The 60,948-nt window shown below is 41.0% G+C and overlaps 2 protein-coding genes across 2 annotated transcripts; both read left to right on the top strand.

Moving 5' to 3' along the window:
* The first annotated feature begins 704 nt into the window (after window positions 1-704).
* On the top strand, window positions 705-23,282 carry LOC120104626. The gene is made up of 2 exons (XM_039116110.1): window positions 705-1,027; window positions 22,631-23,282. The coding sequence occupies exons 1-2, from the start codon at window positions 705-707 to the stop codon at window positions 23,280-23,282; spliced, it is 975 nt and encodes a 324-aa protein (XP_038972038.1).
* Window positions 23,283-25,743: 2,461 nt separating this feature from the next.
* On the top strand, window positions 25,744-28,140 carry LOC103717269 (putative pentatricopeptide repeat-containing protein At3g28640). The gene has a single exon (XM_008805589.4). The coding sequence runs from the start codon at window positions 25,845-25,847 to the stop codon at window positions 27,387-27,389; it is 1,545 nt and encodes a 514-aa protein (XP_008803811.2). The 5' UTR covers window positions 25,744-25,844; the 3' UTR covers window positions 27,390-28,140.
* The last annotated feature ends 32,808 nt before the right edge of the window (window positions 28,141-60,948 follow it).

The raw sequence follows: 60,948 nt of genomic DNA, 5'->3' as shown, positions 1-60,948 counted from the left end.
CAAATAAGAAATTCTTTTAAATCTAAAAATACTATTTCAACTTCTAGGTCACTAGAATTACTTCATATGGATCTTTTGGACCTACTAGAACTACTAATCTAAGAGGAAAGAAATATAGTCTTGTAATAGTAGATGATTTTTCTAGATTCACATGGGTACTGTTTTGGCACACAAGGTTGAAACTTTTTCAGCATTGCAAAAATTCTATAAGAAAATTCTGAATGAGAAAGACATGACTAATATCTCAATTAGAAGTGATCATGGCACTAAATTTGAAAATCATCACTTTGAAAACTTTTGCAATGAAAATGGGATAAACTACAATTTTTTAGCACCTAGGATACCTCAACAAAATGGGATAGTAGAAAGAAAGAATAAGACATTAGAAGAAATGGCTCGTACACTACAGGGAAAGTCGGTTTTACCGACGCTTTTTACAAGCGTCGGCAATTTTCGGTCTAACGTCTAAATGTGGCGACGCTTGTAAAAAGCGTCGGCAAAAAACGACGCTAATACGTGTTGGTGTAATCGCAGGCCTAAGACGACGCTAAAAAGCGTCGTCGGAAGCCAACGACCCAAAATTTATTGCGTGTCCAACGAGCCTCACCTCCCCCTTTGTCCTTTCCGTCTATAATATCTTCTCCGAGAAGCTATAGTCCACAGAGAGAAAGAGAGAGAGAGAGAGAGAGAGAGAGAGAGAGAGAATGGAGCTCCAAAACCTTCGCAATGGCGACCCTCCGAGCTCCGAGCTCGCAGAACCCAACCATGGCGAACACCACCTCGACCCTCCCCTCTCCCCCCTGCGCTTCCCCTCGAACGATGTCGACAGCTCCTGCTCCACTCCCTACGTCAGCGCCCCCTCCAGCCCCGGCCGCGGCGGCGTCGCCGGTGGTTACTTCTTTAGCGCCCCCACCAGCCCCATGCACTTCATCCTCTCCTCCGCCGGCGGCGGCGGAGGCCGCTTCCCTTCCGACTCCCTCGATGCCTCCGTCGCAGGCTCCTTCGAGTTCGAATTCTCCGCCCGATTCCCCTCTGAGGATGATAGTGTTATTTTGATGATTAACAAGCAATTATCTAGAGTATATTAAAAGTTAAATTGATACTTCATTTATAAGTTCATTACTCTCAGTATATTTGTATGAATTGATATAGAGACATGTTCTTGTTCATTTGAATGAATCTAACCTTGAGAATGCAGCAAAGTGTGGATTGAGTCGACCCAAAGGTTGATTGGGTCGACCCCGGCACATCAAGAAATCATTTGGCACACTCCTGCAAAAATGGCACAGATGAACAGTGAGTTGGGTCGACCCAAGGTAAGCATGAGTCGACCCAACCTTGAAGAACCTCAAAATAGGAAGGAAATAAGCTCTCTGGATTTACTGAGAGGGTCGACCCAAACAGTGGTTGAGTCGACCCAAGCTTGAGTCGACCCAAACCCTGAGAGGGTCGACCCAAAGGCAAGACAGAAAGACAGACAGAAAATGGTTCTCTGGAATTACTGAGAGGGTCGACCCAAGAAGAAGTTGAGTCGACCCAAGTGAACTTTGAGTCGACCCAAAAATTGGTTGGGTCGACCCATGAGAAGAAAGGCTGAAATTCAGATTTCTGTGGTTTCTGAGAGGGTCGACCCAAGGAATGTTTGAGTCGACCCAAGTAAAAGTTGGGTCGACCCAAGGACAGGTTGAGCCGACCCAAACACGGGCTGAACAGTAACGGCTAGTTCTGCAGATGTACTTTTTGCTCTTCCCAAGGTGAGTAACGGCTAGTTTTTCAAATCTGACCATTGGGGCTTGTCCAAAGAAGGTTGGAAACTATTTAAAGGGGCACTATTCATCAGAGAAAATATCTTTTGGAGAGAAATATCAAGGAATACACAAGAAAACAAAAGTGCCCTAATCTCCTTCATCAAGAGCTTCATTCAACAATCAAAGAAAGGGATTGAGCAGTTTCAAAGAGGCATCAAGAGCTCCATCCTCCCTTGAAGAGTGAAGCATCCTTGACAAAGAAGAGCAAAGCCACTTCAAAGCGATAAATACTTTCTAACTCTTCTTTGTAGTTTATATTGTTTCATATGCTCATTTAGGAGTTTGAATCTTTTCTTTTTGTTTGTCAAACACTTTGTAAAGGTTCGTTGGTTAGCCCGCAAAACCAACAAAGGTTTTTGGTGAACCCGGAAAACCAAAGTGTAAAGGTTCGTTGGTGAGCCCGCAAAACCAACAAAGGTTTTTGGTGAACCCGGAAAACCAAAGTGTATAGGTTCGTTGGTGAGCCCGTAAAACCAACAAAGGTTTTTGGATTGTGAGCCCGAAAAACAATCCAACTGTAATCCGTGGGATTATAGTGAATTCCCAAAGAGACGCTTGGGGAGTGGACGTAGGTGCTAAGGAGAGCACCGAACCACTATATATTGTTGTGTTTGTGTTGTGCTTGTGCTTACGTTTATTCTTGCATCATCTTCTATCTTTGCATTAGTTTAAATCATTCAAATAGTTTAAGGAAGCATCCACCGCACTTAATTAAGAAAGTCCTTTTTAAACACCAAAAATTTAGAAGAAACCAATTCACCCCCCCCCCCTCTTGGCTTGTCACCTTGGGCAACAAGTGGTATCAGAGCAAGGTGCTCTAATAGTGCTCGTTGATCTAACAATCAAGAGTTAAAGATCATGACAACCCAAGTGGGATGCTCTATGAGTGAGGGGCAATCCACAAATAGACCACCTCTATTTAATGGCACAAACTACACATATTGGAAAGCTAGAATGAGGATATTCATTCAAGCTTCGGACTATGAACTGTGGCAAATCATCACTAGAGGACCTCACACACCCACACTTAACATAGAGGGCACTATCATACCCAAACCAGAAATGGATTGGAATGAAAATGATAGAAGATTAGCACAGTTAAATGCAAAAGCTGTAAATATACTTTACTGCTCTTTAGATGTAAATGAATTTAATAGAATATCCACTTGCACCACTGCCAAAGAAATTTGGGATAGACTTGAGGTCACACATGAAGGGACCAATCAAGTTAAGGAGTCTAAGATAAACATATTAGTACACAAGTATGAACTGTTTAAAATGGAATCTACTGAGTCAATAACTGATATGTTTACTCGTTTCACTGACATTATAAATGGGCTTAAGAGTTTAGGAAAGTCTTATTCTAACTCTGATTTGGTGCGAAAAATTCTCAGGTCTCTACCAAGGAATTGGGAGGCCAAGGTAACCGCTATTCAAGAAGCAAAGGACCTCAACACACTGCAGTTAGAGGAGCTTCTAGGATCACTCATGACCCATGAGTTGACAATGAGGCAAAATTCAGAAGATGAGGTCAAGAGAAGAAAGCCCATTGCCTTAAAGACTACCACCCCTAGACAACAAATTGAATCGGAAGATTCAGATGATGATGAAGATATTGATGAAGAAGGGATGGCTGTGCTTGGAAGAAAATTCAGAAGATTTATGAGAGGTAAGAATAGACTAAATAAAAAGAAACCCATCCTCAAAGGTAACTCAAGCAAAGAGAAGGGTAAGGAGAAAGAAAAAGAAAAAGAAACTCCAATTTGCTATGAGTGTAACAAACCCGGGCATTATAAGATAGATTGCCCAGATTTGAAGTGGATGGCAAGAAAGTTGAAAAAGAAGAATTTCATGGCTGAATGGAGTGAAAGTGAGGAATCAAGTTCAGAGGAGGAAAATCATCAAGAGACGGCCCAAATGTGTAATATGGCCAATGACGATGAGGTAGATTCTGAACTTGACTGTGATTTTACTGTTGATGAATTGCATGATGCATTCTTAGAACTCATGGAAGAACATAAGAAAGTAATTAATAAAAATAAAGCTCTAAAAGAAGAAAATCAATCTCTCATTAAAGATAAGTTAAAACTGTCTCATAACTATGAAACATTAAGTAGGAAACTTACAAATGAAATCAAGAATCTAATTGCTGAAAATATTAAGTTAAAAGAAGATGCTGAAAAATATAAATCCTTGGTAGATAAATTTACTCTTAGTTCTACCAAATTAAACATGATCCTTGACAGTCAAAAAGCTGTATATGATAAGGCTGGTTTAGGCTATAGAACAAATAGGAAACAAAAATTCTTAAAGAATATTTTTGTAAAAGCTAAAAGTGAAAATATTACTTGTTACTGTTGCAATAAGATAGGACATAGAGCATATGAATGTAACTTTAGAAAGTCTAGTCAAAACAAATCAAGTAATAATCAAAAGATTAAATTCAAGAAAGTTTGGATTCCAAAAGGAACATGGAGCACTAACCCTAAAGGACCCAACTTAGTTTGGGTACCTAAAGTTTCTTCTTGATCTTGATTGCAGGTGTGTCTTGCAGCTGATAAAATGGAAAAACGATGGTATCTAGATAGCGGCTGTTCAAGACACATGACCGGTGACGAAGATCAATTTGTCACCTTGGAACCAAAGAAAGGTGGAGTAGTAACCTATGGAGACAATGGTAAAGGGTATATCATTGGAAAGGGTAAAATTTTCATTGCTCCATCTATTTTTATAGAAAATGTCTTATTAGTTAAGGGTTTGAAACATAACCTTCTTAGCATAAGTCAATTTTGTGATAAAGGGTTTAAAGTTACATTTGAAGCATCTGTATGCATAATCACTAATCCTAAAGATAATAGTATTGTACTTGTAGGACAAAGGCAAAGAAATATTTATTTAGTAGACCTTCATGAGTTAGGCAAGAAAAATGGTTTATGCTTAATTACTAATGAAGAAAAGAAAAATGAAACCAGTTGGCTTTGGCATCGAAGATTAGGACATGCTAGTATGGAATTAATATCAAAACTAGTTAAAAGGAGCTAATAAAAGATGTGCCAAAATTGATCTTTGAAAAGGACAAAATATGTGGACCATGTTCATTGGAAAAACAAACTAAGTCATCTTTCAAATCGAAAAATGTAGTATCAACAACTAGACCATTTGAACTCATACACATGGATTTATTTGGACCTACTAGAACCACAAGTCTAGGAGGGAAGAAGTATGGACTAGTCATTGTTGATGATTTTTCAAGGTATACATGGGTTTCATTTTTGGCACATAAGAATGAAGCATTTTCAGAATTTTTGAAACTATATAATAATATCATAAATGAAAAGAAACTCACCTTAGTAGCAATTCGAAGTGATCATGGTACGGAATTTGAAAATCAACACTTTGAAGAATTTTGCACTAAAAATGGTATATCACATCAATTTTCAGCACCTAGAACGCCTCAACAAAATGAGGTTGTTGAAAGGAAAAATAGGACATTGGCAGAAATGGCACGCACAATGTTGTGTGAGTCAAATCTTCCAAAGTACTTTTGGGCTGAAGCTATAAACACTGCTTGCCATATTCTAAATCGAGTTTTAATACGACCAATAACTAAGAAAACTCCTTATGAACTTTGGAAGAATAAGAAACCAACTGCTAAATATCTTAAAGTTTTTGGATGTAGATGTTTTATCTTAAACAATGGCAAGGAGGATCTAAGTAAATTTGATGCCAAGTCAGATGAAGGTATCTTCTTAGGATACTCCACATCTAGCAGGGCATACAGAGTATTCAATAAAAGAACCTTAGTGGTGGAAGAGTCAGTCAATATTATATTTGATGAGTCTGATAGTGAGTCTGCTAGCAAAGAAAATATTGTTGATGATGATACAGGAATTGTCGACTTTGAAAAGTTGAAAATTGATGACGTGCCAAATCAAGACAAGGGAGATGATGGCGTGCCACCACAACCTCAAGACGTGCCAAAGGAATGGAGGTATGCACATGGACATCCTAAAGACTTAATCATTGGTGATCCATCTCAAGGGGTAAGAACTCGATCATCTCTTAGAAATTTAAATGATTATCTTGCTTTCGTTTCGCAATTAGAACCTAAGACTTATGAAGAAGCTGAAAAAGATACTAACTGGATAAATGCCATGCAAGAGGAATTAAATCAATTCAAAAGAAGTAATGTATGGACATTAACTGAAAGACCAAAGCATAATTCAGTAATTGGAACAAAATGGGTATTTAGAAATAAATTAGATGAAAATGGTTTAGTTATAAGAAATAAGGCTAGACTTGTAGCTAAGGGATACAATCAAGAAGAAGGAATAGATTTTGATGAGACATTTGCTCCTGTAGCTAGATTAGAGGCTATTAGATTACTTCTAGCATTTGCATGTTTCATGGATTTCAAATTATATCAAATGGATGTGAAAAGTGCATTCTTAAATGGTATTATTGAGGAGGAAGTATATGTAGAACAACCTCCAGGATTTGAAAATCATGAATTACCAAATCATGTGTTTAAATTACATAAGGCATTATATGGATTAAAGCAAGCACCTAGGGCTTGGTATGATCGACTAAGCAAATTTCTGCTTGATAATGATTTTTGTAGAGGAAATGTGGATAAAACCTTATTTCTCAAAAGAAAAGACAAAAATCTATTAGTGGTACAAATATATGTAGATGACATAATCTTTGGTGCCACTAATGATACTCTATGCAAAGAATTTGCTGATTTAATGCATGGAGAATTTGAGATGAGTTTGATGGGAGAACTGAGCTTCTTTCTAGGATTACAAATCAAACAAACCAAAGAAGGCATTTTCATTCATCAAACTAAGTATACAAAGGAAATACTGAAGAAGTTTGGGAATGAAAATCATAAGGGAATTGGCACTCCAATGAATCCTACTAGTAAGCTAGACAAAGATGAAAAAGGGAAGAGTGTTGATATTAAGCTTTATAGAGGACTAATTGGATCCTTGCTCTATCTTACTGCTAGTAGACCCGACATTGTATTTAGTGTTGGAATATGTGCTAGATACCAATCCGATCCTAAGGAGTCACACTTAAGTGCTGTTAAGAGAATCCTTAGATATTTAAGAGGAACTACCAATATAGGATTATGGTACTCAAGAGACTCCTGTCTAGATTTACTTGCATATTCAGATGCTGATTTTGCCGGATGCAAATTAGATAGAAAGAGCACAAGTGGCACATGTCAATTTTTAGGAAATAACTTAGTGTCATGGTTTAGTAAGAAGCAGAATTCAGTGGCACTCTCCACAGCTGAAGCTGAATATATAGCTGCTGGTAGTTGTTGTGCTCAAGTATTATGGCTCAAGCAACAACTAGAGGACTATAGAGTTAAACTAGATAATATTCCTATTAAGTGTGATAATACTAGTGCTATCAATCTTACTAAAAATCCAGTTCAGCACTCTAAAGCCAAACACATAGAAATAAGGTATCACTTTATTAGGGATCATGTGCAAAATGGAAATGTATGTATTGAGCATATATGCACTGAAAAATAATTAGCCGACATATTTACGAAACCATTGAGTGAAGATAGATTCTGCATGCTAAGGAGGGAATTAGGCATATGTGATCCTTTTTATTGAAGAAATATAAAAGGGAGCCAGTAATCTCATGATACATCCCTCTAACTTCTAAAATCCCGTGAAACATGAGTCAAATTTGTTATCTAGAGATTCCTTACTCATGTATCATTGTCCCAGAGAGAATTTATAAGGATTGGAAGCAAGGAAAATTTTTAGAAGCAAAAAGAAAGAGAAATGAAAATGTCTGCACTTGGGTCGACCCAACCCAGAACAAGGGTCGACCCAACGTTGAGTCGACCCAAGAAAAATCTTGAGTCGACCCAACGTCGGGACCCCACTGTTATAAGGGGGCCCGAGAGCATTTCTAGGGCACTATTTGCTCTTTGTCTTCTTCCGAAAAACCTAGTCCCCACTCTCCAATCTCCACTAAACTCCTCCAAACAGTAGATTTCCTAAAGATCTTGGAGAAATGGGACCCAAACGAGCCGTGGCCAAGAGATCCAGAAGAGTGACTCGGATCCAACGGGAGGAAAGGCAACCTACCGAGCCATCTCCCGTGTCTCCACGACGTGAGGCACGTACGGAGGCCCCTCCTCCTCCTTTCCCCTCTGTAATACTTGCAAGATTTGCGGGGAGGCCGGTTACAACGGGGAGAAGGATCCATTCCGAGTTCTTCAATCAAGAAGGGTTTCGGATTTGGGAATGGATCCAAAGACAAGGTTGGGAGTATCTTTGCTCCCTAGATGTGGTAATCTACCCCGGTTTGGTACAAGAGTTCTATGCCTTCCTCAAGACTGGTTTGGGAGGGCTTGTTTCAGAAGTTCGAGGGGTTCGGATCCGTGTATCCGAGGAGAGCTTGAGTGAGCTACTTCATCTACCCTGCATAGGAGCCACTCCGGAAAAGCCAGAAAACAAAATGAGAGCTCTACAATTGATCATGGAAAATGAGAACTTCGATTTCTCCACGAAGGTAATAGCTAGTTCTCTTTCCGCTGAAATGAGATTACTGCTCAATATGATCAATAGGATTTTGTTTCCAAAGACCGGGAGATTCGATCTCATCACTGAGCGAGATCTAGCAGTGATGGAGTGTATGATTCGGGGGATGCCCCTAAATCTTCCGGCTATGATACTAAGACAGATGAGGAAAGTAATGTGCAGCAACAGGGTATCACTACCTTATGGTATGATACTCACATTGATTTTCCGTCAGCATGGTTTACCTCTCGAGGAGGAGGCATCCAAGAGTCTGCATCACACTGACACGTACACTGCACGGACACTTATACGCATGGGATATCAGAAAGTGAACGGGCAGTGGATTCACACTGGAGCAGGCATTCAGGATGAGGCACCAGAGGGAGAAGCACCAGAGGATGAGGATGAGGAGCATATGGATCATCCTACTGCACCCTCAGAGGCTGGACCATCGTCATCCGTTCCTCAGACAGATACGGATGACTTCTGGAGCAGGATGACTGAGCTTATGTCAGCTCAGGCGAGGACTATCACTGACGGGCTGACGAGCCGATTGGACGCCCGGTTGGATGTCATGTCTGCTGAGATCAGTGACCTGAGGCAGCAGATTGGAGCACTTCGGAGAGAGAGAGAGACCCATGGACCTACTGTGCCACAGGCTGCTGAGTCAGAGATTTCGGCACAGAGTCATCCAGCTCGTCGTGCTCCACGCCAGACACAGTCTCACCAGGCTCGACCTCCCCTCGCCACGTATACTAGGAGGATGAGGACTAGATCCCAGTCATTACAGTCTCCCTAGGCTGATCTTAGCATCTATGTTTAGAGCCTAGGCTAGATATCTAGTTCTCATATGTATCTTGCTTTTCTCATGTATCTTTAAATCTTGATTGAGGAACATTATATTTATTTTCATTTTGGGCATTACTGTATTGAAATGTTCCTATTTTGATCAATGAAGATTGAAGTCTGTTGTTTGTTGCAACTTTCACATGTATCTTTTTGATGATAACAAAAAGGGGGAGAAGAAAAGAAAGAGTAATCAACTTGTAATCAACTTGAGAAGAAAAGAAAGAGTAATCAATTTGAGAAGAAAAGAAAGAGTAATCAACTTGAGAAGAAAAGAAAGAGTAATTAATTTGAGAAGTAAAGAGATATTGTTCAGTGTAAACAAAGTAAATAACAAAAAGGAGAGAAGTAAAGACATCAAGTAGAGAAAAAGAAATAAGAATTTATGCAAGAAAAGAGAAATGATTGGGCAAACAAACTAAAAATCATATAAGAAAGTTTATACATCTAAGGGGGAGCAATTTGTAACAATGAAATTGATTAAATCAAAAATTTGTATCAAAATTCAGAATTTGGCACATATAAATTCAAAATTTGGCACGCACCTTTCACACCCCGATACATAACTTGAAACTCACATTTTATCTCAAATTTTTGAAGTTTCATAGCTAATGAATCATAAATGAAAGGGGGAGCAATTCAAAGAGTCAAATTGGCAACATTTGAATGATATAGGGGGAGATTTCACTCTTATATATGAAAAGCTGAAATTCAGCAATTTAAAACCCTCTTATAAACTGATTTTAAAGACAAGTATCAATAGGCTTATACTCTTTATTTTGTAATCATCAAAAAGGAGGAGATTGAGGATGATAGTGTTATTTTGATGATTAACAAGCAATTATCTAGAGTATATTAAAAGTTAAATTGATACTTCATTTATAAGTTCATTACTCTCAGTATATTTTGTTGCCCAGTAGATACAACCCAAGAGGGGGGGTGAATTGGGTCTTTTAAAACTTTTATGCTACTTCTAAAACTTTTTGATTAACTATGCTAAGTTGTATAGATGCACAGTGAAAGTTAAACTTAGCAAGGGTTTGATGTATAGACTTCGACTTGATTAAATATGCTTGCAACTAAAGGATGTGCGGATAAGAATTAAGCAAGCAATTTATCTAAGTAAGTAAGTGTGTTAGTTAGACAATAACTAGAGGCATTACAAACACAAAGGACATATAGTGGTTCGGTGCACCCCAGCACCTACATCCACTCCCCAAGACCTCTTGGGAATTTCACTATAATCCTACCGATTACAGCCGGTTGTTTTACAAGCTCACAACCCAACTTGTTGTTTTACGAGCGCACAACGAACTCGGTCGATTTTCTCCGGCTCACCGACTAGAACCTCCCCGATTGTTTTCCCGGGCTCACAATCAAACCCTTACACGTTGGTTTTACCCTCGGCTCACCAACAAACCTAAACCCCGTTGGTTTTCCCTTTGGCTCACCAACAAACCTAACACCGTTGGTTTTTCTTTGGCTCACCAACAAACCTTAACCCCTTGATTCAATCCCTTGATTGAATCAAGTTACAAGATATTAAAACAAAGTATAAAACAAAACAAAGCTTCTTAAACAAGCAAATATGACAATATAAACAAATAGAGTAAAGAGAAGCCCTCAAACGTGTTTTGAAGATGAAGGAGCTCGGCTTCTTCTTTACTTGATCCTCCTCTGATTTGGCATGAAGTAGAGGATCCCCGAGGCAGCACACGGATGGAGAGGAAGCTTTCGGATTCACTTGGATGCTCTTCTTCTCTCTATTTCGTTTTGGATGGCCCTTTTGTGCTTATGGGAGATTTCCTTTGTAATCTCTTTGAGATCTCTTTCCTAGATGATCTCTCCCACTTCCATGAGTTCTTCCCTAGCTCTCTTCTTGTTTTTATAGCTTTAGATGGCGTGGAAACAAGAATATAGCCGTTAGAGACAAGAAAAAGAGCCGTTGGACACAGTCTGCATTTCCTGACAATGTTACCGTTGGGATCGGAGTCGACTCGCGCGATCAGGAGTCGGCTCGCCTGTTGCAGGAGTCGGCTCGTGTTTTACCGGAGACGACTCGGCCACTGTTCCAAATTTGAATTAATGTGCTTGCCTCGACTGGGAGTCGACTCGTCTTAACCTGGAGTCGACTCGCCAACTTCTGGAGCTGACTTGGCAGTTTCGGAGTCGGCTCATCCACTGAAGTCCGTGGATCCAATTTTGAATTTTGTCCTCTCGAGTCGACTCGACTGTCCTGGGAGTCGACTCGAATCTCAGAGCCCGAACTCCCGATCCTCTGTCTTTTGGCTCGTCCAGTCTTGGAGTCGACTCGAACTTCCTTGGAGTCGACTCGGCTCTCAGTTTGCGAAACACAGCCTTCTGCCATCTTGGTGTAGCGCTGCCTTGGAGTCGACTCGAGCTGTCTGGGAGTCGACTCAAATCTCAGAGGCAGTAACTTGGTTTTTCTATCTGTTGATGGTCGCGGAGTCTCGGAGTCGACTCGTGCAATGCGGGAGTCGACTCGAATCTCAGAGTCCCAAAAATGCTCTCTGACTTTTTCTTTGTGTTCCGCTGAGAGTCGACTCTTGCTTTCTTTGGAGTCGACCTACCAACCATCGGAGTCGACTCGCGTTCCACTGGAGTCGACTCGAATCTCAGACCCGAAAACTGCTCTCTGACTTTTCTGCCTGTGACTCCTAGGAGTCGACTCATACTTCCCCGGAGTCGACTCGGTAAACATTGGAGTCGACTCGAATTCCTCAGGAGTCGACTCGAAGACTATTCTTTCAAATTTTTCCTTTGATTTTACTCCTCCAATTTGAACCTTTTGAACTTTAAACTTGGGCCAATGAATTGTAGCTTTCTTCTAACTTTTCTTGAGAGCTTTTGGAGGCCTTCTTGTGTTCTTCCAACTTGCTATGTTCCTTGCAAAATAAATATCTTTCTCCTTGCAACATAAACATTAGTATCTATACTTCAAGGTTTTGTGATCATCAAAATCAATCTATGAATCAATCTTTGGGTCATCAATCTCCCCCTTTTTGATGATGACAAAACTTGGAGTATATGCAATATAAAAGATATTATTTTCTAGAAGTAATACATAGCTAAGTTGCATGAAGTAGAAAACATATATATTTAAAAAAACATACTTCATGATAATGCTTTAGATTTAATCAGCTTAACACAATCAACATATTTCAATTTAAGCTGATTTGTATTCAATTCAAAGCATAAAGGCATTATGAGCATATACTTAGATATTTCTCCCCCTTTTTGACAACATCAAAAAGATAGTGAAACATTAAGCACAAAGATCAGAATGCTCATATATTTCTTTTCCTTATTGTACTCTGATTTGCAAGTCAAATTATTGCAAGGATATGAATCATATAACTCAAGGCAATAATATTAGAATCAGATTAATGAACATAGATCAGAGCCAATTAAGATAATTTCAGAGCAGAACACATCGAATGTGATACCACAGATAGTTTTCTAAGCAAGTGTAGGTGGAATCTTTCTTAAGTTAATTCAAGAAGTACCACACGAATAGAAATCTAACCTCTCTTTAATAATAAGTATGAAAGCTTGTTCATTTAGGACCTTTTGCCCAATCTATTAAGTATTTTATCAACCATGAGAGCAAATTAATTAATTCTCTTAATGACTTCAAAGTTCTTTTATGATAATAGGAGCATTGGGGCACAAATATCAAAATATACATTCATGCAATTTTTGATACATCTTAGAGCTCTTTTAAAGACTTTCTTTTATTTCTTTAGAAAATAAGCACAATTTGATACATAAAATAATGAATTTGCACAAAATTGAAGTTCCAAAAAGCAAGCCAATTAGAGCTCATTAGTGAAGTTTAAAAAAAAAATAGATTTTCTAAGAGATACTCAAGAAAATTTAACACATTATTCTCCTCCTTTTTCATTAAATTAGAGGCTCTTAAGATTTGCAATTTGGTTCAAGAGTGATGCATGAGATATACTAACCAAATAACACGCCTCAAGGTGTATCATAAAGATTTTCAGATTTAAATTTCAGATGATACATATTGGAGAGTATTAGGATCACTTTTCATTTAGTATTCTTTCCCTCTCCTATAGATTCATGTAATTAAGTTCCATAAGACCTCTCCTTCTGAAATTTTCTTTCTCCCCCTCAATTGATCATTCCATTTAAGAGTTTAGAATCCTAACATAATGTTCAACAAAATTGTCAATCTCAAAAACATATTTTCTATAAGTTTCAGCTTATTTTCATAAGACTCAAGGTTTGAGATAAGACAACCTTTATAGAACTCATCTTAAGGTAATTAAAGCATGTCTTGCAATATAAGGAGGTTCATCAAAATCAATCCATAAAATTCAAAGCATGCATCAAAATAAAGTGTCTTTGGGATAGGATACTGAATATCTAAAGCTCCCCCTCAAAAGATGCATTCTTCTTTAATCATTTTAAATTGTTGAATTTCAGATTATAGTGATAAACGTGAATAACACTGAAATCCTGTAATATCGAGAATGTAGAGTAATCTAGTATTATTCCAAAATTTGTAGTAATTACTCTTTCTAATCCTTTATGAACAAGTTATGCTTTCTCTTAATCTTAGAGAAAATGTATAGAAATATCAATCAGAAAATGATTTATTTGAAGCTTAGTTTCTTTCAACCGCATTTACATTTTCTTTCTTTTAGAATCATTTGAGTGAGCTGAAATATTTCTAGTTTTAAGATCATTCACTCTATTGATGGAAGTTTTTTAATAATGTAGGGGAGAAAAACATATAGATGATCATTGAGGTATATATATTTATAGAACTCAATTTTTTAATCATAGTTTTTCAGCAATGTATACATGAGACACAATAAATCCTTTTAATATCAAAATAAAATCATATATTTAGAAATTTTTGTTTGCAATCAAGATCATCGAAAAACACATCATTTGAACCAATATTAGTATACTTTAAAGATAAGAAATGATATGTTTCAGATGCGTATCGGGTCAAACAATCAAGGCATCAGAATTATTCTATTTTTCTTAAACTGTAGTTTTTATATGGGAATCATATTGAGTTTAAAAATCAGATTCTGAATTTTATAAAGATTTTCAATAGAGGCTTTTAAATCATGATTTGAGATATGTATCTTTCACATTGAAGCTCATCTTAAATCACTAAGATTGAAAACACATATTTCAATAACATTAGAGCACTTTCAGAATCTTTATATTTAATATTGAGTTTCGATACACAATGGAGGATATTTTAATAAGTATTAGGACATTATGTATCAAAGTTAGGCAAGTAGAAAGATAGATCAATATCAATTTATTTTTCCTAAATAGAGATATTCTTCTCTTCTCCTTTCTACAATTTTATTTAGCTTTCAGATTTTAACAATGATTGTGAATGACAAATCTGAAATTTCTTTTCAATAATGCCAAACAAAAATTTTATGTAATATTCCAAACATTCAATCAAGTTGTCCAAGCATGGAGCATTACAAAATATTGAGAACCCATAAATCAAGACATCATACCATATGCAAAATATATCATGTGTTGAGTCATGCATTAAAATACTAAGAACAAGCATGTCAAGAATCAAAATCTATTCCTTTTCAAATAAACTCCCCCTATTTATATATAATCTTGCACTGATTTCATCCTTAAAGTATGTTTTCAAGTGTTTAAAAAATTGACTTGATTCTTCTTATATACTTTTATTAACTTTGTCTTTCATTTTTACTTTCTTATGCTCTATACTCTATTTGCTCCCTATCCGGTGAAGTTGGGAAGGGGCACGAGGTACTACCACTAGCCTCCCTCTTGTGCCGTCCCTAATATGCCCTACACCGAATGGTTGGGTCAAATAGTGCCGGGTACTACCACTAGCCTCCCTATTGGCACCATCCCTATGATGAGCAATATAGAAAGGTTAAACTATTTACTTTAAACTCTCCCTCTATTTAAGTGTAATTCATTACAAATTTTATCCCTTTCACAAGTCTCACAAAAGTGCCAAATATATTATGCTTGTTTTGCTTTTCCTTAAAATAAGTATTTGCCTTTACTTAGATTTTACTTCTCTTGAATAATATCCATTATCTTTTCTTTATCTCTCTTTCTTTTTGTTATTCTTAAGTAATTTACATGAAAGAGCAGAATAAAGAAATAATCTTATGTATCATATAGATGTATATCATGCAAACAATATTTTCATTGTGCTCAAGGATTCATAACTTCTCACAAGTTATTTTACATCAAAATTTTAAGCATATACTTGTGTATTTCATGGTTATGATATAGGCAAAGGTGCATTTTAATTTGAGCAAACCATGAATCAATTTCTGAAAGCATAAGTCAATGAATACATATATGGACATGATATCAAATGATTAACAATTAATGATTTTAATCATGTCATAATAAGATTTAAAGTTATTGACTTTGCTCAGCTAATTTATGAGAGAGATATCTAGAATTACTTATTCATTATATGTTCTTCAAGCCAAACTAGATTTCTTATGTGTGAACTTTTGGCTGAAGAAGATCCTCTCTCTTGTTTGCATGTGAATGTTTATTGTATCTTATGTGGAGGTGTCCTTCAAGCTAAAATCACTCATTTTCTTGCTCAAGGATTCTGCATTATTACCAAACTCCTTTTCTTTCTTGAAAGAAAGTCTTTAGTTTCTTTAAGATACAACCCATTCATCCAACATATTTCTAACTAGATGACTCAATTTAAGATAAGATAATAGTTGAATATTGAGTCACTTTACTCAAGAGATTGCCTAAATATAAGCAAGCACATATCACTTGAACTAAAGAAATAGTTTCATTAACCAAGATAGTTCAAGGACAAGCATGTGAGGCAATGGAAAGATTTATCAAGGTCAAATCAATTTCTTATTTCCAAAATCAATTTAGTTTAGATTCTATTTGCTTAAGATAATTATCAAGCTTTTGATGCTTGTTTCAAATCATATAATGCTTTATCATATTTGTAATGAGTGTTTTCAAATATGGTGGTTATCTAACATATATAAAGTAAGCACATAGGAGTCCATTCTACATACTCATTTGATAGGATATAACGTTTATAAAGCAAACAAATGATAAAGGTGATTTTTACTTCTAATCATGCAAGAATCTTATCAAGATCTATTTCATCTTTTCTTGATTTAATCTTTTAGTAGTCATCATTAAGTGTATATTTGAAAAATCCAATTTGGTTCTAATTAACAAGTTTTTCAGATTGTTATATGTAAAAGATTTAACCATATAATTTGATTTTAGTATTTTGATAATAGATCATTAGTCTCATAAAGAATAAAATGAATTGATACTTCTACAACTAGAATTTTTCATGAATGTTCTATATGCTTTGCTTGATGAATGATATCCAAGGATAGAAATATCTTTATTAGATTTGGCATTATTTTTCAAGAGAACATATCAAGCATAACATGTACGACTGAAAAATATGAGAGATACGCAATAGTTCGTTTTCTATTTTTCAGAAGATCAAAAGAAGTTTTCATCAAAGATAGATCTAATAGAAGTCATATGTATGACAAGCAGTGATGATAGCTTTTAAAAATCATTTAAGAAGATGACTATCATACAACATTGCCTTTTTCAATTCTTCAAAGATTCTATTAATCCTATTTTACCTAAGGTGTCCTTGGTGCTGAAATAATTGAATTTAATATTATTTTCTGTGCACAACTTAACATAAAATTGGTTTTCAGAACTATGCCATGATACATTACTTTCATAGTTTGCAAACCTTTATCATTTGATCGCTTTTTGTGAGTTTGTGCCAATGCAGAAAATATTTCAATTTGAGTGCCAAGAACAAGGCTAATGTAAGCTTTTGAAAACTTAGTGTTGGAAACAACATCTTTAGATTTAGAAATTGATTCTTGTTTGTTTCCTTAGTTAACATGCATAGCAAACTTTGACCTTTAAGAAGATAATTTTAAGTAAGCCAATGGCAAGGTCTTTTGAGATTAAGTACATACTAGCATGAGTTGATTTTGTATGCTAAAGATGGTTTCTTTAATCTTGGTATTCATAGTGCATATATTCAAAAACATACCAAGTACATATTATCATATCTATGATCAATAAACAATAATGCCATGGATAAAAACTCTCAATCAAGCATATAGAGAATTCATAGAATTATTCTTAATAAATTAATCATTTTGCAACTTATCCAATAGTGAGTAAAATGAAATGATTTGATTATATTTCCAAAAGTATTTTCTATATCACAAAATTGATCACTACTAGCAAATCATATCAAATACTAAAGCACAAATAATAATGAAATGCAAGAATTACTGATTTTCTTATTATTATTATTATTATTATTATTATTTAAAATTACTTTTCATAAGTATGTTTTAAGTTTCAGTGTGTCTAGAACACCCATTTGTATGAGTTTATTTGTTCCATGGGTATCTTGGCACATCTATGTCTACATCCTCATATTTTCATTTTGGGTACCCAAGCTTGCTTGGGTCCTTGAGAGTTAGGACATATGGTTCCTTTTGGAACCCAAATCTGTTTAATAGTAATAATTTTACCATTTGATTTAATTGTGTTAGAATGATGGAAAAAGTTGTTATGCCCATTCTTTTCATGTTTGAGATAAGTTATCTTATTTAATGGTTTGCATGGTGAATTGATAACCTTTTTCTCTAGAGATTTATTGTTAAGTAAAGGAGTCAAGCCAAGTTTTGATTTATCATAAGCAACATATTGGCTTTCAAACATCATTTTCAATTGTTCTGAGCTTACGGTGAATTTGTTAATAAAAAAATTTAATTGATTAATTTCTTTACTTAAGTTTTGATTTTCTCTAATTAAGCTATGATTTTTCTGAATTAATTCTTCTGAAAATGACCTTAAGATTTCATTTTCAGAATTTAGTTTCTCTTGTATTTCATCATTAGAATTTCTTTCTTTTGAAATTTTCAGATTTAGTTTCTTAAGATTTTTATTCTTTACAGCTAATTTTCTACATTCACTATACAAATCGTGAAAAGCATTTAATAATTCATCATAAGAGAATTCGTCTTGAAAATCATTTGAGGTAAAAGTAGATTTAGATTTTACCTTGTCTTCCTGTGCCATAAAGCACAAGTCCGTTACCTCTTGTAGTTTCTTGGAGCTAATATCATCATTGTTGCTCCTAACTTTTATTTTCTGGCTTGACTCTTTCTTGGTCAAGGCTTTCTTCCTTTTTATCTCTTTCTTCCTTTCTTCTTGCTTCCTCTTTTTCTTTATCTTTAGGAAGCTGATTTGCCTCGGAGTCAACTCGGACCTTATTGGAGTCGACTCGGTTATCTTGAGGGTCGACTCTGAAATACTTGGAGTCGACTCGACTGAGGTGGGAGATTCAACACCTTTTTCTGCAGTCTCATTGTTAGAATGTAATTGAAGCACATGAGAGCTAATCTGAGATTTATCATAAATATTTTCTAAAGTATCCCAGATCTCCTTAGCAGATAAGCATGCAGAAATTTCATTAAACTTTGTTTCTTGAATAGCACAATATAATATGTTCATAGCATCAGCATTCAATTGTGCTAAGTCCTTTTCATTAAAAGTTTGAGAGAGTATGTGAAGATCATTTATTATGATTTTCCATAAGTAATAGTTTTGTGATTGAATAAAGATGCGCATGCGTATTTTCCAATGTGTATAGTTTATGCCATTAAATAGTGGAGGTGTATTAATTGATTGTCCTTCTCTTAGAAAACTATCTATTTGAGTTGTCATGATCTTTGGCTCTTGATCGTGAGATCAATGATTAAACTTAGAGCACCTGCTCTGATACCACTTGTTGCCCAGTAGATACAACCCAAGAGGGGGGGTGAATTGGGTCTTTTAAAACTTTTATGCTACTTCTAAAACTTTTTGATTAACTATGCTAAGTTGTATAGATGCACAGTGAAAGTTAAACTTAGCAAGGGTTTGATGTATAGACTTCGACTTGATTAAATATGCTTGCAACTAAAGGATGTGCGGATAAGAATTAAGCAAGCAATTTATCTAAGTAAGTAAGTGTGTTAGTTAGACAATAACTAGAGGCATTACAAACACAAAGGACATATAGTGGTTCGGTGCACCCCAGCACCTACATCCACTCCCCAAGACCTCTTGGGAATTTCACTATAATCCTACCGATTACAGCCGGTTGTTTTACAAGCTCACAACCCAACTTGTTGTTTTACGAGCGCACAACGAACTCGGTCGGTTTTTCCCGGCTCACCGACTAGAACCTCCCCGATTGTTTTCCCGGGCTCACAATCAAACTCTTACACGTTGGTTTTACCCTCGGCTCACCAACAAACCTAAACCCCGTTGGTTTTCCCTTTGGCTCACCAACAAACCTAACACCGTTGGTTTTTCTTTGGCTCACCAACAAACCTTAACCCCTTGATTCAATCCCTTGATTGAATCAAGTTACAAGATATTAAAACAAAGTATAAAACAAAACAAAGCTTCTTAAACAAGCAAATATGACAATATAAATAAATAGAGTAAAGAGAAGCCCTCAAACGTGTTTTGAAGATGAAGGAGCTCGGCTTCTTCTTTACTTGATCCTCCTCTGATTTGGCATGAAGTAGAGGATCCCCGAGGCAGCACACGGATGGAGAGGAAGCTTTCGGATTCACTTGGATGCTCTTCTTCTCTCTATTTCGTTTTGGATGGCCCTTTTGTGCTTATGGGAGATTTCCTTTGTAATCTCTTTGAGATCTCTTTCCTAGATGATCTCTCCCACTTCCATGAGTTCTCCCCTAGCTCTCTTCTTATTTTTATAGCTTTAGATGGCGTGGAAACAAGAATATAGCCGTTAGAGACAAGAAAAAGAGCCGTTGGACACAGTCTGCATTTCCTGACAATGTTACCGTTGGGATCGGAGTCGACTCGCGCGATCAGGAGTCGGCTCGCCTGTTGCAGGAGTCGGCTCGTGTTTTACCGGAGACGACTCGGCCACTGTTCCAAATTTGAATTAATGTGCTTGCCTCGACTGGGAGTCAACTCGTCTTAACCTGGAGTCGACTCGCCAACTTCTGGAGCTGACTTGGCAGTTTCGGAGTCGGCTCATCCACTGAAGTCCGTGGATCCAATTTTGAATTTTGTCCTCTCGAGTCGACTCGACTGTCCTGGGAGTCGACTCGAATCTCAGAGCCCGAACTTCCGATCCTCTGTCTTTTGGCTCGTCCAGTCTTGGAGTCGACTCGAACTTCCTTGGAGTCGACTCGGCTCTCAGTTTGCGAAACACAGCCTTCTGCCATCTTGGTGTAGCGCTGCCTTGGAGTCGACTCGAGCTGTCTGGGAGTCGACTCGAATCTCAGAGGCAGTAACTTGGTTTTTCTGTCTGTTGATGGTCGCGGAGTCTCGGAGTCGACTCGTGCAATGCGGGAGTCGACTCGAATCTCAGAGTCCCAAAAATGCTCTCTGACTTTTTCTTTGTGTTCCGCTGAGAGTCGACTCTTGCTTTCTTTGGAGTCGACCTACCAACCATCGGAGTCGACTCGCGTTCCACTGGAGTCGACTCGAATCTCAGACCCGAAAACTGCTCTCTGACTTTTCTGCCTGTGACTCCTAGGAGTCGACTCATACTTCCCCGGAGTCGACTCGGTAAACATTGGAGTCGACTCGAATTCCTCAGGAGTCGACTCGAAGACTATTCTTTCGAATTTTTTCTTTGATTTTACTCCTCCAATTTGAACTTTTTGAACTTTAAACTTGGGCCAATGAATTGTAGCTTTCTTCTAACTTTTCTTGAGAGCTTTTGGAGGCCTTCTTGTGTTCTTCCAACTTGCTATGTTCCTTGCAAAATAAATATCTTTCTCCTTGCAACATAAACATTAGTATCTATACTTCAAGGTTTTGTGATCATCAAAATCAATCTATGAATCAATCTTTGGGTCATCATATTTGTATGAATTGATATAGAGACATGTTCTTGTTCATTTGAATGAATCTAACCTTGAGAATGCAGCAAAGTGTGGATTGAGTCGACCCAAAGGTTGATTGGGTCGACCCCGGCACATCAAGAAATCATTTGGCACACTCCTGCAAAAATGGCACAGATGAACAGTGAGTTGGGTCGACCCAAGGTAAGCATGAGTCGACCCAACCTTGAAGAACCTCAAAACAGGAAGGAAATAAGCTCTCTGGATTTACTGAGAGGGTCGACCCAAACAGTGGTTGAGTCGACCCAAGCTTGAGTCGACCCAAACCCTGAGAGGGTCGACCCAAAGGCAAGACAGAAAGACAGACAGAAAATGGTTCTCTGGAATTACTGAGAGGGTCGACCCAAGAAGAAGTTGAGTCGACCCAAGTGAACTTTGAGTCGACCCAAAAATTGGTTGGGTCGACCCATGAGAAGGAAGGCTGAAATTCAGGTTTCTGTGGTTTCTGAGAGGGTCGACCCAAGGAATGTTTGAGTCGACCCAAGTAAAAGTTGGGTCGACCCAAGGACAGGTTGAGCCGACCCAAACACGGGCTGAACAGTAACGGCTAGTTCTGCAGATGTACTTTTTGCTCTTCCCAAGGTGAGTAACGGCTAGTTTTTCAAATCTGACCATTGGGGCTTGTCCAAAAAAGGTTGGAAACTATTTAAAGGGGCACTATTCATCAGAGAAAATATCTTTTGGAGAGAAATATCAAGGAATACACAAGAAAACAAAAGTGCCCTAATCTCCTTCATCAAGAGCTTCATTCAACAATCAAAGAAAGGGATTGAGCAGTTTCAAAGAGGCATCAAGAGCTCCATCCTCCCTTGAAGAGTGAAGCATCCTTGACAAAGAAGAGCAAAGCCACTTCAAAGCGATAAATACTTTCTAACTCTTCTTTGTAGTTTATATTGTTTCATATGCTCATTTAGGAGTTTGAATCTTTTCTTTTTGTTTGTCAAACACTTTGTAAAGGTTCGTTGGTTAGCCCGCAAAACCAACAAAGGTTTTTGGTGAACCCGGAAAACCAAAGTGTAAAGGTTCGTTGGTGAGCCCGCAAAACCAACAAAGGTTTTTGGTGAACCCGGAAAACCAAAGTGTATAGGTTCGTTGGTGAGCCCGTAAAACCAACAAAGGTTTTTGGATTGTGAGCCCGGAAAACAATCCAACTGTAATCCGCGGGATTATAGTGAATTCCCAAGGGGACGCTTGGGGAGTGGACGTAGGTGCTAAGGAGAGCACCGAACCACTATATATTATTGTGTTTGTGTTGTGCTTGTGCTTACGTTTATTCTTGCATCATCTTCTATCTTTGCACTAGTTTAAATCATTCAAATAGTTTAAGGAAGCATCCACCGCACTTAATTAAGAAAGTCCTTTTTAAACACCAAAAATTTAGAAGAAACCAATTCACCCCCCCCCCTCTTGGCTTGTCACCTTGGGCAACACCCTCTGCCGCCGCCTTCGCCACCGGATCCATGACCTCCGCCGACGAGCTCTTCCTTAACGGCCAGATCCGCCCCATGAAGCTCTGCTCCCACCTCCAGTGGCCCCAGGTCCTCGCCCCCCTCCTCGATCTCAACGAACAAGAAGAAGACGACGATGAATCCGAGCGTCACCCGCCGGAAATGGCTGCGAGGGGGCGGGATCTGAAGCTCCGGAGCCGATCGATTCGCCGGAGGGCCAGATCCCATTCCCCGCTTCGGAACGCGCCACTCCATTGGCAAATGGAGGTCGAAGAACGAGAAGATAGAGCGAAAGATGTAGAGCCGGTTCCAGATCCGAAGCAGATCGAGGCGGAGGCGGCCACTCTATCCGTCTCGGCTTCGTCCTCCCGGTCCTCCTCCACGTCATCCTCCTCCTCCTCCTCCTCCTCCTCTAGAAGAACCTCCAAGAAGTGGGTCTTCCTCAAAGATCTCCTCTATAGAAGCAAGAGCGAGGGAAGAGAGAGAGGAAACACCAAAGAGAAGTTCTGGCGCTCGATCTCTTTCTTGCCTTACCGCCAGGGCCTGCTCGGCTGCCTGGGCTTCACTTCCCGCAGCTATGGCGCCATTAACGGCATCTCACGTACCCTTCACCCCGTCTCTTCCAAGTAAGCCACGCCGTCTCGCTTCAATGGCAACGAGAGGGCATCTGTGGGATCTGAGGGATGCGATGAAGGAGGGGGAGAGGAAATTGGAGAGGAATCGAGGCTCTGATTCAAAATATTTTTTATAATATTTTTTTTTAAAAAAAATGTTTATAACGACGCTTTAAAGCGTCGGCGAAAACCCAAAACTGGTTTGGGCTTTCCTGACACTTTAAAGCGTCGGCGAATGTTGTTTTTGCCGACGCGTTTATTAGCGTCGGAAAATCCCTGTTTTTACGGACGCTTTCTCTTAGCGTCGGCAAAAACCGGACCCACGCCCACCTGCCCGACGTTTGACCCACGCTTCGGGGTGCGTGGGCTGGAAATTCGCCGACGCTTAAAAGCGTCGGTAGAGACTAAAAAAACCGTCGGGAGATATCCTTTCTTTTGTAGTGGTACCATGCTATGTGAAGGCAATCTTCCAAGATTTTTTGGGCTGAAGCTATAAATACAGCATGCTATATTTTTAAATAGCCTTCTTTTTTTAGCAGTGGCTTTTAAGGCTATAGCTTTCTTTCTTTAGGTCTCATCCTCACTTCTTGTATGTCATTAGGGATCCAAGAAGCTCTTCTAGTGGAAGCGTGTTGAGATCTTCCAGTGGATGTGGAATTGGCATGTTATATAGTTGTGGATCACTTGTGCACAAATATCACACTACACTTTACCACATTCAGGGATCCATGTCAATGGAGTATTGATATTTGTAATTATGGAAGGTCTTGTGCTGATGAGTAACACAATTACCGCCATAGTTCTCTATTGATATTTTTATTAGATCGGGTCCTGTACTGAGATGTTCTCTTCTGAATCATGTTTATGTGGCCACAAAGTTGTTCAACCTGAGAGTCATTTTCCTAAAATAAGTATAACACTTTTTTTAAAACCCCAACAATCAATATTGCCCAAGTGGGAGAATGTAAGATTTTATTTAAAATGTGGGTTGCCATTAGATGCGTGTTTTATACTATTTGCGAAAAATGAGTTGAAAGTGATTCAGATAGATTGACTGGTAAAGCCCAAATAAAGTTGTGATTCATAAAGTTTTGGGCTATGGTCCATCTTAGTGTTTTTCCAGTATATAATGATCCAGAAATTCTAACAATGATAGCTTGCAACCCTTGCTGCCCAGGCTTCATGCTAACCCTCTGGTTAGGTTAGATTGTCGTTCGAGTACATTTCAAATTAGGCCACCATTAGATGTAGTCCAAGCTTCCATATGAATGCCCATATCATAGATATGGGCTTGCAGCCATGGCCTGAGGCTAGTCATGGATCCAATCAGTGTTGAACTGGTTTCTTCACCAGCACATAGTCCAGTGCTAGCTACCCATCATTGTATTTGGGAGGCTTGGAGGATGATCTTGCAAGCCTTTATATAATAGCTCCTCTATGCCTATTCCATTTGAGCAAGCAGCATCAGTTTCTTGTACTCAATCATTCAATGTTTTGTCGGTGAGCACTAATCAAACTCCTAAATTTTCTAAACTGATTATATCATCCATATCCATTCGTACCTTCGGCAATCCTATGATATCTTCTACCTATTTTCTTGCTTGACTGGTGACAATCTTGTGGTGTATCTACTTTTCTTATCTTCTCTCTTGATAATTTTGGGTATCATCTAGCTTCCAAGCTTCATTCTCAACAACCCCGATTAGAGATGGCAATTTAAGCTATACCATCAGATATCCGACTTGACTCAATCCTAATAGGGTTGGTTTTACCCAACCCAACTCGAGCCGGTGGGGGATGGGTTTCGATTATAAAATCTTGGTAAATTAGGGGCGGGTGCTGAAGTAATGGCCCCTCGAATATGACCTAATTTGATATAACCCTAAACCTTTTACTAGATTCTCCACCCTAAAAGGTAGCACAATTCATACTATTTTTGTTTAACTCTATCCGACCCAACCCTTCCCCAAGATAGGTATGGCGCAAGCATGGGAACGTGATTTCTTATTGTGGGGTACATATGGATAATAACCTACTAACCCATCATACCCATCATGTTGCCACCCCTAATATTCTTGATGTGCCATCCTTTATTCTAAGTCTTGTCCTAACAAGCCCGGTGTGTCATTCCATTTTCTAGCTTCAGTCCCAACAATCCTGGGATGATATATTCATTTCAAAACTTGAACTATAATAATTATGGATTGAGTCGAGGCTTTGCCAACTAGGCATTCGACAAACCCAACATGTCCATTTCAAGTCCAATCTCCAGCGCACCCGAACCATTCTCAAATCAATTTACAGCTCCCGCACCGCATAATCTTGATTTGTTTGGTGCCAATTTACATTGGCCTCCATGGCTGGTGAACAATATTAATGTTGAACTCCCATCATCCAAGTCCAAAAAGAGCATGAGTGTACACCCTATAAAAATTACACGGGTTGAAGTGGATCCAACGGCTCGTAGTATTTAGCCATTTACTCGTCGAAAATAGGAAAAAGGCATCCAGGCCCCAACCGGACCGCCTTCCACGGCTGTCTGGTCTTATGGGACCCGGACGCAGACCCGACCGAACAGATGGTAGGCGCCCGGCCGCCCTGGCAGTGGTGCTTCTCCCTCCTCCAGCGCTGCTCTGACGAGCGGCAGCTCCGCGCCGCCCACGCCTTCCTCCTCACCCACGGTCCCCTCCGGCACCCCTCCGTCCTCGGCAGCCTCGTCCTTGCCTCTTGCTCCCTCCGCCCTCCGGCCCTCTTCCACGCCGCGCTCCTCCTTCGCCACCCCCCGGCCCCTCTCAACGCCTTCGCCTACAACGCCCTCATCCGCGCCCACTCCCGCGGCCCCGACCCCGCCCGCGGCCTCGCCTTTTTCCGCCTTCTCCTCCGCTCCCCCTCCACCTCCCCCGACCACCACTCCTACCCCTTCGCCCTCGCCGCCTGCGCTGCGATCCCCTCCATCCCCGCCGGCGCCCAAATTCACTCCATGGTCTATAAGAACGGGCTCGCCTCCGCTGACCACTACGTCCAGACCGCCCTCCTGCGCCTCTACGCCGGCCTCCCCGACGAAGCCAGGAAGCTGTTCGACGAAACCCCTCAGAGAGACCCCGTCCACTGGGACGTCCTCATGAACGCGTACATCCGCCATGGCCTCCCCTCTGATGCGCTGCGCCTCTTCCGGGACATGCTGCTCGCTGGGATCGAGCCCGACGAGTTCACTGTCACCACGGCTCTCACTGCTTGTGCTCATTCCGGCACTTTCAGGGAGGGGGTTTGGATTCATAAGTACATTGAGAAGAAGGACCCATCTTTCTTGAATGACACCTTCATTGCATCGTCTCTCGTGAGCATGTATGCCAAGTGCGGTTGCATCGAGGAAGCTGTCAGGGTGTTCGACGCTGTGCCGGAGAAGAACACCCACATGTGGGCTACGATGATTGGTGGGTTCGCAGTGCACGGGCTAGCAAAGGAGGCGATCTGCTGCTTGGGCCGGATGCTGGAGGACGGCGTGCAGCCGGATGGCATCGTGCTTCTTGGTTCCCTTGCGGCCTGTGCACATGCTGGGCTTGTGGAGGATGGCCTGCGGCTGCTGGCTGAAATGGAAACATGCTACGGTGTTAAGCCCGAGCATGAGCACTACAGCTGTGCTGTTGACATGCTGTGCAGGGTAGGCCGGTTAAATGATGCTTTGGGACTTATTCATGGGATGCCAATGAGGCCACGGGCTTCTGTGTGGGGATCATTGCTCACTGGTTGTAGGATTTTTGGAAATGTCGAGCTTGCAGAGCTAGCAGTTGCAGAGCTCCAGAGGATCACGGATGGTAATGGAGATGATGAGGGTGTGTACGTCCAGTTGTCGAACATATATCTCAGTGCCAACAGGAGGGAGGAGGCAAGCAAAGTTCGAAAGCTGATAGGCAGTCGGGGAATTAAGAAATCGCCTGCTTGTAGTGTAATTGAGGTGAATGGTAAAGTTAGCTCATTTGTTGCAGGCGATCAAGCACACCCATTGCGGCTAGAGATTTGGAGGATGTTGGAAAACTTGATGGAGCACATGAGCCACCACTCCATGCTAGAGTTGGAGCAAGAAGAGATTTCATTGCTGCAAGTCACTGAAAGTGAATGTTGAAGTCCTTTTCTGCTCAAATGAAGGACTTCTTCTTATATGGCATCCTAGAATGAGTGATTTGGTTGATTTTCTTAAGAACAAATTTGAAGAGGCTAGAGTTTCATTCCCCCTAAATACATCAGAATAGCTTTTGATTCAAAAATGAAGAGGCAGCGGATCCAAATTATGCTACATTTGGGGTTATGCCCATACAAGAATCCTGCTAATCTTTGTACCGGATGAACCTTGTGGGGGATTTATCAGAGAATTATCTTCGTGGAGCTGATGGACATTCAGCCTGTCATGCATTAAGGTTTTGGCAGGAAAATTGACTGTCCAAGAAACAAAGTAGCTACCTCAGCACTGGGGGTTGTAGAACAACTTACTAAATTTTATCTCTGGAAACTTGAGATACTTGAAGTCGCTTCTCAGTCTCGAATCAAAATGAATGTGTGAGCAGAAGAGAGTTCTTGCTGTTAATGAAGGAACTGGAAAAACCAGTGCTCTGCCAATTGATGGTCATGCACATGAATATGTCAGCAGAAGAGTAAACTATGTTCTTTGCTGCTAACCAAGGAATCAGGAAACAATCAGTGTTCTGCCATTTGAGTCATGCATATAAATATGTCAGCAGAAGTATAATTTAAACTTTTTGCTGCCAATCAGTGCTTTGCAGTTTGGTGGCCATGTGTATAAATATGCCATCCAAATGTTAGTTAAATTCTTGGCTGCTAATCAGGGAATCATGAAAAATTAATCAGTTCTGTGTCAATCAGTAGCAATGCACTTAAATGAGTTGTTTATGTTCATTTCTATGTCTATTGGTAGAGCTCTTGCTTCTCCTTTTATCAACAAAAGGAAAAAAAAAAAAAGTCCATCATTTATTGTTATAGCATATTCTATTCCATGAGGAACTGCGTCTAGATTGAGGTCTTGAAAGTTATCTGCAGCATATATATGTTCCTCATCAAACAGAATATTAAGAAGAGAGAACTTGCTGCAAGGAGCTTCATTTGAGGTCGCATGCGATTGTTCTTTTGTGAAATCGAAAATTCCTCCTTTCCAAACATCAAGCTAAAGATTTTGGGGAAATTAATGGCCAGTCCATCTTTGGACCATGCCTTAATTGTTAACCTTTGTGAACTGGTTTTATAACATCCGGTCCACATGCAAATTGGTTTTTAACTATACATCCCTGGAGGACGAAAATACCCTCCATATTTTTTCATCCCTAAACCCTTCTTCCCAATTTTTTGCACTCCTATTTTGTCGAACCGCATCTTCCGTATACTCCACCGTGCTTCCCTCTCACTCCGCCACCTTGCTCTACTCGTCCAAGCTGCAACTCGCCATCTTCCTCACTGGCACCCACTCGCTTTCCTCCCTTCTATCACACCTTGCGCCTCAGTGGATAAAAAAGTTCTTCGGAAAAAATCCTATGGCCGATCCTAACCTTTCTTCCCAACCCTTCTGATTTCCCCACTCCTCCGTCCAGCTGAAATCTATGAATACCCTATTTGTTTGGCGTCGACGTGCTAAATTCCGGCCTCCCAACTCTCTCACTCCTTTGTATTTTTCTCTTCACTCACCATCTCACCCTCTCTTCTACGTGCATGGGCGTACCATTGTGTCTCTATGACACGAACGAAGGGATTACAAAGCGAATCCCAACAACGTACGGCTCGGTCTATCAAAGATAACCGATCAGCCTTCCTGGTGTGGGTACCTAGTCTCTATGACTTAGGTCACGCCTAACAACAATAATGCAGCGAAACACAACACCAGAAAACACCACGAAGGAGAAGAAGAAATGTAGGGGAAGAGAACTTTATTGAATAACCACTCAACTGATTACAATAAGCTCTCTTGGCCTCTCCAGCTTTCCCGGATTACCAATCCCCCCCCTTTGAGGGTCCTCTTATAGAGGAACAACCTCCAGTTACAAGTCCCTCACGAACTCAACTTCCCATGCACAAGATAAGGATGAATTCTAGATAAGATAGGAAAACCCCGATTCTCGCAGGATTCTGCGCAATCAGATAAAACAGCCAAGTTCGTGCCACAAACGAACTCCGATTACCATGAAACTAGATTCGTTGGATTCAGGACGAAGAATCCTTCCAGATGGCACCTTTTCCACTTTGAACGGACTTCTGTAGAGTTTCCAAAATGCCCCTCAAAGTGAAAGCGCGTGGAAACAGCGTTTCAGCCACGTCTTCTAACCATACACGTTTTCAGTTATAAAAACGTGTTAAAACGTGTCCCTTGCCTTCTGGAGACTTATGCCACGTTCCTCCATCAGTGGCACACATTTCCATGCATCCCAATTTTCCGGATTCAGTCCATGCTTCGAGATAAGCCCACAACGCTGAATCAGTCTCGTTGCAGCAGCTTTTCTCCTAATGATGAACCAGCATGTATTCTCAACAATACACGCCTTGGAGCACGTGCCGACGGCCCCATGCTCTTGGGTATTCCACCTACATCTTACACACGTTTCCCTAGGTGATCCTAGGGCCCAGATTTGGTCTCCAAGTTGCCCAAATCTCTAGAGAGCACCGTCAGACCTCGAACCCGTCCAGCGACCTGATCTGGTTTATACCTTGATCCGCGTCCGGTCCAGCCCCGATTCGAGGAGCCGTGACACCCTCCCCCACCTAAGCCGAAGTCGCCCCTGACGAGGCTAGGCGGTACTCGTTGATGATGTCTTCGAACTGCCATAGTTCGTCACCATATTCCCAGCTTGCTTCTGAATCTGATAGTCCTTTCCATCGGACTAAGTATTGCACACGGTTACCCTTTTTCCTGTCCGCCTTGATTTCAGAAACCTTCTTGGTGTAATGAACTCGTACGGCCACTGGAGCTCGCCCGCTTCGAGCCCGAGAAGGGTCAGTTGTGTCCTCTTTGAATGGTTTCAACAAGGACACGTGGAACACCGGGTGCACTTTCAGCTTGGAAGGCAGCGACAATCGGTATGCTGTCTCTCCAATTCGATGTGTGATGATGAAGGGACCTTCATACCTCCTCACAAGTGCTTTGTGGTAGCCCGACTTCAATTTTATGTGATGATAAAGCTTCACCAATATCCGATCACCAACCTGAAATTCAGCTGTCCGCCGCTTTATGTCAGCCCACTTCTTCATTCGTTTGGTCGCCTTCCACAAGGAGACCTGAACCAAATCTGTATCCTTCTTCAGATCCCTCACGAACCTGTAGGCGGTCGGACTACGTCCCATGTAGTCTGCTGCGATACTTCCCGGAGTGTCTGGTTGCAGCCCTGTAATCACCTCGAATGGTGATTTACCTGTCGACTCCGATCGCTGTAAGTTGTAGCTGAATTGGGCTTGGTCCAAGAGTCGCACCCAATCCCGCTGGTTGGCACTCACATAGTGCCTCAAATACATCTCCAATAATGCATTGGTTCGCTCTGTTTGGCCATCGGTCTGAGGGTGGAAGGCCGTGGACATCTTCAACTCCGTTCCGAGCATCCGAAATAACTCCGTCCAGAACTTCCTCGTGAAGCGAGCATCGCGATCAGAAACGATACTCCGCGGTATTCCCCAATATTTCACCACATATGTAAAGAACAACCGCGCCACGTCCTCTGCATGGCAAGTAGTAGGTGCTGCAATGAAGACTCCGTACTTCGAGAAGCGATCCACCACTACCATGATAGAGCTGTTCCCATCCGCCAGAAGTAGTCCTATGATGAAGTCCATGGAGACACTCTCCCACGGACGCTCTGGTATAGGTAATGGCTCCAACAACCCCGCAGGCCGTCGATGTTCAATCTTGTCTTGTTGGCATAGTAGACAAGTGCGAACATACTCCTCGATGTCATCCCGCATCTTCGGCCAATAGTAGTTATGTTCTATGAGAGCTTGGGTCCGATGCACCCCTTGGTGTCCCGCCCACATAGAATCATGGTGTTCTCGCAACACCTCGCGCCTCAGCCCTCCACCTGAAGGCACATAGACACGTCGCCCTTGTGTCAAAATCAGCCCTCCTTCGGTCCAGAAACGGCGCGCCTTGCCGTCTTTGATGAGTTCACCCATGGAAGTGGCCCATTGATCCTTCTTCATCTCGGTCTTGACCCTCTCCATTAGGTTACTTGCTGGTCTGAAAAAGGAAGAGACTGCAGCCAGCTGTGCCTTTCTACTCAAAGCATCAGGGACTGAATTTGTTCGGCCCGGCTTGTACTCGATGTCGAAATCAAATTCAGCCAGAAACTGCTGCCATCTCGCCTGCTTGGGGGTGAGTTTTGGTTGGGTCTGAAAGTAGCTTGTGGCCATGTTATCCGTGCGCACCACAAACTTAGATCCGAGGAGGTAATGACGCCAGGTTCGAAGACAGTGCACAATTGCAGTCATCTCCTTTTCATGAACCGTATACCTGCGCTCGGTGTCATTCAACTTCCGACTCTCGTAGGCCACTGGGTGCCCTTCCTGCATGAGCACCCCTCCAATGGCAAAATCTGATGCGTCGGTGTGGACTTCAAAAGAAATAGAAAAGTCCGGTAACACGAGGACCGGCTCCGCCGTGACCGCCTGCTTGAGACGATCAAATGCCTCCTGACATTGGTTTGACCACCGCCATGGTCGATCCTTCTTTAACAAATCCGTCAGTGGGGCGCATAACTTCGAATATCCGATGATGAACCTCCTATAGTAATTTGCCAAGCCAAGAAAAGAGCATAAGTGTGTAACACGTGTAGGTACCTCCCACTCGGCTATGGCTGAAATTTTTGAGGGATCCATCTTGAGCCTTCCATCCCCAATGATGTGCCCGAGGAACGGCACCCTCTGCTGCGCAAACACACACTTCTCCCTCTTCACAAAGAGTTGGTGCTGCCGTAGGGTAGAGAAGACTTGCCTCAGGTGTGCCATATGCTCATCCAATGTCCGGCTGTATACAACAATGTCATCCAAGTATACTACCACGAATTTATCGATGAAGTCGTGGAGTACACGCTGCATCAAAGCACAGAAAGTTGCTGGTGCGTTGGTGAGGCCGAAAGGCATGACAAGGTACTCAAAGCTCCCGTACCTTGTCACACATGCAGTCTTCTCAATGTCCTCCTCCGCCACGCGAACCTGATAGTACCCGCTGCGAAGATCCAACTTGGAAATCCATCGTGCCTTGCCAAGTTGATCGAACAAATCATCAATCCGAGGAATGGGGTACTTGTTCTTCACCGTGAGCTTGTTGAGGGCCCTGTAGTCGATGCAGAGTCTCAACGAACCATCGTGCTTCTTCTGAAAAAGTACCGGTGCTCCATACGGACTCTTCAAAGGTCGAATGAACCTGCTGTCCACCAACTCCGTTAGCTGCCTCCTCAGCTCCTGGAGTTCAGGTGGGGCCATCCTATATGGTGCTTGAGCTGGTGGACGTGCTCCATGCACCAAATCAATCCGATGATCGATTTCTCTTTTTGGCGGCAATTGCTTGGGTAACTCCGGGGGCATCACATCCCCGAATTCAGTGAGAACACCCTCGATGGGCGCTGGAATCTCCTCTCCTTCCAGTAGTTCTTCCTCCTGAAGGGACGCAATATATGTTGGAAGTCCCCTTCTCAGCCCCTTAGCAAGTTGCATCGCCGATAGGACTCGCTGCGGAGTCCCTTTAACTCGCTTCCCTGGAACTAGGCAAGCTCCACTCGGATTCAAGACCACCACCACATCTGAATCCGGCTTTATCATGGCTTGTAGCTGGGTAAGCAAAGACATGCCGATGACCACCTCGTAGTCGTCGATCGGGGCGACCACCGCTGTCACCCGTCCGGTCCATGCGCCGAATTGGATCTCAACATCCTTCGACGTTCCACTGGTAGCCACTTCTGTGGAGTTGACTGCCTTGAACGTGTGTTCATCATGTTCAATCTTCAGATTTAACCTCTTTGCCGTAGCTAGGTCCACGAAGAAGTCAGTGGCACCCGTATCAATGAGTGCCTGGAAGATGTGACCACCAATGCAGATAGGTGCATAGAGCAGACCTCGTGGCCCCTTGGCCTTCAGGGCATTGAGACTGAGTGAGCCCATCCTTTGGTCGGTCTCTTGCTTCTCCTCCACCGCCATAGATGCTATCTTGCCCCTCAATGGACAGTCCTTCACCTTGTGCGGTCCATTACAAATATAGCATGAGATGGTGCTGGTACCTTGCGCCACCCCTTTGCCCTTCGCTTGGGAAGCCCCTCCACTCGAGGAGCTCAGATTCGAGCCCTTTGTACCTCCTTTGTGACCTGATTTCGCTCCCCCATCTTTGCCCTGTTTCGATGCTTGGGCTTTGGGAGCTGTGGGTTGAGTCTTGAACTCGATGAGAGCCTCCGCTTGAGCTATCGCCTCGTTCAAACTCTGGACTCCTCTTCGCTGCAATTCCATCTTTGCCCACGGTTTGAGCCCGTCAAGGAAAGTGAAGAGAGAGTCCTCATTGCTGAGGTCTGGTACCTCCAACAACAATTCGCTGAACTCTCGCACATACTCACGCACATCGCCCTTTTGCGTGAGTCGCCGTAGTCGTGCTCGAGCATCATCCTTAGCGAATGCGGGGAAGAATTGCTTTCGAAGTTCAGTTTGGAACTGTACCCAAGTGGTGATTGGAACAGCCCCTCGCTTCACATCGTCGGCCCGACGTCGCCACCAAAGCATCGCCACATCCCTCAAGAACATGGCCGCCGTGCTCACCTTCATGGCTTCCTCCCTCACGCCGGTAACCTGCAAGTATTGCTCCACGGCGAAAAGAAAGTTATCCACCTCCTTTGCGGACCGTTGTCCGCAGAACTCTTGTGGCTTGGGAACATCAAGCTTGTGCAGGGGGCGCGTAGCCTCTCTTGCGACCTCCATTGTCAATGGAGAAGAGGATATGCCTGTGGTGGTACTCTCCTTTAAAAGGCCAACCACCTGATTTTGGAGAGCCTTCACCATGATCTCCAACTCCTCGTTACGCCGCAGCACTTCCTTATAGCGCCGCTCCATATCGAAGGAAATCTGGTTCAGCTGAGCGGCGATTTCACCTCGGAGGGTTGCGTCCCTACCCTCAAGGTCCTCCATCCGTCCTTCAACCTCAGCTATTTGGGCCTCGCACCTCCGTAATCGATTGTCGGCGGAGATAACCGGAGATGCAATACGTAACCCATACAGAGATTCATCAACTGGATGCGCTCCACCCATCGCCGTGCCTCCTCCTGAGGCTGGATTGGGATCCATGGTCGAGGATGATGCGTCCGCCATTCCCACCATGGAAGTTACCGTAAAGGTCGTCTCCTTCATTTCTGGTATGGCTCTGATACCAAGTGACACGAACGAAGGGATTACAAAGCGAATCCCAACAACGTGCGGCTCGGTCTATCAAAGATAACCGATCAGCCTTCCTGGCGTGGGTACCTAGTCTCTATGACTTAGGTCACGCCTAACAACAATAATGCAGCGAAACACAACACCAGAAAACACCACGAAGGAGAAGAAGAAATGTAGGGGAAGAGAACTTTATTGAATAACCACTCAACTGATTACAATAAGCTCTCTTGGCCTCTCCAGCTCTCCCGGATTACCAATCCCTCCCCTTTGAGGGTCCTCTTATAGAGGAACAACCTCCAGTTACAAGTCCCTCACGAACTCAACTTCCCATGCACAAGATAAGGATGAATTCTAGATAAGATAGGAAAACCCCGATTCCCGCAGGATTCTGCGCAATCAGATAAAATAGCCAAGTTCGTGCCACAAACGAACTCCGATTATCATGAAACTAGATTCGTTGGATTCAGGACGAAGAATCCTTCCAGATGGCACCTTTTCCACTTTGAACGGACTTCTGTAGAGTTCCCAAAATGCCCCTCAAAGTGAAAGCGCGTGGAAACAGCGTTTCAGCCACGTCTTCTAACCATACACGTTTTCAGTTATAAAAACGTGTTAAAACGTGTCCCTTGCCTTTTGGAGACTTATGCCACGTTCCTCCATCAGTGGCACACATTTCCATGCATCCCAATTTCTCGAATTCAGTCCATAATTCGAGATAAGCCCACAACGCTGAATTAGTCTCGTTGCAGCAGCTTTCCTCCTAATGATGAACCAGCATGTATTCTCAACAATACACGCCTTGGAGCACGTGCCCACGGCCCCATGCTCTTGGGTATTCCACCTACATCTTGCACACGTTTCCCTAGGTGATCCTAGGGCCCAGATTTGGTCTCCAAGTTGCCCAAATCTCTAGAGAGCACCATCAGACCTCGAACCCGTCCAGCGACCTGATCTGGTTTATACCTTGATCCGCGTCCGGTCCAGCCCCGATTCGAGGAGCCGTGACATCTAGCATGAATGAGCGTTCATCATCTCTACAGCCTGCATCGACTCCCTCCTCTCACCGGCTAGATTAATCGATCATTCCACCCTTATCTACTTATTCTATGTGAGTTGTATATCTTTCAAATCCAATTTTTACTCGCATTGTTGTTATTATCCACTAAGCACATGTATCATACAGAATCAAATTTGCATCTATCTTTAGTTCGATATTAAAGCATAATTAATTTGATTATAGACAAACACCAAATTGTTATATAATATACTATGTCATTACTTGAAGGCTATGCACAATAAATAATGTTAGTTCTACTATTTTCTTCACTTTTGGTATTAGTTTGACAGTAATTACTGAAACAATTAAATTAAACTTGCTGATATTTGATTGATAGTACTTTGAGAAGAATGGACATTTGTGGTAGTTTCAGTTGACATCTGCTTTTTCATAGCAAGAATGGTTCATATTTGGAAATAAAATGGATTGAGAGCTTGAGCTAGTGCCTTGGTCATATTTCTCATGGAAATATCATTATCATCTTTCATTGATGGTTATCTCACTATCATTTCTGTTGAATTTCCTTTATTAGAGTTATGAAGAACATTCAATAATACATGATGATTTAGTCAAATATGTGTTTCTAATTTTGCAATGATATTACTAATAAGTATTATTTGAATCTAATTCATGATGCAAAGATCTAAGATGGGAAGGCTAAAATGGAGCAACATCAAATTCGAAAAAGTGAAGAGTGCTCCAATTCAAGGAGAGATAAAACACCTTTTATTGGACCAAAGAATATGGTCAATGAAAGGTGCCACTTCAACCACTTCATACATCTCACCGTGACCCTTGTTGAGTCTATATATTAGGAATAGAAGAAAAGGGTGATTGGCACTCCATTTGGACATGTGCTAGCTCTTCCATATATCAAGTAGAGTAGGCCAATTCTAGATACATTGCTCTCCTTCTGGGATGATGATAAGGAGGATTTTGGTTTGGCAAGATATTGGTGCCTTTTATAGGGACTGATTTTGCCCTCATTCTTGGTTTGAGGGCCACAAGAGATGAAGTCGAATTGTAGAGGGTGGGGAGGATTAAGTCTAACCTCATCACTTAGTTGTGATCACGAAAAGACTGACATGGATGCAGTAAAGAATAAATTTAAATATCTTATTGGAAAGAGTGGACAAGAAGATATAGAGGATTTCACAAAATTATGGGTTCTATATATTTTTGTGACAATCCTCTTCCCAACCGTGCACTACTATGTTGAAATTAGTAAAGTTGATTGTTTGGAATAGTCTAGATACATATTAATCTAGATTCATGCAAGGATCATTAATATATTCATGTACTTATCCATCTTTACACCTTCCTATAATGTCTGTTTATTTTCCTATGCAGTCTTAATTACATGCAATTAATGTAAATACATGCACTAGAAGTCTCCATAAATTTTATAAAATACTTCTCTATCAGTTGTATTTGAGAACACAACTACAAGTTAATTGTTCTCCATCATTGTATTGAGTTGCTTTAATTAATTATCACTCTTATTCATCTTTGGAGTCCTCTGTGTGTAGGTTATTTTTTTTCTTCACATTATTGTTGGTGGTCTTGGGCTAGTGTGACTTCGGTTTTATTAGTATTTCCTACATGGTATCAGAGCTACAAAGGTGGTAGCTGGTATGTGACAAGATCCCTTGATGAAGAAAATCAGCTGGTGCTCCAAGATAATTTGAGTGGTCGTATTGGTGGACTTGGTGTGGAATTGCTAAACTAGTCTAATTATGGAGTATAGAGGACATGTATGGTGTCTGATCTTGTTGATGAAGACTTATGGAAGGTTGTCGATGGAGTTGATATAGTAGAAAATGCTGAAGATCTTAGGCAATGGAAGCAAAAAAAAATACTATAGCAGAATTTGTCTTGAAGTGATGTATTTCTCATATTAATTTGATCATATTATACGGTGTAATTTGGCAAGTGAAATATGGTAGACCCTGGACAAATTGTTCAACAAAAAAGATAAGGTTGGCTGCAAATGTTAGAGAACAAGTTAGCAAATACAATACAAGGTGATCTGTCAATTGCTTAATTCTTTCTAAAAATTAAAAATCTGTATTCAGAAATTTCTTTTTTGGATATGGAGGAACCAATTTCTGAAGCATGGTTGAAGTAAAATATTGTTTGTGGCTTGAAACTAGAATATATTCCTTATGTTACATCAATCCAAGGATGGGCTCAACAACCATCTTTGGAAGAGTTTGACAATCTCTTATCCTCACAAAAATCCTTGGCAGAACAAATGACCGGTGTTTCAATAAAACATGAAGAAGGAAGCGCTTTGCTCACTAGAAAGAAGAATTTTAAAAAAAAAGAGAAGAAGAATGATTCAGGCATGAATAGTGTTGCTACAAATTCTTCAAATAAAGATAACAAGAAAACCTTTAAGTGTTATCAGTTGGTAAACCTGGGCATATAAGAAGAAATTATCGTGTCAAGTTGAAAGAAAGCAACGTGGATGATACTCTAAAGCATGATAATTAGCTAAATGAAGTAGATTGGGGAAAGCGCTTCATGGCCAAGACAACCACAATTGATTCTATGAATTCAATTAATTTTAAAATGGTTGGATCGTGGATTCTGCTTGTGGCCATCATTTAACTGGAGATGACTCAAAGTTTTCAAGTTTTCGTCATTATGAAAGGAAAGATGTGATTGTAACAGCCGACAATACTATCCATTCTGTCGAGAAAAAAAGCGACGTTGTTATCAATGGCAAAAAAAGATGATTCTATCATAGTTAACAGTGTGTTTCATGTCTCGGTACGAAGAAAAACGTCTTTTCAATGGATAATGTAGTAGATTCTGGTAACTATGTATTGTTTGGTCCACATGACGTGAAGTTGCTCCAAAATATTAAAGTGTTGAAGGCCAATGTCATCTACACCGATAAGAGAGTTGATGATTTATTTGTTTTGTCTACTTCTACATCTTATATTGAGAAGATGAGCAGCAATGGTAATCATTCATATGGCATGTTAGACTTGGGCATCTTAACATGAATAAGTTAAGAGTTATGGTGCAAAAGAACTTGGTATTAGGGCTTCCAAATTTAAATAATTTTGGTAATGGAGAAATTTGTGAAGGTTGTTAATATAGAAAGGCACATCATCTCCCATTTAACAAATCTCTCTCAAGGTGTAAGGCTCCACTAGAATGTATTCAAAGTGACTTAATGGGACCAACTAGAACTCTCTCTTATTCTAAATTTCATTACACGTTAATTTTTGTTGATGATTTTACAAGATTGACATGGGTTTTTTTTGTAAAGCATAAGTTAGAAGCTTTTACCAGATTTTTGGAGTTCAAAAAGACTATAGAAGGTGAACTTGGTTATATTTCTAGCACTCATTCAAATTTTGTGTGTAAGCTCAAGAAAGTCCTTTATGGGGTAAAACAAGCTCCAAGAGCTTGGTACGGTAACATTGCTCAATATTTGCAATTTTGTGGCTATGTTACTTCTAATTTAGATCCAAGTTTGTTTACCAAGAAGCATGAAGGATTGCATGTGATTATTCTTTTGTACGTAGATGATATGATAATAACATGCAATGATGAAGGAAAAGTTGCGAAGCTTCAAGAAGAACTTTGTATTTGATTTGATATGAAGAAATTGGGAGAACTAAGTCATTTTCTTCGCTTAGAGGTGGAAAAACCCATAAATGAATTTTTTTTGTAACTCAAAAAAGTACTGCAGAGAGGCTTGTTGACAGATTTGGATTAAAACAACGAAAGTGTTACACTCCACTTGATATGAATGTGAAATTGAAATGTGAAGAAGGTTCCCTTTTGATTGGCTGATCTTCGGCCTTATCGTACTCTTTTTGATAGTCTTTTTTAGTTGACCATAACAAGGCCGGATATTGCTTTCTCTGTTGGGCTGATTAGCATGTTTATGCAAGCACCACGAAAGCCACATTTGGAAGCAGCAAAGAAAGTCTTGAAGTATGTTAGTTCTTTACTTGATATGGAATTATTCTACAAAAGGGGAGCTAATCTTTCTTTGTTTGGCTACACGGATGCTGATTTGGGAGGTGCCTTGGATGATCGAAGATCTACATTTGGCTATATTTTCTTTTATAGTGATACAAGTATTTTTTGGTGTAGTAAAAAGCAAGATTTAATTTCTTTGTCAACCACAGAAGCAGAATATAAAGCTGCTGCTCTTGTTGCTCAAGAATGTGTTTGGCTTTGAAGACTTGTTGAAGATATCCATTCACCTATCCAGAAGCCAACCATACTTCTTAGTGACAATCAAAGTGCTATAAAGCTTTCAACAAACCTAGTATGTCATGCTAGAACAAATCATATTGAGCTAGAGCATCACTTCATTTGCGAAAATGTTCTTAATAGCACTATTAGCGCTTTGGAGGTGCAAATTCAAGAGAATGTTGCCAATAATTTCACCTAGTCACTCTCTAGAAGATAGTTCGAGTCACTCCATACTAAACTCAGACTCATTTCCAAAAAATCACTTTAAGGGGGAGTGTTGAAATTAGTAAAGTTGATTGTTTGGAATAGTCTAGATACATATTAATCTAGATTCATGCAAGGATCATTAATATATTCATGTACTTATCCATCTTCCTATAATGTCTGTTCATTTTTCTATACAGTCTTAATTGCATGCAATTAATGTGAATGCATGCACTAGAAGTCTCCATGAAGTCTATAAAATACTTCTCTATCAATTGTATTTAGGAACACAACCACAAGTTGATTGTTCTCCATCATTGTATTGAGTTGCTTTAATTAATTGTTCACTCTTATTCATCTTTGGAATCCTCTGTGTGTAGCTTGCTTATTTTCTTCACATTGTGGTTGGCAGTCTTGGGCTAGTGTGACTTCAGTTGCACTATCATTTTCTACATTATGTTCCTAAGGTATTATGTTCACATCTTGATGATTTAGACTGCTTAAGATCATATAGTTGGGGTCTTGCAATTTTTGTTTTTCTTCACCAGTGAATACCTAATCTAGCCGAGAGTGTAAGGAGAAGGAACATGACTGGCAAGAGATCTACTAGGTATATGAATGGTTGCATGGTTGTTTTAGTGGTAAACATCTTTATGTTTGTTTGTAATTTCATTATTAAGAGATGTATTGACTTCAAATGCAATGATTACATTCATTTTTGGCAGGCATGGGCTATTGAGCATGCTAATAGCCTTCTGAGAAGCCACTGACCACCATTCATGTATCCACATCTCCTACATTGGAGCAAAGATTTTAGGTATAGGTGTTCATTTGTATATAACATCAACACTATTTTAACCTAATGCGTAACTTAATTTTTTGTCCATATCAGGTGATCAAGAAGTAGAGCCTAGGGAGGAGGAGTTGCACTTCTCTTATGAGGAAGGCCATAGGGGCAGGCTCCGATAGAGAAGCGAGAAGATGAGAGATTGCAAGAGTGTGTGCAGGAGAGAGGAGAAGTCTTTGCATACTTCACACTTATCATGTTGGGCACATTTATTTCCACTTGGCACACAGTTAAGTCTACCCAGCATACGCTTATCATTTCTGTACACATTCTTATTTCTATGTAGCACACGCTTATATTCATGTGGCTCATATTTATTTCCATTGGCATACATTTGTTATGTGTTGGCATACAGTTAAGTTCATCCAGCACACACCTATCATGTCTCTACACATTCTTATTTCTTTGTAGCACACACTTATATTCGTATGGCATACATTTATTTCTATTTAGCACACACCTATTATGTGCTTGCACATAGTTAACTCCATCCAACAGCTATCATGTCTCTGCACATTCTTATTTCATGGTAACACATACTTATAATCATGTGGCATACATTTATTTCCATTTGCACACCTCTTTTATTTGCCAACACACAATTAACTCCATGCATCACATAGCTATCATGTATGTGCACAAAATTATTTTGATGTTGCACACACTTATCATGGTTTGCTAATAGTTTTATCTAAATGGCACACACAAGAATCTACTCTGGTACATTGTAAGTAGGAACACATTTATGTCTTCATTGCATGGTGTTAAATGCACACACTTATTAGGATAATTTCTATTGTTTTAGTTACTGTTAGCCAGCCAAAGCAAACAATATCCGATGGAATTTTTAGAGACACACATAAGAGTGGTTGAGAGGTCCTTGATCACACATGGCTTTAAATTAGAGGACCCTCAAACATTCAAGGATGTCAAAGGGGAGGACACACGGATGGTTCTCTTTGATAAGTCAATTGTATATATATTTGCATTTCTCATTCTTAACCATACATGGTTTTGTTAATAGTTGCATTCATTATGCAGTGACACCATCTGGGAGGATGCAAATGCCTCCAAACCTTTATGCACCGGTGATGCCATAGATCTACTCCTTCATGATGGACCACTACACAGTGATGTATATAAATTTTATCCTCTACTTGATTTAGTTCCGTTCTTTATTATCTTAACATGTTGTTTGATTAAGTATAACTCATGAATGTGTACTTCCATATCATGGAGCTATTTCATCAAGAGTATAGGGAGACCGTTCAGAACCCAGCTTTATTCTTATATTTGAGATATGTGTAGTGAATTACTGTGAAACATGCATTCTATTAGTTATATTAATTATGTATCATGTTAATTTAACTATGTACCATGTTAAGTTGACTATGTAGCATGCTATTTTAACTATGTGCCATCTTAAGTTTATTGAATAGTATATTATTTTAACAATGTACCATGCTCTGTTACCTATGTACCATGTTAAGTTTACTGTGTACCAAGTTATTTTAATTGTGTACTATATTCATTTAGCTGCGTACCATGTTAAAAATGCATGACACAACTAAGTCGTTTTGCTCTTTTATTTCAATGTTTAGACTATTGTGCTTCAACATCTATCGTGCGTCAGTGAGGTAACCCCAAAAGTTACCAAACATATTCTAGATTCATCATATCCGAGCATTCAAAAATGGTTGGGGGATATCCAAGTAGGTGATCTCGGTTGGTGTAGATATTTGTTCATCCCAATGAATACGGGATGGCATTGGAATCTCCAAGTTTTGGATTTGAAGGAGCTACATTTTGAGTGCTATAACTTGATGTGGAGCCTCAATGTATCAGAGGATGCTGGTAGATATGTGGGAATCACTTATAGTTACTTGTCAATTGATTTTGTGTAATTACAAGTAAATATAACATAATCTATTTTGGACATTTATGTGGGCACCATTTGTATGATATTGGCAATTCAACTGACTTGGATACTACATCCCAGGAGCTGAGGTTCGAGAAGTTTATGAGTGTGCATAGCAAATGCTTGATAGTGTAGACTGTGGGGTATGTGTGCTCATGTTTGCAGAGATACTCACACAAGGAAGATTGAGGCCATTGCGTGATGAGTTCAAAGATCCCTCGTTATATAGGAGCTGGGTTGTGGCCAATATTTTATTCAATGCCCACTGTGTTACGTATGATAGATTGTGGTCATCGTATGACTAGAAGTTATCTAGCAGGATAGATTAGAGCATGTTGTGTAACATAGCCTTGTAACATTTTCTTTTCTTGTGTAATATAACATTATAACAGATTGAGTTTGATTTGATATACACTATTGTTGCATAGATATATTTTGAGTATTATATTCTAATTCTTATCTTTACTATGGTATGTTTTATTGCGTGCCTTGTTCAATTGAGTGTATACGTTGCTAAATTAACTATGTACCATGTTCTGTTAACTGTGTATCATCTTAAGTTAACTATGTACTAATATTTATTAATTGTGTATAATGTTTAGTTAACTGTGTACCAAGTTATATTAACTATGTACCTTGTTGAGTTAATTTTTTAGAATATTGTATGATTCTTGGTTGAACGTATTGGTTTTGATATGGATTATGTTTGATTGATTTCAATATCGCATATGACGATTTGGAACACCGAACATATTTTGAGAAAAAAAGTTTTGAATCGAAACAGATTTGGACTCATAGCCAAACTATGTTTTGATATCCTATTAGTGGGAGTTGTACATTGACATTTCAATACCCTGCCAGTAGAGGTTGTACGTTAGTATTTTGATAACCTGCCAGTAAGTGTTGTATGTTCGCACTTTGATACCCTATCAGTAGGGATTCTATATTGGTACTTTGATATTCTACCTATGGGGGTTGTATGTTGGTATTTCGATACCCTACTATTGGAGGTTATGTAGTGGCACTTTGATATGATTATAGTTCTGGACCATCGAGTTGAATTTGATGATTTGAAAAAAATTGATTTATGAACAACATTTTGATTTTGAGAAAAATTAAATTTGGCATGCGTAATGTTTAATGTTGCATATTGGGATTTAGCTTTAAATTAATAAAATTCACTTGTTTATTTTTTGTAAATGATATTTAAATTATTGTTTGATTTATTTAGCTAAAATGTTCATTATTTACTGGGTTATCTAGCTCATTGTACAATTTCTCACTATTTTTGCAAATATGAAGAATTAGCTCGACTCGGAGATTTATCATGGGAGAGCGATTAGAGACAAGATTTTGACATCTTTATTTAGACTAGATTTTTGTTTTAGTTTGATGCAAGATTTTGGAATATTATTGGTTGTGTAAGACTTTTAGTCATGTTAATTAATTAGAATTTAAACATTATTATTTAAATTATTTCTATTGTTTGATTATGACATCATGTTGAGATGTGCTCGTGGTGAGAGTTTTCTATAAGTATGTGGTGGTTGCCGCAACCTCCAGCTTGTGATCTCGGAATAGGGGCATGACAAAAAGAAAGGTCTATCCATATTGAGATCTATGAATGTTAGCTTTAAGATATGGATCGCACTCGTAGGACATTTTTATTTGGTACAAAGTTCAGGGGCAATGCCTTAACTAAAGTCCTGGGAAACATACACCCATGGCATCTGCATACGATAGTGTTCCCAGCGAGTGGAGGATGGTAGCCTCAAGATAGCCTCTAATCGCTTCAACAACTACCAAGTTGGCTACCTTAGTTTCCTTCTTGGCATATATGCGTAGCCTGGACGGCAAAGCAAGCTCGTTTCCAATGCACTCTATCCTTGAAGAGTGGATTGTCAAGCTGCTTCGAATCTGACTCTGCATTCATCCATGAAACAGCAGTATTAAAGTCTTCCTCAAGCTAAATATGTGATACTTGGAACTGAAGAACCACAAACCAGAGGCCTGCCCATTCTGCTGCCATTTCTGTTCATGACTCAAAGCATGGTGGTAATGATATGCCTTCAGCCTGGACCAATCGAGCCCATTGGTCCCCGAGCTCAAAGCTCATTGCTACTTGGATGCCTCTAACAGTTACCTCAAAGTTAACTTTGAAAACATCAAGGGGAGGAGGCAGCCAGAAGATGCAAGTAGTCTAATTTTGATCCAGAAATCTGATAGAGGGGCCAACCTAGCTAGTTCCTTGACTGTGTTTTGTTAGAATCATAAACATAAGAGACTATAATATCATCCATATAGCAGCAAGAGCTTCTTACCAACTGAATTGGATTGATAACCAGGTTCTGAAATGCTCGTTCATTCATTGCTGTCCATAGCAGCCAAGCAATATAAGCAATCAAGAATTGCAGCCTCTTCTCTACTAGGGATCAGCTAATATGTTAAGCAATATCAGCAAAGAAAGTGGGGTAACCTGTTAGCCCATCGTTGCTGACAGTTGCTGCCAGCATTGGTTTGCATATGAACACTGCTCAATTACATGGTTGCAGTCCTCTATTTGGCAAAGGCATAGGTCACAGCATCGTATTTCCTCTCTGATAATTCCCAAGCTATATAACAGGTCCTTACAAGGTATTATTTTCCAGCAGAACATCGTAACCTACATGGGCAACAAGTTCAACATCCAAGCAAATGATTTAGATATATCCTTGTTACCACTAGTTCAAGGCTCCATTAACCTCCTTTAGAGATATATGATTGGATTTGCTCTCTACTAGTTCAAGAGTTTGCCAATGATGGAGTTTTACATAAAAGGTTCATCATTTTAGCTAGAAAACTAGTAGAGAGCATGTCTCTATTCCATTATCTATTTGGCACTAATAAACCAGACACTGGTGTGTCCATCAGATTGACCTCCATATTAATATATGTAGGCCAAGCATTTGAGCGGGATGGAGGAGAACCAAGGGTCCTTCATCACTTGGACATTAGATCCAAACCCCAGGGACCATATAATATTGAAATTGAATTTGTGCTACCGATGCCTCAATTTTTCTCCTTATAAATGAGTTGTATCGGGGTTGCATGTATTGATACCAATTCCCAACAAATCTATATTTTTCCTTCACCACTTGTGCCCACAATAAGTGAGGATGAAGAACCAAATGGGAAGCAAGTTTGCATGTAAGTGCTTGCTACCTTGTTTGGAGTTAAGGAATACCCAACCCCCCTGCTACTTGGGGAATATACAATTTTCCAAGAAAGAAGATGAAGTTGTCGTTGGTCTGTCAAGTGTCCTCACAAAAAGGCCTTGAATGCCTTCTCTAATTGATGCAATACCGAAGTAGACACATGCGCATAGGCTATGCAAAATATACGTAGCAAAGTTAAGACATAGTTGAGCAAGGTTGTGTTGGAAGAATGGTGCCTAGAAATTGCTATATCTTTATTTTATATGAGTATTATAAAGAAATAATCTACTAGAATAAAATCAAAATATTGAAAAAGGTTTGTCTGCATCGAGGCGTGTGATATACACTGCCTTAAGAACGTGATTTGCCCTCTACGTATGGGTTTGCAGCAATCTCGTCTCCAAGGTATAACAACTCGGTGTTGGCAGCGCCTGTGCCGGAACCCACTCACACCGGCACCACCACCAACATCGGACAAGCAAAGAGAGAATAAACGGATAAGCACTCTCTCGCTTCCTCGACACCGGACTCAAGGATCACCTCTTCGCTCCGCTACGAAGGGCAAAAGATTACCCCTGGTATCAATAGGGTAAAACACTTGAGCACCGCAGCGGATTATCAAAACCAAAGGAAGAAGAAGGAAGAAAATAGCAAAGCAAACACAAAGATGTAACGAGGTTCGGCTACAAGTAGCCTATGTCCCCAACCGCTCCAAATCTCAATTAGGATGAACTGATTACAGAGATAGCACACACCCGAACGATCACAAGCGATCGCTCTACAAGAGATTCACACAGAATTCCCTTTGCACAAGAAGTAGGATCCCAATCCTCTTCTTCTCTAGAACCCTAGCCACACAAAACAAACAAGAGTCTCTCTCAAAATATTGGAATCATCTCCCTAGGGCTCTCATGAGTCCTATATATAGTCTCAAGACCTTCAGATGATCATAGCCGTCGAAACGCCACCAAAAAACACCAAAGGAAACTCGTCCGTATGATTTCCCGTGAGCTCGAGTCGACTCGATTGTAGTTCGAGTCGACTCGGGCACATCTGGACAAATCCTAGTATAACTGGCACGATCTCGGGTCGACTCGATTGTAGCTCGAGTCGACTCGACGATGCTTCGAGTCGACTCGACCAGCCTTCGAGTCGACTCTTACAGTCCAGACAGAAACATGGTTTTCTCAGTCTTCTGGCTTTTCTCCTTCCGAATCGACTCGACGGGCCTCGAGTCGACTCGACTGTTCCCGAGTCGACTCGACTGTAGCTCGAGTCGACTCTGACAGTCCGCCAGACAGAACTATGCAGAATTGATTCTCCTTCAATTCTCTTCATCACCAATGGTCTCCACATACCCCAACAATCTCCCACTTGGAGACCTTATGTATATCCTCTTGTTGTTTGGCTCTCCTCTGTGCTCCCACTGAAATTGAATCATCCTAGTGAGATAGGTACGATGCCTCCTCAACGTCTTCAAGCATGAAGACCAACAGAAGCTGAACAACTCCTCAGCTTCTCCACCGTGACGACCTTCGTCAACATATCTGCAGGATTCTGACTTGTATGAATCTTCTCCAACTTGACGAGTCCCTGCTCGAGCAATGACCTCATGAAGTGGTACCGTATGTCAATATGCTTCATCCTCGAATGGAAAGCTGAATTCTTCGCCAGATGAATTGCACTTTGACTATCTGAATATAACATGCAATCCTTCTGCTCCTTTCCAAGTTCCTTTATCAAGCCCTGAAGCCATATTAGTTCCTTGCACGCCTCTATGGCTGCCACATACTCCGCCTCCGTGGTCGACAATGCAACAACTGGTTGCAACCTGGAAATCCAACTGACGGCTCCACTGCCCAAGGTGAACAAGTACCCCGTCGTGCTCCTCCTGCCGTCCAAGTCCCCTGCCATGTCTGAGTCCACAAAGCCCTGTAACCAGATCTCAGAACCTCCATAGCACAATGACATGTGCTCCGTGCCTCTCAGATACCTCAGTATCCATTTGACCGCGCGCCAATGCTCCAAGCCTGGGCAGCTCATAAAGCGACTCACAACTCCCACTGCTTGAGCAATGTCTGGTCTCGTACACACCATAGCATACATCAAGCTTCCCACCGCCGATGCATATGGGATTTTTGACATATTGAGCTCCTCCACCTGCGTCTTCGGACTTTGCCCTTTTGAAAGCTTTAAGTGGGCACCCAGCGGTGTGCCAACAGGTTGGCACCCTCCATGCAGAATCTCCTGAGTACTCGGCTGATGTACTCCGCCTGAGATAGTCTGAGGATATGTTTAGACCTATCTCTGCTGATCCGCATCCCAAGGATCTGTTTCGCTGCTCCTAGATCCTTCATTGCAAATTTTCTTGACAGCTTCAGCTTCAATTTTGCAATCTCATGCATGCTAGCTCCTGCAACTAACATGTCAACATACAATAGCAAGATAATGTAAGATGTGCCGAAGTTCCGGAAGTAACAACAGTGATCCTCCTGACATCTCCTGTATCCTATCTCAAGCATGTAACTATCAAACTTGAGATACCATTGCTTGGGCGCCTGTTTTAAACCATAGAGGCTTTTCTTCAATTTGCAAACCAAGTCATCCATGCCAGCTGCAATGTATCCCTCCGGCTGCTGCATATATATCTCCTCATCGGGATCTCCGTCTTCACATCAAGCTGCTCTAAGTGAAGATCCTCTACTACCACCATGCTCAGCACCGTCCGAATAGAACTCATCTTGACTACAGGAGAAAAGATCTCCGTGAAGTCGATACCTGCTCTCTGCTGAAATCCTTTTACAACCAGCCTGGCCTTGTACTGCTTCTTCCCATTTTGCTCTTCCTTCAGCCTGTAGACCCATTTGTTTGACAGTGCTTTCTTCCCCTTGGGCAGATCCACCAAATCCCACATTTGATTCTGCTCCAATGACTCCATCTCATCATCCATGGCCAACTTCCACTCCTCCCTGGTATCAACCTCCAATGCCTCCGTGAAGCATTCAGGTTCGCCATTATCTGTGAGCAGCAAATAACTAAGAGTCCCATCATACCTTTGAGGAGGCTTTCCATGAGTACTACGAGTGGACCTTCTTAGTTGTGGAGAGGGTGCCAATACTTCAGGTTTTTGCTCTGACTGAGTCTTCTGACCAGAATTTGTAGACTCCTCTTCAGGATCCACAAAACACGGCTCAACAGGTTTTGTTTCTGATTCAGTGCTCTGCTGCATTTTCTCATTAAATACCACATCATTACTACGAATGATCTTCCTGTGCTCGGGATCCCAAAACCGATACCCAAACTGTTGACCTCCGTATCCAACGAAAATGCACTTCTTTGATTTGGCGTCTAGTTTGCTTCTTTGACTGGAATCAACATGGACATAACTGGTACAACCAAATACTCGTAAGTGCACCAAATCAATCTTCTTCGCTGTCCATGCTTCCTCAGGAATCCCAAATTCAAGTTTCTTTGATGGCCCTCTGTTGATCAAGTAGGCAGCAGTGTTAACTGCTTCCGCCCAAAACTGCTGTGGTAATCCGGCAGGTATCCTCATACTCCTGGCACGCTCATTAATTGTTCTGTTCATCCTTTCAGCAACTCCATTTTGTTGTGGTGTCCCTGGAACTGTCCTCTGCCTGACAACCCAGCCTCTGCACAGTAGTCCTCAAACTCTCTGCTACAATACTCACCACCGTTGTCCGATCTCAGGCATTTCAACCTCCTTCCTGTCTCGAGTTCTACCATTGCCTGCCATCTCCTGAAGACCCCAAATACCTCTGACTTGTGCTTCAAGAAGAACACCCAAAGCTTCCTGGTAGCATCATCAATAAAAGTAACATAGTACTGAGATCCACCGAGGAGAAGAGACCTTCTTTTTGAGCTTGGATCTCGCTTTGATCTTTGCTGACCGATATCCTTAGTCTTGATGCTAACATCCCTGTAATTCATAGCGCCTAACAGAACGTAGCAGCAAGGGACAACCCACCCATACAGACAGCCTGCGGGGAGGATGGCACTACTGGCAAAGACCGTCTGGCAAAAACGCCGCAGGCGCGAAGCGTGGTAGGCCTGCGCCGGGGGAGCATAGGGAGGAAAGGGAGCCCGGACGGTGGAAGAGCCAGGGGAGGCCGGGTCATTTGACGAAAATGGAAGGCTTTTTCCGAGCGGCTCATTCATTCTTGGAAAAAGAGGGAGGGAGCGACTGTTCTTCTTCATTCTAAACAGGAAAGCATCAACAAAACTTCCCTTCCATATAGATCGTCGTGGCATGAACTAAATTCTGCGTTTCCCCACCCCCACTACTGCTCGAAATCTTCCCCTATCTCTTTTGTAGGAATCAGATAGCAATGCTCATTCATAAATAGCTTCCGCAACTTCGTCGGAGAGATCAATGGAAACTCATAAAAGCGGACGGCATTGTTCATACGATCGCCGGAAAAGTCAGTTCTCACGCCGGCTATTCAAAAAATAAAGAAAGACTCTTTCATAAACTTCCTTTTTTCGAGTATAATAGCTCTTATACGCTTGTACAGAGGAGTCTGGGGTCTCAGTTCTGCCTTTGAAGCAAGGGGGAAAAAGGTACTCCGTCATTCATAGTTCGAGTTCAAACAGTGGTCTTATCTTCTGAATCAAAGAACACGGGTCAAAGACTGGTTGATTGATTCATGATTTACTGAATCCGTGTCTTCTAGTGAAAGTGAAAGAGTCGAATAGAACGCATAAGTCGAATAGAAAGATGTTCATGATGAGTCGAAATAGCGTATAAATGAGTTGCTAAGCAACGGGGAACGGAACTTCTCTCAAACATCAGTCTTTGAAGCCTCACACACGAATACAAAAAGACTGACAAAGCAGACAACTCAAGGGAAGAAGCTAGCACCGACTCTAAAGTTAGGACGGAATGGAATGCTTTCGGGGCTGCTTAACGAATCCTTACCACAACCGGAAAACGAGTTACTCGCTCAGGAAAATCAGCACTTAAGGCGGGAGAGGAATGGAGTAACTCGACTGGTCACGAAAATCCGTCTTTGTTTACGGCTCAATTGCTCTCGCTGCTTATCCTGCCACGAAGAAGGGTTGTGATAAGAAACACTCAATTTTTCGTGCTCTTGCTACAGTTAAACGATCTTCTTGACTGCTAGCTAGTCAACGAAAGCCAGGATTATGAACTTGCTGTTCCTTACTCCTTTTGGACCAGCAGGGCTATGGCTACTCTTTGCTATTACTGACCTGTGGCTGGTCAATCCAAAACGAGATTTTCGGCTGACTGTTCGGGCTATCGCTTGCTCTAATTTTCGGGTCTTAGTCCGTGTCCCGTCCCGAGCTGTGACATTTGGTCCGGCCTTGTTAAGTTTCTGTCCCATTGCGGGCATGCAGGGCCCAAGGGAAGCAATCTATTGTTTATTGGGAGGTTGGTTTGTGTGGAGTGATTGATCATAACCCTATTTGATTTTGATGAGCTCAAAGCATCTGAGTATATCTCTTGTTTACTAATGAATTCAATTGAGTGTTTCAGTGAAAATCTTGTCTAAAGTATTTCTAGACTTGGTTCATAATATTTTGGATAAGTTAAGAAGTCAGTTTGAACCAAAGTCTGAGACTCGAGTCGACTCTAGAGTATTACGAGTCGACTCCAAGCGTATCAGAATCACTGGCACGGGCTCGAGTCGACTCCGGATCATTACGAGTCGACTCCGACTGAGAACAGACAGACGAGCAGAAAGCATCAACTCAAAACCTGTCAGCGAGTCGACTCCTGAAGTGCGCGAGTCGACTCCGATGTTTACCGAGTCGACTCCGAAGTAGTATGAGTCGACTCCAAGGAGTTACAGATAGAAAAGTCAGAGAGCAAATTTCGACCCTGAGATTCGAGTCGACTCCTGTGGAACGCGAGTCGACTCCGATGGTTGGTAGGTCGACTCCAAAGAAAGCGAGAGTCGACTCTCAGTGGTTCACAAGGCAAAAGTCAGAGAGCAGTTTTCGGACTCTGAGATTCGAGTCGACTCCCGCAATGCGCGAGTCGACTCCGAGACAGCGCGACCCCAAAAAGACAGAAGACCGAATTATTGTCTCTGAGAGCCGAGTCGACTCCCAGACAGCTCGAGTCGACCCCAAGGCAGCGCTACACCAAAAAGGCAGAAGGCCATGTTTCGGAAACTGAGAGCCGAGTCGACTCCAGAATAGTCCGAGTCGACTCCAAGACTGGACGAGCCAAAAGACAGAAGATCGGGAGTTCGGGCTCTGAGCGCCGAGTCGACTCCCAGGATTGTCGAGTCGACTCGAGTGGGCCAGGTTGAAAATTGGCTCCGTGGACTTCATGGGATGAGCCGACTCCGAAAATGCCAAGTCAGCTCCAGAAGTTGGCGAGTCGACTCCGGGTCAAGTCGAGTCGACTCCCAGTCGAAGAGGCCACTTTAATTCAAATCCGGAACAGTTGCCAAGTCGACTCCAGAAAAGCATGAGTCGACTCCCGCTACAGCCGAGTCGACTCCTGATCGCGCGAGTCGACTTCGACCCCCAACGGACATATTGTCAGGTTGTGCAGAGTGTGCAGAACGGGCAGAAAAAGGTGTCTAACGGCTAGTTTTCGTGGGGGATGGCTTAAATAGCCACAGAGGACTGTAGCAAGGCAGAAAAGCACCATTCCATTCAAAGAAATCAAGCATTCATTCTCTGCATACTTGTCTTCAACGAAAAGAAGGAAGAGCGCCATTAACTCCATCCAACTTCCTCTTCCCAGCATTTTAAAAGAAGCCTCCTCCTGCATTCAAGTCAACCAGACATTCTAGAGGAGACTCAAAGTTCAAGAAGCCCTACTCTACTCCAACTCAAAAGTGTTTGAGGGCTCTTAACTTCTCTCTAGTTTATATTGTAGCAAATCTGCTTTTTAAGAAGCTCAGTTTTTCTGTTTGTTTCTTATTCTTTCCATATTGTCTTTGCTTGGTTCAATCGGGGGATTGAATCAAGGGTGTAGAGGTTGGTTGGTGAGCCGAGTGTAAAACCAACGTGTAAGGGTTCGATTGTGATCCCGGAAAAATAATCGGGGTGGTTCTAGTCGGTGAGCCAGGAAAAACCGACCGAGTTCGTTGTGAGCTCGTAAAACAACAAGTTTGGTTGTGAGCTTGTAAAACAACCGGCTGTAATCCAAGGGGTTATAGTGAATTCCCAAGTGAGACTTGAGGAGTGGACGTAGGAGCAAGGATTAGCTCCGAACCACTATAAAAGCCTTGTGTTTGTGATTGTTTGTCTCTTTCTTTTACTCTCATTTCATTCACAGCACATAGCAATTAATTAACCATCTTGGTAAAGCATTAATTAGTCATCCACAACGTTTTAATTGCAAAATTATTTTAAAACCCAATTCACCCCCCCTCTTGGATTGTCTATCTGGGCAACAAGTGGTATCAGAGCCTAAACTCTTCTACCCTAAGAGTCAAAGATCAAAATAACAACCCCATTTGGATCTTCCCACATCGAGGGTCAGTCCACCCAAAGACCCCCATTCTTTAATGGATCCGATTACTCATATTGGAAGGCTAGGATGAGGATATTTATCCAAGCCCAAGATTATGAGATGTGGACCATCATAGTGAATGGACCATACATCCCATCCATCTATGTAGAGGGTGTCAATGTACCCAAACTAGAAAAGGATTGGGATGACCATGACTTTAGGAAAGCACAACTCAATACCAAAGCAATGAATGTGCTTTACTGTGCATTATATAGGAATGAATTCAATAGGGTCTCTACTTGCAATTCTGCAAAAGAGATTTGGGATAGACTTGAAGTGACCCATGAGGGTACGAATCAAGTCAAAGATTCCAAAATAAATATATTGGTTCATAAGTATGAACTATTTAAAATGGATCCTAATGAAATAATTACTTGCATGTTCACTAGATTCACTGACATTGTCAATGGCCTAAAAAGCCTTGGCAAAAACTATACTAACAGTGATCTTGTCAGAAAAATTCTTCGCTGCTTACCAAGGTCATGGGAAGCCAAGGTGACGGCAATCCAAGAAGCTAAGGACTTGAACAAACTTCCACTTGAAGAGCTTCTTGGATCCCTAATGACGCACGAGCTGACAATGAAGCAGCACAGCGAAGAAGAGTCCTCCCATAAGAAAAAGGTAATAGCTCTTAAATCTACATCATCTAACAAGGACTTGTCTTGCAGTAGCAGCAGTGAAGAAGAGAATCATGAGGGAGACGATGATGAGGCTCTTCTCGTGCGCAAATTCAGAAGATTCATCAATCAAAAGAAGACCTTTCATCAGAGGAGAGGCCCCTCAAATTCCTATCGGAAGGATAAAGGTAAGGAAAGGGAAAATGAGGGGATTGGATGCTATGAGTGCAAGAAGCCGGGACACATCAGAGCTGAGTGTCCTCTACTAAAGAAGGGGAGCAAGTACAAGAAGAAGAAAGCCCTTGTCACCACCCTATCGGACTCCGGCACATCATCATCCTCATCGGATGAGGAACAAGTAGAAAAGGCCAACTTCTGCTTCATGGCCAATGAAAATGAGGTAACATCCGCACCACATTTAGATTTTACTTTCGATGAACTGTATGATGCTTTCAATGAATTAATGGATGAATACAAAATGATAAACGTTAAAAACAAAGAACTAAAAGTAACTAACCAAACTCATCTCCGTAAGTATGATTCATTAGTTAAGGATAAAGATGTTCTTATCAAAGAAAATGCAGAACTTAAAACAAGCAACCAAATCTTGATACAAAAGAATAATACCTTAACTAAAGAAAATGAAAGGCTGAACAAAGAAACATTAGAACCCAAAAACTATAAACATATAAATGAGAGTATCACAAAAGAACTAAATGATCTAAAAGCAGAAAAACAGACACTAACTAAAGAACTTGAGAAATACAAACCCTTGGTTGAAAAATTTACATATAGTTCTGAAAAATTAAATATGATACTTAATAGTCAACGAGCTGTATTCAATAGAGCAGGTCTAGGATACAAACCTAAAAACAAGCAAAAACTTCTTAGTAACTTCTTTGTTAAAGCAGGAGAAAGTAAAATTAAGAAAATAACCTGTTTTTGTTGTAGAACTGTAGGACATAAAGCAAATGTATGTGACTATAGGAAAGGGAAAACTAAAAGAAAAATCAAAAGGGTATGGGTTCCAAAAGGAACCAACATGACTAACCATGAAGGACCCAAGAAAACTTGGGTACCTAAAATTATATGATCTGCTTGTGTAGGAGTGTCTTACAGCCAAGGTCAACAAAAATTGCTGGTACTTGGATAGTGGCTGTTCAAGACACATGACGGGTGACAAGGATCAATTCTTCACCCTTGAAGCTAAGAAGGGAGGTGCTGTGACTTTTGGAGACAACAACCAAGGTCACATCATTGGTATAGGTAAAGTACAAATTACCCCTTCTACTTTTATTGATAATGTTAGATATGTTGACGGTCTTAAGCATAATTTATTAAGCATTAGTCAATTATGTGATAAAGGTTATGATGTTATGTTTAAACCATCACTATGCATCGTAACAAACCCAAATGACAATAGTTTAGTTTTTAAAGGAATAAGACGTGGAAATGTGTATGTTGTAGACCTTGAGGATCTTGCCAAACACAACCCATGCTTAGTTGTTAATGAAACTAAGGACAATGATGCTAGTTGGTTATGGCACCGTAAGTTAGGTCATGCAAGCATGGACACAATATCTAAACTAGTTAAAAGAGATTCGGTGATAGGTTTGCCAAAATTAAAGTTTGAAAAGAATAAAATATGTGAAGCATGTCAATTTGGCAAACAATCAAAGAACTCCTTTAAATCTATAAATTGTGTCTCAACCTCTAGACCTCTAGAACTACTACACATGGACCTATTCGGACCAACTAGAACCATAAGCCTAGGTGGAAATAAATATGGTCTAGTTATTGTAGATGATTATTCTAGATACACTTGGGTCATGTTCTTAGCTCATAAGGATCAAGCTTTTTCAGTTTTCAAGAAATTTCATAAAGAAGTAACCAATGCTAGAGATACTTCAGTAATAGCTATTAGAAGTGACCATGGTACCGAATTCGAAAATCATTTATTTGATGAGTTTTGTAGTAAAAAGGGGATAACACACAATTTTTCTGCACCTAGGACACCACAACAAAATGGAGTTGTGGAGAGGAAAAACAGAACTCTAGATGAAATGGCTAGAACTATGTTATGTGAAAGTAACCTCCCTGAGTACTTTTGGAGAGAAGCCATTAATACTTCTTGTCGTATATTAAATAGAGTTTTATTAAGATCTATTATAAAGAAAACACCTTATGAACTTTGGAAAAACAGAAAACCAAAGGTAAACTATTTTCATATCTTTGGATGTAGGTGTTTTGTTCATAATAATGGGAAAGATAATCTAAGAAAATTTGATTCTAAATCTGATGAGGGCATATTCTTAGGGTACTCTACAACTAGTAAAGCATATAGAGTCTTTAATAAAAGAACCCTAGTTATAGAAGAATCCATACATGTTGTCTTCGATGATTCTAGTGATATCTCTTCTAGTAAGAGAGTTAATTTTGATGATGATACGGAAATTCTTGAAGAAAAGATTGACGAGATGACATTACAAGATAACAGTCAAAAATTAATTGAAGATGCATCATCAAGCCAAGAGACTATAGTAGATCATGGGCTAACTAAAGCTTGGAGGTATGCTCACGGGCATCCTAAGGAATTAATTCTAGATGATCCGTCTCAACCTATTAGGACTAGAGCATCCCTTAGGAACTTAAACAATCATCTAGCTTTCGTTTCACATTTTGAGCCTAAACGCATAGAAGAAGCTGAAAAAGATGTAAATTGGATAAATGCAATGCAAGAAGAATTAAACCAATTTACTAGAAACAAAGTATGAAATCTAGTTGAAAGACCTTCTGAATATCCAATTATAGGTACCAAATGGATTTATAAAAATAAACTTGATGAAAATGGAATTGTCATAAGGAATAAGGCTAGACTAGTAGCAAAGGGCTATAATCAAGAAGAAGGTATAGATTTTGATGAAACCTTTGCTCCTGTAGCTAGACTTGAGGCTATTAGATTATTATTAGCATATGCATGCTCTAAGGACTTCAAACTATTTCAAATGGATGTAAAAAGTGCATTTTTAAATGGATATATTAATGAGGAGGTATATGTAGAACAACCTCCTGGTTTTGAAAATCATCAATACCCTAATCATGTAGATAAATTGAACAAAGCACTTTATGGTTTGAAACAAGCACCTAGAGCATGGTATGAGAGGCTTAGCAAATTCCTATTAGAACATGAGTTCTCTAGGGGTAATGTAGATACAACACTATTTCTGAAAAAGCAAAACAAAGATATGTTATTAGTGCAGATTTACGTTGATGATATTATTTTCGGTGCTACTAATAATCGCCTCTGCGTAGAATTTGCTGATTTGATGCAGAGTGAATTTGAGATGAGCATGATGGGAGAGCTGAACTACTTCCTCGGGCTTCAAATCAAACAGTTTGAAGGAGGCATCTTCATCAATCAAGCCAAATATATCAAGGAGATGCTTAAAAAGTTTGATATGGAGGGGAACAAGTCAATCAGCACCCCCATGAGCTCATCATGCAAATTAGACCAAGATGAATCAGGTAAATCTGTAGATCAGAAACTATATAGAGGTATGATAGGATCTTTATTGTATTTTACTGCAAGTAGACCTGATATCATGTTTAGTGTTTGCATGTGTGCTAGATATCAGTCTAATCCTAAGGAATCACATCTAATTGCAGTTAAGAGAATCTTTAAATACCTAATAGGAACTAAGAATATAGGTTTATGGTATTCTAAAGAATCTAGCCTAAAATTAATAGGATACACAGATTCAGACTTTGCTGGATGTAAACTTGATAGAAAAAGTACCAGCGGGTCTTGTCAATTTCTAGGAGAAAACTTAATCTCATGGTTTAGCAAGAAACAAAACTCGGTTGCATTATCTACTGCTGAAGCTGAATATGTTGCAGCCGGGAGTTGTTGTGCTCAAATCTTATGGATCAAACAACAATTAGAAGATTATGGCATTAAACAAGATAAAATACCCATTAATTGTGATAATACAAGTGCCATTAATCTAACTAAGAATCCAATTCAGCATTCAAGAACTAAACATATTGAGATAAGACATCACTTCATAAGAGATCATGTACTGAATGGTGATGTGACACTACAATTTGTTTGTACTGATGATCAATTAGCTGACATTTTTACAAAACCCCTAAGTGAAGAGAGATTTAGTGTGCTTAAGAGGGGATTAGGAGTGATTGATCCATGCTAGTGGTGTTTTCCACTAGTTCATTGATTTTGATGATTAGATTGTGGTTAATTTAGAGTTTCTTTACAATGATCATCAAATCAGATCATAACTTAGTGATTTTCCCTCATTCGGTACGAACATAGCATGATTTTTAGGTGCGTGCCAGAGTTCGAGACGACTCAAGTAAGTTTCAGAGTCGGCTCGTAAGGGGGAGTTGACTCGCACATTTACGGGAGTCGACTCGAAAACAATGGCAGCAGAGGGGGAGTCGACTCGCATACAGTAAGGAGTCGACTCGAGGTCAACAGGCGCCTAAGAAGAGTCGACTCGCGCATATTTTGGAGTCGACTCGAGGTCGAGTCGACTCGCGACTCAGTGGAGTCGACTCGCAGTCGGGATCCGACTTCGAGTCGACTCGCGACTCAGTGGAGTCGACTCGTAGTCGGGATCCGACTTTTTAACCCTAACTCCATCGTTTAGAAAACACTTATTTTCACCGCCGCCACTGTTCAAAACCCTAGAGCCGACTCCTAGAACGTCTCCGGCCGCACCTAGGTCCTTTTCCCGTTGATCCTTCATCGTCCATTAGGATTTCATACCATTCTAGGTCAACCATGCCTTGCAAAGCCACTGTCCCAAGCCGGAAGAGGCCCCATTCCACGACCGGTGCCGAGCGGCGTTCCAAGGCTCGGAACAACCCCGTGAGGCCACAACCTCCGGCTCGTTCCCCGCCGAGGGCCGTTCCCTCGAGGCCGTGTGCCGGGAAGGCGGTCTCCACCGGGAGATACGTCGATTTCGACTATCTCTCCCGGGAGGGCTTCACTATAGGAGATAGACTTAGGGCCCAGGGTTTAGAGTACTTTTGTTCCCTAGACCTCCCCACATACCCTGGCCTAATTAGAGAGTTCTATGGTACTGTCCATAGGGGGAATGGGGGAATAGAGGAAACCGTAGCCGGTGTCCCATTGTTTATTTCCGAGGATTTCATAGCCCAAATCCTCCACCTTCCACAGTTAGGGGTGGCTCCCACACACCCCGAAGATAGGACTGAGGCCCTTACGGCCATTCTAGGGCATCCACCCCAGTCCCCTTTAGATGAGGTGTCCGCCAGCTCACTTTCAGTTGAGATGCGGCTCCTCTTGAGCATCATTTCTCGGTCTTTGTTCCCAAAGACCGGACGGTTCGATTTTGTGTCTGAGAGGGACCTAGCCCTCATGTACTACATTCTTCAGGATACCCCCATAAACTTTTCCAAGATAATATATAGATACCTATGTGAGCCACTAGATAGACCTAGGCTCACCCTCCCCTATGGCATGATGTTCACCCTTATCTTTAGGGAGGCCGAGATCCCTATTCCTGAGGGGGAACCCTCTCGCGCATTGCGATGGACAGATCGCATGCGTCCGGGGACCCTACACAGGATGGGGTTTCGGAAGGTAGAGGGGACCTGGGTTAGGAAGTCTTCCACCTCCACACATACCACCAGACATTCCCCTAGTCCTGAGCCAGACTCAGATTATCCTGACTTTCCCTCCACTTCTGCTCCTACCACCTCAGCCGGACCCTCCTCCTCAGCTCCTCAGCCCATGGAGGTCCGGATCGCTCCTGAGCAGCTCCGGGAGTTGCGCCAGGAGATAGTTAGAGACCTGCGGGATGATCTACTTCGGGAGCTCCGGGGTTCAGTGCCTGCTCCCTCTCCTGCACCATCTTCAGCGTTGGTCCCTTCCTTGACAGCCGTGACTGAGATGACGGCCCATGTGCGGGAAGAGATCGACAATGTACGGTTTCTGGTCCAAGCCCAGTTCCATAGCATGAGCGAAGTCTCGAGCACCACTCGGAAGATGCGCGATAACGTCCGACAGGATATGGGCACCACTACCCAGGGGGCCGAGCGCTTGGCGAATGTGCTCATCGACAAGCTGGACACACTTCAGAAGTCGGTGACCGAGCTCGATACGACACATAGCAGGGCCACCTCGGCCATTATCCGACAGCTCGAGCACGTCACCAATGCAGTCACACTACTTGCAGAGCGCATGCCCCAGGGACCCGCATCCTCCTCGAGGAAGCCTTAGATCATTTTGTGTTATTTTGACATGTACTTTTTTGCTTTACTTATTGTATTCTAAAATGTATTTACATACACATCAATACAATGAGTAGACACATTCTCTTCAATTGTGTGCAATTTGATCTCTAAGTGATTGTTTGTTCTGCTTACCTCCTTTTTGATATGATGACAAAAAGGGGGAGAAATATTTAGTAGATATGTAAATGGAATCAACATAAAAGAACTCAAAATGAGAATCAAAAATTAAAACATAATTTGTTCTTAGTGGATTTGGTACCTCGAGGCTCATTATCTCTCTGTTGGGGCTCCTAATGGAGTAATCTCCAGAATCTATTCAAGGGATATTCGGAGATTAGCTGAATCCTACTCAAGAATAAATTGACAGATTTTTCCTTTAAAAACCAAAAATTTCAGTTCAAAAACTGCAATGCATTAAAAGAAAATTCAGAG

This window comes from Phoenix dactylifera, unplaced genomic scaffold, assembly GCF_009389715.1.
Source record: "Phoenix dactylifera cultivar Barhee BC4 unplaced genomic scaffold, palm_55x_up_171113_PBpolish2nd_filt_p 000051F, whole genome shotgun sequence".
In the NCBI taxonomy this organism is placed as follows: Eukaryota; Viridiplantae; Streptophyta; class Magnoliopsida; order Arecales; family Arecaceae; genus Phoenix; species Phoenix dactylifera.
The sequence above is the reverse complement of the archived record's forward strand: the minus strand, read 5'-3'. Positions and strand labels throughout refer to the sequence as shown.

Coding starts and splice junctions, on each gene's coding strand:
- LOC120104626 (XM_039116110.1), top strand. CDS start 705: ATGGAGCTCCAAAACCTTCGCAATGGCGACCCTCCGAGCTCCGAGCTC. Junction 1,028..22,630: donor TTCGAATTCTCCGCCCGATT/CCCCTCTGAGGA, acceptor GTCACCTTGGGC/AACACCCTCTGCCGCCGCCT.
- LOC103717269 (XM_008805589.4), top strand. CDS start 25,845: ATGGTAGGCGCCCGGCCGCCCTGGCAGTGGTGCTTCTCCCTCCTCCAG.